Here is a 72,089-nt window from a genome sequence, read left to right as displayed (position 1 = left end):
TCCATCAACTTGTAGAATGAACAGTGTATGTAAAAATAACAATAAAAAAGCAGCCAGCTAATGTGTACACATTTTGCATGTGTACTGCTTGCTAAGCAACACTGTAAGGGGAGAGTATATATGACTGTCAACAAATATTTTTTTTTAATTGATTCCTTTTAAATAGGTATCTATACTTTAACATGTATAAGTAGAAAAAAATATTCCACCAGTCAGATCATAAGTGGTGGAAGTTGGTATGTTTTCCCTTACCTCCTTGGTACTAGGGTCATTTGCACCATTCAAGGATCTTGCCCGTCTGGTTTCCATGTTTGCACAGAATTTGTGAAACCTTAAGACTATGTGGTGTTTAACGATTAACAGATCAGACACTTACAAATCACATGCGCATCACTGAATCACTAGACTCTGTCCTCACACAACATAAACTGTGTAAACTTAATTTATCATGCAGTGAAAGTACAAGCCTGTGAGTGCTGCTGACAGAATGGTAATATCTTTGAATGCAGCCACTCTCTAATCAAACAGTGGAGAAACCCTGGGGAAAAAAATTTAGATTGAACATTTTCCATTTCAAACTGTTTTTATACACTTGTCTCACAGAATACTGCATGAGGATGGGAGCCCTTGGAATTTATTCTTATTGCAAACACTATTACAGATGTTTTTAAAAACCCACAAATGTGATGGCTGTACATAATATGAAAATGACCCATTCTTCATTTTATGCCTAAATTTCTAATTGACATTTTTCAGTCACAATAAATTAAAATTGCTGAATCCATTCCTGATTCATGGACTTCATCATTTATCTTTTACCATTTAGATTTATTGGTGGGAAAAGAAATAATCTGTTTTTTCTGTAGATATTAACCTAATTTAGCCAACTAGCCAGAAATTAATTTGTTAGGGTAATAAAACCTTGACAACAAACCAAGTACAGAATATTCCCATCTCACTTGCTTTTATGGCATAGACCTGTAACTTTTAGTACTTTTAAAATACTGTTTGAGAAAAAATAAACCATAATAAATACATTACATACCTTTTAAACAAGTAATTCTTTCAGGATGGATGCTAAAGCCCATTCATATTGTGCATCCTGGCATTAAAACTTTTGATTTAGTGATTTTGTTGGGAAGGCATTTAGCTGACTTTAATGTTTCTGTAGGTGATTACCTCCTTGCAATTTCTGATAGAGATTTCTTAGAGACATATACTGGTGACTTGGCACTGTGATGACAAAGGCAGGGGTTTTATAAAAGCTTTCAGGCAGAACTGCTAATACAGAGAATTACAAAGTGTGCCATTCATTGTTGGTGTACTTCCACTTAGCAAAAACTCCCAAAAGCATGGCATTAAACATTGGGCTTTTTTAAAATTCTTCTTTCCTTTCTTCTTTTCTGGTTAGTGTTCTCTAGCTTTCTTGCACATTGTATGAATATTCACCTTTTGCATAGCTATGCTTAAATACGGTCCTAATCTTTTTTGGTTATTCAACTTCAAAACAAATCTTCCAGACCTCCTTTGAGGGAAAAATCATATCTTGCAGCAGATATAAGCTGAATCCAGGCCTGCAAGAATTTTGAAAACTTTTTTACAATGAAGAACTAATAGCAATCTGAATGACACTCATTCATGAAACAATGAGTGGATTGTCACTACTTCTCTTTGGGGAAGTTAGAACCAGAGAGTACCTTTACTTTTCATATTTGATAGAGGAGAAATAATGTATCTATTGTCAACTTTATGGAAGAGTTGGAAACAAAAAATCTTGGCTCTCAAAAAACACCACTCTTCCATTTTCCTTACTTAATAGCAGGTTATAGTCAAGCTTTGAACAGCCTCCTTTTCAATGGAGCAGAAGTGAATTATATTTGGGAAGCCCACAATGTCTTCCTGTAGTTAGGCTATGGGTATGGAATGTAACAGAAATGTAAATTTCATAGTGGAAGACTCTGAAGCTCAGCTGTCACTGAAGTTCTCACATAGAGAAGGGAGATCATTGGTGAGACAGTAAAAGCATATGGGTATTTCATGTTTCACTACAGTGAGCACTGAAACATTAAAGAGCCTAGAAACAATACTGGTGTGATGCAGCAGGAATGGTAAGGGATGCTTTTGTATTAGCATGCTGTTATCCCACTTCTTGATCTTCGTTTTGACTATAAAGCATGTATTTGCCAGTAACGACATGGCTTAATCTTTAATGCGTCACTTAACAAAGAAGTTCCACCAAAAATAAACCTGCAAGGCCACATAATATTCTGAGGAGCTGTGGCAGGTTTTATCCTCAGTTTTTGTACAGTTTAGGAATTGAAAACCTAGGACTGATTTACAATGTAATGTATGTTCACTTAAAAGGTACAGCTGAGATTTAGAATTATTTCTTTTCGTTCCTATCTACTTCAGTGCAGTACTTGTTTCTATCTTTTTTTATCTGTGTCAAGTTTTTTTATCCTAGCCTGGAGGCTTCTCAGCATGGTTCATATAATAGTGATGGCTGGGGATTTTTTTGTTTTGTTTTTGCCTCTGGATGATTTAATTAATTGTAAAAGCTGTAAAGACCTTCTGGAAGCTAGTTACTCAGGCTGCTAGAAAGTATATTGTTCATATTTCTTTCTTCTTATTATGATAATCATTAATTATAATTAATTATTAATAATGATAATTCTAATGACAATAGCAACAACAACAATCATATTAACAATGATAATAATGATGATAATAATGTATTAATGCATACCACAACCTTGTGAACTGGTATAAGTGTCTATAAGCTGGCAATATTTCATGATAGTTTTGGGAACAGCCAGAATTTCTAAAAACAAGGTGTTGCAATATGAAAGAGAGTTTTAAAATGACAGATGTTTTTAAGACTCGGAACACATAGAATTATTCACATCTGGCCCTTCCTAACATTTCCAAGATGATTCAAAGCAAATAGAAAGGCAGGAGGATCTCATTTTATATTGCGCTGTTGTTCAATTTTCTGTAAAATATCCTTAGAAAATACAATTGGGAGTCATGTCAGGCAACTTTAAAATACAGTGTCTGTTTAACAGTAACATCTAATAATGTAGCAGCACAGATTATGTAAAAAAGTAATGAAAGATATGCAGAAATGCTGATATTAAGAGGAAGCTTGTAGATGATAGGAATAATCCAAAATTTCTGTGACACAAGAGATAAAACATTACTTGTTTTTTATATATTTTCTTTAAGGGTCTCTATCAGAACTAAAACTAGATGCAAATATTTATCAGAAAGCTTTCAATAGAGGTAACAATCATACAAAAATTTCTTTTTTTTTTTTTTCAAAAAGATTACTGTCATCTGTTAAAAATATTTTAGGTTTGATTTGGCTTCATTTAAACAGAAAAGTAATTAATTAGTAGAGCATAGTTGGAACGGTTCAGGTTTTTTGTCAATTACTTTTTATTACAAATGTTTTTCTTTAGAATATCTGACAAGTAAAAAAATTTTTTACAAAATTGTGAGATCCAACTCCCTGATTCAACCACAATGAAACAAATTAAATGAAGTCACCAGTCTAGGTCTCAATAAACTGTGATATGGGTTGAATCTTATCTTACCCCAGCTCCTGACTACAATGTTAATCAACACATAGAAAACCATTGTATTCACAATATCTTTTATAATTATTTACAGGGCACTTCCAGTATGTTAAAATGTCTTTAAAAGAGCAAGAAAAGCACTGTTCTGCTCTGAGAAATCTGCAAATACATTTGACAATGACTGAATGAGGAAAGTGTGGATGAAATGGAATTCAAGACAATGATTGAGATGGTGTTTTATTAGCTATTTTAACCTTGCTGTTCTCACAAGTATTGCCTTTCCTGCTTTTTTACCATTGCTAAATTCAACAGGAAGGAAGAGTCAACAGTGTTCAATGGGTTCCATAGAAGAAGTAAATGTGGAAAGAAAAATATAAGTAAGAAGAGCTGAGGTAAAGTCATAAATGTATAGTTATTATGCAGGAAGATACAAAAAAGGATGGAATTGGAGACAATAAAAATGGAATTAACTGAGTTAATTGCCTGAAGCAGAAGTATGAGAAAAACATATGAGAGCATATATGAGGTGAGAAAGAGATTGTGTAAAACATGGATTGCAAAAACCATACAAGAGCTTAAATTTCTCACAATGTTTAAGTCACAGCAGTGAAAATACTTAACTAGCATACCTGAAGCCTTTCAAGGGAGTGGAAAGAAAGAGGAAGACCACATTTCAAATAACTAACAAAACCAGAAGTTGTTTGGCGATAGACATTTTGTTATTTGGATAAACTTCTGTAAATTTAGGAATAAGAAAAATCAGCTTCATGAATCAAATTAAGTACTTTGTATCTGTTCAAAATGTGCAAGATGGATGTGCTTCAAACTCTGACACAGGTTATATATGAATATATACCATACATGGCAGGGGGTTGGAACTAGATGATCTTTAAGGTTCCTTTCAATCCAACCCATTCTACGATGATTCTATGACTCTATGACAACATATATTATGTAATATATACATTCAAATATAACCTGACTTTGCAGCAGCATTTTCTTTGAACATTCTGCCCCAAACATTCTTGATTACCACATTTAAATTGTGCATATATCTGTTCAATATGTTTACCTATGATAAGATTTATTTATGATAGAATTCTAGCATCTAAAGTCCCTAATGAGTGAAAGTGCCAGACTCTAAGAAAGCACAGTCTCTGAGGGAAAAGCTTGTGTTACAAAGTTTCAATTTCTTGAAATCTTTCTCAGGTTTTTGGTAATTTATCTGACATTTCAGTGTGTACTTCTAGTCCAGTGTGTGCTTAAATGCCTTCTTAAATGAGGATCTACAAATATATATAATCCACTACCCATGACTATGTAAAAGCTGTTTTTTTGTTTATTTTTTGTTTTATTTTTCTGCGTTTCCCAAATATAACCTCTTTCATACATTTTGTTGTGGCAGTTTCCTTGGCTGTAGCCACACTTCCTGCTTTTCACAAGAGAAGTCAGAAAATTACTAGCCTCTTATAATGTCTATTGTGCCATCCTATTGTACTTACAATAATATAATTTAAATTTAACATCACATCCATAATTCCCCAGCCTAACAGATGGTTCCCAAAGCTAACAGATGTCATCTTATTTATTCACTATTTGATATAATATTTGTGACATAACCATTAGCTTCAGTAGAAATAATTTTGATATCAAAACCAGACAATAAAAAATTAAATATAGGAAAAAAAACCACCCCACCCACAAATTCATTCAATCATCATGTAAGACCTGTGTTCATCTCTGCTTGTGTTAAAGATTAAGAACTGATTCAGGAACTTCTTGTAGTTTAGACACTTCATGAAAGCATATCATGAAAGTTAAACCCTGTTAAATACAAAGCTTCGGCTGTACTGGAAGGAGGGCTAAAAGTGACAGAAAGAAACAAGTATAAAATAGAAAGGAGAAATTAGTTGTCAAGGGTATTTTTCTGATGTTTCATTGTGTGTTCCACTTCTCTTTGGGATCCATTTTCAGGGGCAATTTTAGCAAGTCAGTTTAAGTTAGAATTATTTGCAATGCTCGGTAACAATATACTACTTTTAAACTGCAATCGGTTGGAAGTTATTTTCTTGGACATTATGGACAGGAACAGAAATAATATACTTTTGAAGGAAAAAAAGTGTTTCATGTCCAAATTTTCATCTTTCCTCTCGCAAAAGACTTCTGTCCTTGTCGAAACTCTCCTGTATATCTTTGGGATTGAACAGGTAATGATAAATGCTTATGCAATAAGCTGGCATTGACATTTTTATTTTTATCAGTGGAAGAGAATATTACTCAGTAAACACGGGGAAGTTACACAGCTGCTGTTTTGGATAAATTTGTTTTCTGAAAAAAGGTATTATGATTTCTTATCCTCACCCCCTGCCATACCCCCCAAGTATTTCTTCTAAGGTATGAATGAGATGATCTGAGGAAGTATATAGTAGCTGTATTTATGCTTACACATGCTAGGCTATACTATTAATGAAAGGGATGGATGGAATTTTATTCTCTTGTCCTGAAAAGTCTTCAGTGCTTTCTGTTTTCCTGTTGCTTTTTATTTGGTCTGGGGTCTGAGTTTGCAACTGAAAGAAACCTGTCATTTTGGAGAAACACTGGGTTATCCTAACAATGTGCCCAGGGACAAGGCAGTCATTCGGAGCAGATTTATTAATAAACTGGTGGGGTAAACATCCTTAAACAAGAATTTGTGTTTAAAGACTGCAGACAGCACCATAGGTACTGATATAGAGTAATGGAATAATCTAGAAAGGAAACTAATACAACAATTTAATACTAAATATAAATACTAAAACTCAAATAACAATTTAATGTGGATGGCATTTTTTTACTTGAAAAGATTCAGATCCCTTAATGAGTTAACACCTTCTTAGCTCTTTTCTTCCTCCTACTCCATTCATCTAATGATTTTTAGTATTCTCCTTCCTTTCTCTTTTATGTGTTTCATGTGTTTCATATATTGCATTCGTCTTTTATACAGTACGCTAATCTTGTCCTTCATTAGTCCCTGCTTTAAACTCCAAGTAAGATATAGCTAGCATTCTACCCTACCTAATACAGGGGCACTATTTTTGATTCAGACAACCTTGTTCACATACTAACTCCATTCATTCTTCCACCAAAGAATGACAATAATAATCATCATAATAATATCATTTTATATTGCTCCCTCTTTATCAGATAAGCTTTATTGCTTGGTGTTGTATGCTGAGTGCTGACAGACAACAGGAACTGGGCTTACAAAATGTATGAAATCACTTAACCACATATCTGGACAGTTACTTATTCAGAGCACTTTCTTTGCTATAAAACACTCTTTTTATGGAACATCAAGTATTTTAATATTATTCTATATAATACATAGTTTCCTGATATAATGCGATGTGATCTATGTACTTACTTTCTTACAGAAAAGAGGGAATGCATGGAGAAGTAATCTATTGATGCAGTAAAGATATGTGATACCTCAGTGAATATTACAGAGCTAAGGTTGGAAAATAGTGCAAGATTGCAGAATACAGCAGAAAGATCAAGTGGAGTTTAAATACTGAAATCACTGAGACCTTTTGTCATATTGCCACCAGCTTCAGTAATGACTGGACCAGGGCCTGTGCCTAGTTTCAGTCACTCTCCTAATGAAATTGTACAGGTTTTTTTAATGTCCCCTTAGAAAGTTCACTGATAAGTGTACAGATAGTCTTGTTGGTATTGCCAGTCTTTTTATTCTTTCTTTGTGATCTATTTCCTCTTAGCGAGAGATTTTAGAAATATGTAGCAATTAGGCTCTTTTTAGTTCTCCTTGACTTTAGTTGCCTCACTTGCTCATAAACCTAAATTACAAAAAAAAAAAAAAAAAAGTTTTACCAAGCTTTCTTCAGATATAAAATAAAATATATTTTATTATTTTTTTTTTATTTCATTATTATTTCCCTTTATCTGAAAATCTTCAAATCAGGACTGCAGGGTAGATTTTTTTTTTCTTCTGACTTTCCCAAATATTAAAATTGTTGCAGTGCTTCAGCTTTATATATCTTACTTTCTAGTGAATTAAGGCCTTCAGTTTTCTGTATCACATCTGCAAAGAATTGAGGAGCTCACAAAAGCCATTAGGAAATGCTAAGTAATTCTAATAAGCTAGGCAATAGGAAACTTTGAATAGAAGGTTATGACTGAAGTCCCCAGTTCATAATCCTTAGCCTTTACCTATATGTAGGTACATTGCCACCTTCTCACTAACTAAAAGCTGGCATAGATCTTAGTTGTCATACTACTAAGGTCAGTGTACCCTGACAAGGGGAAAACCCTTTGTGGTGGAAACTTTTTTCTTTATCTGGGGAAGCCTTTCCACATCTTTTTTACCCATCCTACTTTGCAAGTAGAGGCTCGGATCTCAATCTAAAAGGACATCCTGGAACAACCACTCAAATCTTCCTATTTAAGCAGTTGTATTTTTCACAGCGTAATTAATTATTTGGCTCCTAGCATATCCGTAGCACTTTATCAAGTAAATGGGAACATCTAATTCATGAATGCTGTTATGTCTCAGGTATGCTTAGAGTCAGGTAGGTTTTGGTTATGTCCAGAGGTAAATATTTGAGGCAGATAAGGACCTTTATTAACAAGGTAATTCATAGTAGGGGTTTTGATTATATAATTTATTTTTAAATTCTGTACATCTACATCTTCAGGTTTTTTATACCCTTTAGATAATCATCATGAAAGAGGGCTTTGTTTGGTTATGTTTTGAAAGTGTCACATTACTTCTAGTTTCCAACCACATCATTTAGCCCATCTTGGGGCAAAATTTCATAGCATTAAAAAATATGTCATAGCATATAACATTTTTTTGGATGTTACAAGGACCATCTAGGGAGGTATTATCTGTTTAGGACAGAAGTGCAGTCAAAGGGAATTTTCTTGTGTTCTGAAAGAATAGTGAGTCAGATGGGAGAAAAGGTGGAAAAGTAAAACATTAAAACATCCTAAAGATGAGGAATGGAAGCAGAAGATAACTGAAAAAAAAAGTTCAGGAGTCAACAGCAGGAGGATTGTCAGGAATCCATGAAATACTAGAGAAAGACAAAAATTAAGAGTAGGCAAACAGAAAATCTGGTATGAGTCATATATATTACAATACCAGTAAGATGAAATGATAGGAAGAATGATATGATAGAAAAATGGATAAGTGGAGAAGCATAGTAAATGAGATACAGAACAGGAACAGCAATGGGAAGCAGGTGGTAAAGAAATGTTGTGCCAACTTGATAGCCAGCAGAGTCTGGTGGTGCAAATGGAAACTGTGACCACCGAGAAGTGCTATCATACCAGTCAGGACAGGAAAAGAATAGATGCTTGTGAAACAGAATTTATAATATTATTGATCTAAACAGACACTTTACTGGGGACTGTCTTGTCTTTATACTTAACCATAAAATATAATAAATACAAAATGCAAATAGCTAGTGTGAAGAACCACAAGACTAAAGCTCCCATGAATAACTGATGTACTTTCCAGCTAGGCTCAAACACTTGCAAAATTTAATGAATATGAGGTATGCATCCTCACACAGTGTATTTGCATGTTGGCATGATGTCAGTGTAGCACCAGCCCCCTGGATGGTACCTCTAGGAACTGCAGTTAGTGAAAGCTGCATCCAAATGCAGTTTTGGAGATGGAGGGTGAGGACAGAGCCAGGAATGTCTTGGCCCAGTAATCTAGGATAGTTTCTTTTATAGGCCTTTGAGTGAAAGATAAAACTCTGTGAAGACACTGTAGATGTAGTTACAGCCACTGAGGGATAAGAATTTCAGATTATTTTCCACAGAAATCCTGGTACCACTGAACCACCTGTGTGGACAAGAAATATATGCTAAAGGCAGAGGAAGACTAAACAAAATTTTCAGGCATAGTAACTTGGTCAGAGGAAGAATTCTAATGGTTATCTCAATGAAACACCAAGGGGCAGAAAGTACCTTCATTTTAGGACTCTGAGTGGCACTAACCTCACCTAACCTTGGATCTTTATAATTGGTATGGCTTCATTTGGGCTAGCCACTCCAATTCCCTTGTCTGTGGCAAGAGTAAGCTTTTAAGGCATGATTTATCTCATCCTAAAGTACATTCCTAAAATAGATCCCCAAACGTGCCTGTTTCTTATGTAATTTGCTTTAATAATAATAATAATAATAATAATACCACCACCACTTAATTTTCTTCTCAACAAGGTTCATTCTGAAAATATGGGATAATACCTCTTCGGTATTCCTCGATGATAAATAAACATTTATAAGTTATACTAGGTCCTTTAAATTAAAAGTAAAAAAAATTACAGAAGAATTGTGTATCAGTATGCAGAGCTTGTGGATTACAAGAACGTCAAGAAAAAAGCTGTTAATTTTTTAAGAGAATGACCATGATAACTAAATCTGCCAATGTAATTAATCTAAAGGTTGTTTTATATAGATTATGTTTTCTCGTCACATAGATCTAAGAAGCAATACAAACCATTTTTAAACATACATTCTGGTCTACCATATCAATGCAACTAATTTACAGTAAATGTGCTTCCAAAAGATTAGGTACCTTTCCTTTTAGTTTGTGCAGTTCCTGTTTTGTGGATAGAGGTTTTTATTTCCCTGCTGATGTTTATTTACCTGTTCCACAACTGTATTACAGTTTCATTGCTGTAATCCATTGATGTTAATGGAGTTATTCCTTTAATGGCATTATTCCTGGAGTTATTCCTACACACATATAGTCTGTAAAGCCCGTATGACTTCTCTTCATCTATAATCTAAAGAAAACTCTGCAGTCATTATGCATGTTCAGAAAAAAAAGGGATTTCTGGGGAAATTGTACTGTATATACATAGCAAATTCGAAGGCATGAATGGGTAATCAACTTTAAATCAAAATGACATAGGTGTAGGAGGCATGAGTGTGCATTCATGGATACAGTGTCCTGGCGTTGCACTCTTTCAGCATGCCAAAGTAGCCACAAACCTGCCAGGTGAAGCTGGGTTTATAACTGCTTTGCACCACTGCACAGCAGTTGGAGCACTCTGGCACATCTGCCCTGTATCTGATGCAAATTGATGCAGGAAGCGAAACTTCATAGAAATGTCTCAGATTTACATTGGAAGACCAGACCCACAGTTGACATAAACACTTTACTAGTGTACATCATGAGTTCACTGGAGCTGGACTGACTTATACATGACTCATATCCATTTCAGATCTAGCTTCAGATCCTGGGTTGTGAAATTGTGAATAGAGACAATGTACTGGTGACAGTCAATAGGAGTGTCTAGTAGGAAGATAAATCAAAAATAGTTGTCCACTTCTCGTCATCGTTTTGCTAAATAATGACTCTCCTCATGAGCTGCCTAGGCAAGGTGAGCTATGCCATGAAAAGCAAACATAACACATGGCATCACTAAAGGTTCCATTAAAAAGAGTTGTCCTTTATCTCCTCTTTATGATTTTTGTCAGCAATTGCCAAAAAGCATCATTATAGCCGCATTTCATAGGCATTCAGCAAAGTAATGCCATTCAAACTGCTAGGCTATTTTTTGCTTGGCATAGTTTTCTGAAACACTATTTTGCAAATGTTAGTTGCTTTCATGTATTTTGTTACTCAACTTACACTATAGTACTTACAGTGTTTACATAATGCCTGACCTTTTTTTACTGTTCACATTTAACATCTTTGTGATGCACATTTTCATTGTTTTTTTCTTTTCATATCCCCTCCTGATAAACAATATTTTATTGATTCAGCTGCAGATTTTAGTGTCTCAAACTGTACAAATATAGCCTATGTGTTGCAGAACGTAGTCTGATGTTCCAATTAGCTATTTCATGGATCCAGCTGCACACTTTAGTGATCCAGTTGCATTCTTGGTTTTCAATAAAATAGGTAATCACACTACATTCTATGCTAATTAAACTAATTCCAGTATTTTGATAATCAGTGTGAGGAAACAAAGTAAAACCCCACAAACCTGAAACCTAGGATTTTTTTTTTCCCTTCATAATGTGGAATACTACATCCAGAGGTTTTAGGTAAGTTGGGAACATTTGCTTAGTTATAATGAAAATACGACAACAGAGCATCCCTTTATCATAAATATGCTGGGAGGCATATGGATTTAGGCAGGCTGTCTAGTGTATTGCACTTTGCCAAGCATTTTGTAGGTAATTCAGGCTATTAGAAGACTTTCTGATCTTTCTTAAGCACAGAATTTACCAGACTTGTAGATTTATTTAACATATCCAGCATATATTAGTAGTGCCTCTTAAATATTCCACTGATGGAGAAAGTTCCCACTTCTGTTTAGGAATTGTATTATATTGGAATGCTGTGCACTACAACAGTGATGTAAGGGTTTCTTTTTTAAGAATTAACACACCTTAAAATGGAATATATGTTTACAGTTTATTGTACGTTTTTACAATTCACATACAGACAGTATCAGTGTAAATGTTATATCAGAGATATATATATCTAAATATAGAAAAGGGAACCATAGACATGAACATTTCCCTGCTTTGGTCACACTTAAGAATGGATTGAGTATATCCATTTCAGCTCCAGAGAACTGCTTCTTAATAAAATGAAACAAATCTCTACAGTCCTTTTCTGCTTCTGAAATATGTATGCAGTAGTCCCTTGCTTCACTCTGTCTAATAGACTAGTAAAAATGTTTCTTAAACTTACAGTAAATTTGCTGTAGCCCAAGAGAACCTGTGGAAGGGTAGGTGTGCTTTAGCTCAGCTCAGTACTTAACACAATACAATTTGTGGATCTCCACCAGCAACCCAACTTTCCTCACGTGGATGTCCCTCTACAGACTCCTGTTTTCAAAGAACAGTTCATTTAAGATACTTCAGGCAAGAGTTATGAAGTGGATTAGTTAGAATGATTTTATGAATTGGAATGCATTAGGTGCAGTCTGCTATCACGTGATTTTTTTTTCCCATCTCACTAAATATATGAAACTCATCAACTTTTGTTTTCTTTCTAATTTCTTCCAAAATTACTTCCTCATTATTCTTATTGCTAAAGTTTTAACTGAATATTTCTGCTACTGTACCTTATGAAATGAAGGCAATTATCACTATAATTTGTAATACCACATAGTTTTCTTACTTTGAAGGACCATTTTGTACCTTTTTGCTATCTTGCTGTCACTACTGGCATTTCTATTTCTTTCACAGCAACAACTCTTACTATTTCACCTGGGATTATGTCTCTTTTGATAAGAAATATCTGGGTCTCTCCATCTTAAGCGTACATATAATTTGCTGTGATTTCTGTTGTGCATTTTGCTGGACAACCTGAGGTTCAGATTCAGTTTTTACCAACATAGGACATTATGGCTCCAGAAGCTTTGCTGAGTCACACAAATGCTGAGCCACGGGTACTATACAACTTTGGAGATGAAAGCCAAACTTGTGCCTGATTAGCTTTAATTTTCTTCTCTTTAGCATAGTGAAGTTACTATTTTTTCCTGTTTTCTGTTCCTGAAAATTATTTTCTAAATGCTTATAGGTTAGGCAGGCTTTGTATTTATTTGTTCAGTTTTTATGAGTTCTATAAACTTTTCTCTTTTATTATTTGTCACCGTGCAGAACTACCTAAGAGGTGAAAAAATCAGTAATGCAGTGTTGACCACCGGTACCTCCCTTTTATCACATCAAAGTATAAAATTAATAGATATTTTCTTAAATCTCATTTCCTTGTACTTCTGCAAGTTCCATAATTTTTGGAAGTACAACACTGGAGTGATACTGAACTTGCTAAATAAATCTTTCCATATGCAGAATGTAATATAAAAATTTCATGTGGAAATGAGGTGCTGAAAACAGATAGGCTTTGTCTCTCCTGCCTGGAAAGTTAAAAGGATACTCCAGAGTCTTTTGCTGCCTTATGCCAATTGTACAGACTTTCAGTAGGCATAAAAAACTACTTAGATCCGAAACTTCTAACGGTGGATACAATTTAGCAAGATGGCGATTGCAGCTGGCAGAGGTTCCTAGGATCTTGTTCACTGCCTTGCCTCCATAGCACCTCAAGCACATTTTCCATTTTCATCAGTTCTGGCTGCCTCTGGGTCTCCATTTCAGCAACTTCCAGATATGTTTTTGTGCCATCTCCTGATTCTGTTTCTTCACCTTTAATTCCATTTGCTTCTGTTACATTGCAATTTGTTCTAATAGCCCTTGGGTACCCATATTGCTACTGACTGGGCCAGCCTTGGGCTGCCCATCTGGGACTGAATTTGTATCAGCAACCTCTTTTCCCCCCTTGTCATGCTGCTTCAGCTAACATGAATTCTTTGAGGCTTTCTCCAATACAGTGTGCGTTCCTCTTTCAAAGCTCTTCATGTTCACTTTTACTAAATTCTCAAACAGCTCACTACAGGCTAGCTTGCCTTATTCAGATGGACTTGCAGTATGTTTCTAGGTTTGTAGTGTTCTGCATATAACCTTATACTCAGATGGAATACAGATGTGCAAAACCAAAGTGGATTCTCCAGCTGAAAAAATAGAAGCCTTTACCGCGGCTTTCTTCTGAAAATGTCCACCTCAATCTCTAAAAGAGGCATAAGCTATTTTATGCTAGCAATTTCTCTCCTTGAACAGAAACGCAAATTCTCACCAGTGTCAGTGACAGGCCATGATTCAAATTGACTGATGAAAGGGATAAATCTCATCAACAATGTCATTCTGCCCACCATAACTGACAAAAAGGTTCATTCTTATACTTAGTGGTAGATAGTCTGTGGCTTTCCAGCTGCAGGCAGCTCCCTAGCATTTATGACTCCTACACCAGGACTAATTATACTACTTGCAGCAGGATAGTACTGGCCAGGAGGCTGGCAGATGACATTCTGAAGATGACACAACAAGGTTGTCTTGGACGCAGCTCCATGACCCAGGCTTCAGGCAATCAATGAAATCCCTGAAGGTCTGTTGCAACTGCAGCTGGAGCTGCTCTGAGATATGTAGAACATGACTTGTCATCCTCAGATATACCAAGAATTTTATTCATGTTGCTCTTCTTAAATACCAGACAGTTCCCACATGCTCAGTTTTCTCTCTGAATTAATTTGGCCTTCAGCATCAAGAAGTGATTCCTTGCTTAGCAAAGTGACAAACAGCAAGAAAAAGAATGGCATTGGGTTTACTGGTGTTGAGAATGGAGATGTTTGAATACTTCAACCTTTGGTTATAGGGAGATAACAAAAGATTGTAACAGTGGGTTGAAGATGAAATAGTTATTTCATAAGAAAACACGACTCCCTGACTGATCCACAAAGAGTGGTTTGGATGTAGTTTTTGCCAAGAATTTTTAATTTGATCTTGTATTTTGGTCCCAGATGGAGACAAAATGGGACAGAGAGAGCGCATACATGCGCTAACTGTTGCAGGGCTTTCTGCCAGGACTCTCTTTTCAGGTGAATTCTGTTTAGTTCTATCTCAACAAATACATTGTAAGGGATGCTTCACCCTTCACATCATCAGTGTTAGGGGAAGCATTTCCGGAGCCAGTGCTTACAGAGTTTAGTCAGGCATCCATGGTGTGGTAAGAACAGTAGGTTTATTATCCTGCTCCAGACTGGTTTGATCAGATGCCAGTCTGCTCAATAGCTCCTCCCCAAAAGCCCTGTTCATATGATTGTTTTTACCTTTTATTCCCTTTTCTCCTTCCCAGGATAACAACCCATGTATGTTTATTCTTTCCTCATTAGACCCAATTTTGCTGATTTTACAAACTTGGCAATTTGGGGATCAGTGTTTTTGCATCCTTCACTCCAGGACTAGATATAGTCTGTGGTAAATATGGATATTGTTTATTTGTTATCTATGTGGATTATTTTGATTTTTTAATCAGTGTGCCTAAAGGAGAAAGAGAAGAAACACCAACAAACGTCAATGAGACAGTGTGCTGATAGCTTTAAATGGAATTTCCAAGGGGTAAGTAAACTTTGAGATGTCAGCTGCCTTCAGTAAAGTCTGCACATTGATTACATCTCTGTAAATGTGGGATAAGTACAGAGTAAAGGTCAACAGATTAAACATGTAGTTTAATCAGCAAATTATGCAAATGAACACAAATGAAATATACCATTCAACTGTTAAGATCAGTAAAGCATGCAACTCTATTAGAGAAGTGTTTGAGTGCTGGACATCTTAAATATGCACCCAATTTACTAAATTTTTAGTTACTGGAGGAAACAGTTAAAGGAGTTTATCAGCCAAATGTCTGGGCTGACCAACATTTATTGTAACATAGCTATCTAAAATACAGTGAAGAATACCAAAATTGGTAAAAAATGACACTATCAACAGCTACAAAACTGCTTCTAAAGCTTTTTTCTTCATCACTGGAGGGTGAATATCAATTAGTAAGTGGTGAGATAATACAACTACTTGAAATATGCTGATCAATGAGTTACAGTTTACAGGCGCTCAACAACTACTTTACATGGCTCAAGTAGCAAGTTCCCTCCCAGCTCCTCATCTAGGTCAAAATCAGCAAAGCACTTAAGTACATCCATAACTTTAAGTGTAGGAGTAGTACCACACAAGCCTTTTGCGTGCCTGCTCCTGCTGATGTTATGGAAGTAGAGACCTGAGATCAGGGCTCGGTTGTGCTAATTACAGTTCATAGATTTAAAAAGTCAGCCTCTGAAAGACTAGCAATCTAGAAAGACAAAGAGTGGGGAAAAAAAGAGTTATTATTCTCTCCATCTTCCTTCTCTCTCTCTCTCTCTTTTTTTTTTTTTTTTTTAAATATATCGTAATTACAATAATTGGGTTAGACATTTTGGATTATATCCCAGATACTACACATATGAATGGGCTTCAGAAGTTCATAGTATTAACACCAATGAACAGTATTAATACCAATGAAGAACTGTTTATACACTTAGAAAAAATAATATATTTTTTTAAAGAAATAGTTAAATTCTTATTTAGATTGTCATGAAACAGACCATTTTTGTCTCCCTGTTTGCCTTTTTTGTAATATTTAAGTCACTGTAACATGATTTTCATGTTGGTAAGTAAATTTCTTTTATTTAAAGCAGGCAAGCAGAAGTATTTTACAGGCTGTACTTACATCAGTGTTTTAGTTTGGATCAAAATATGCTTTTTAATTAGTTTCTCAATGATTCCACTAATTTGGATTTCATTCATATGAAGGAAACTGTTGGAGCACACATTTGGATTTTTTTCAGGTGAAACTTGGAGGATGTCCTTCAGGGACACACCTAACACCTTCCAGCTCAGATGAACATTCCCTCTCTGGGACCAGTCTAAAGCTAGTTTTTGCTTAAATGAAAAAAAGGGAGTGGTGGGGTGGTGGTGGTGAATCCATTCTGTATGGGCATTTTGTAAACTTTAGTTTTTCAGCCCCAGTTCTTTGGCTTCAGGTATTATATTCTATTAGCCCTTTCTTCTTGGTGACACACATATTATTACAGTATACTAAAGTTTGATCTCCCTGCTGGCGTGCACACTCTTAGAACGATAATAACTTGTATCTGTATGTTGGGATCTCTGAACCTGATGTCAACAAGTGCCTCCATAGTGATGGTGAAAGAAGGAAAAATCATTTGGTTTGGTTTGACTTGTTTTTTTCTAGGAATATGTTGGGATAATTTTATATCAGCCAGAGAGTTTTCTGCGTAAAGGAAGGCAGCACTGTCAGGCTAATACAGGATTATAGTTATCTGTACTTCTAGACAGATGTGGATTGCCTCAGTGCTTGCAGAGGATTGCAAATAGATTCCAAAAGCAGCTGAGATGCTTTTGCTTGCCTTCCCCATTTCCCTTTTCCTTCCTTTCCCCCTCCTACTTCCCCTTCTCCTTTTGCTGTGAAATTCTTGAGGTGAAAAATTATACAACTAGGATCTGTTGCATACAATGGGCAAATAAGACTACTTACATGTAGGTATATATGATTAGTATAAGGGTTTAAACCAACATTTACATTTCAATGCCTGACTTGCTAGTCAGGAATTTCTATTTGATGAAACAACTGAAAAAAGTAGGCACAACTGTAAAACGAATTGCAACTTGCTATTGCAGATATATTTTGGTAATTGAAATAAACAGTTACTTACAATCTTTACACTGTCCTTATCCTTCAGCAATGAGAATAGATCAATATTTCACAATTTTTCCTTTCCTTTTTTTAACATAAGGTGAAAAATATTCATTACTATTACACAATCCCAAATACTTCCTGAAAACCAAAGTCAAGTTTAATTCTTTTATGTAACTCCTTGTCAATATATGCCTTATAAGCAGAGAAAGTAGATGTGAGCAAATGAAAAAAACCCTCGACTTTAGATGTTTTGGTTTATTTTTCTGGTAAAAAAAAACATTCTTTAGGAGTTTATACTTAGAATCATGCTTTCAGAGCTTTCAGAGGACTGCACAGAACAAACGTCAACAGTTCATGTGTGTCAGACTTGCAAACATCTCTCTCTTTTTTTTTTTTTTTTGCACTGCCATAGATGCAATTCATTATCAATGTAGTTCATGGGTTTATGTGGTAAAGTTTTAGCAGTGGAGGGGGAGCTACAGATGTGGCATCTGTGAGGAGAGGCCAGGAGCTGTTCCATGCCACATGGTTTCAGCCAGCTCCAATGGACCCACCACAGGGCATAGCTGAGTCCTTCAGCCAAGGTGGTGAAATCTCACGGAAAACATAGTTAGAAGGAGTAAAAAATGCCACACAGGCAAAGAAGGGGGGAAAAAAAGGAGGGGTGTGTGGGGTGTGAGGGTGGAAATAGCAGAAGAAACACCATAGTCAGAAGAGGAGGAGAAGGAGGTGGTCTGTGGCACTGTATCAGAGGTTGCCCTGCAGCCCTTTTGGGCTGAACACAACCCTGCATTTCCCATCCCTCTGCACCCCTTGAGGTGGATGTAGAGAAGTCTGGCATGAAGGAGTGAAGCTGAACCCGGTAAAGGGAGAGGAAAGGGGTTGTTTTAGTGTTTTTTTGTGTCCAATTACTTCAATTAGTTATTACATATTTACTTAAATATATAAGTTATTTTTCCCCTAGTCAAGACTAGTCAAGTTTGCCCACAGCAGTAACTAGTAAGCAATTGCCCTGTCTTTATATTGATCCATGAACTTTCTCATACCTGTTCTTCCTGTTTTGTCCCCTTGTCCCACTGGGGTTGTGTGGACTGAGTGGGCAGCTGAGGAGAAGTTTGGCTACTAGCCAAGGCTCACCCATGAGAGACCAGATCAGAAATGAGCAACGAATACAGTAACACCACTTCGAGTAACTGTCTTGTAACTCACAGAGGCACACACACACACGTTTTATAACAACATATTAATGGGTAATTAGTTTAACACTGATTGTTTGTTATAACAGTACACATTCACAATACTCTGAGAATGAGTAATTTGAAATATCATTTTATTTAGTATAAAGAATAGAAGTTGATAATCACGTTTTCATAGCCATCAGACTGTGCTATATGTTCCAGGGTATATATTAAAAATGTTTCCTCTGGAAGATAACTGGATTTTCCATCAGAAAAATAAATATGTAAATAAATAATGAACATCAAGGACCACAGCAACCCAGAGTTGTGGATAAAGAAATATCTATCCATTAGTACATTAAACTATATGTATATATAAAATAATTATAAAAATATTTTCTTTACAGCTACAGATCATTTGGATTTGGTGAAAAGTCACCAGGAAGTTTAGATTGGATCCATGGTTTGTATATCCTTGTCTCCTTGGAGAGCTGTATCAGGGCAAGGTTTAGGCATGACCCTATTTCTGTCTTCTGCCTTCACTGCAGAATTATCTAATTGCCTACCCACTGAAACAGTTCTAGTCCTCCGTTTCTGCCTCTTGAATAATTTCTCACTTCTAGGAATGTTTGTCTCCACTCTGCACCCTTCCACACCTAGCTTATGGCACCTGTCATGGTGAAAGCAAAGCAGAGTAGACAGTATTCAGGAGAAAAAAAAAAACAACCAAAAAACAACCACCACTTTTAATTTTAAACAGCAGAAAACACTTTTGGCAAAATAAAAATAAAATTTACATTCATCAATCATTATTGAAGATCCATTTGAAATATGCTCAGTGTCTTTCTCAGATTGAAGATTCTGCTTCTTTTGCTGTAATACATGCTTTATTTCTTTTCTCAAAAATTTTCCCATGGATGAGTAGTTAGACAAATTGACCCATCCATCCCTGAGTCAGCTCACAAAAGAGCCTTCCTTTAAAAAAAATGCACTCAGAAAACATGGTGGTGATTCAAAATAAATTGAAGCGATCAATTGCTTGGTTACTGGATGAACCGTTAAAATGGACATTAGTAGCTCATCACCCATAGTATAGTCTTGTTTTGAATAGGAGACCTTAGGTATTTTTTCAACTGTCTATCTATGCCTATCTATATCTATGATATATCTATGTTTATATCAACTGTGTTGATATACTCTAGTAACCCCATTCCAGTGTGCAGGAAAATGGACAAATGGGCAAAGGGATAAGCATGAAAGAGTGACATCGTCATCATCATCTCATTTAATAAATGGAGTTTCAATATTGATGCAGATGCAGACAGATAAAACCCAATATGTTGCTGAGGTTAGAGATGATTTGTGTCTTAAATGTCAGGGAGGAAACATTTAGAAAGGGAAATCTTTTGAACATAGAAGGCTGAGAGAAGAATACACCAAGAAAGAGAAAAATAGAATTTTCCTTCATCTTGGTATAGGTTAAAATGGAAAGAAAAATTCTCTGAAGATCTAGACCCAGGTTAATCTAATCCTTTATGTGTGAAGTTAGAGGTAAAATTGAATGCAATAAAAAGATTATTTTAAACTCTGACAAAACTTAAACTGGCAACATAGACACAGATACATGAATACATACATACATATGTATATATATAGATGTGATAAAAATGGTTTTCAGTAGAGGAATGGCAATTTGTCAGATTTTGAGCTATTAGACATGATTTCAAGAAGTCTGAAAATGTAAGTCCAGTCCTCGATCAGGCATTTGGTGAACAATTTAACAGACTGTTTCCATCTGGCTTTCTCCCCTTGCTGCCCTTGTAACTATCCTGCCTTATACATGAAATTTACATCGTTCACTCCTTCCAACGTATTTCTGTCTGCTTTTTTCCCCCAATTTCATCCAGTCTACTGATCTCTAGGGGGTATAGTTTTTGTGAGTTTTAAGGTCTGTCCAAGGCAAAACATACCTGCTGAGATGCCATTCTTTGAGGCACCACAGAGAACAAGCTGACAGCATTTACCTTTGATTCAAGTAGAGATTGGTATTGTCCATCTGTTCCAGCCTACAGAGTATTGGGGAAATAGGTATACCTTATGGAGCCATATTTCCTCCTGAGCAACCTAATAAACAGGGGAACATTTGGATAGAATAACCTTTCAGTTTGTTTCCTTAACCTCTTTGTGACTGTGCGAGCTTCTGGAAGCACTGCAAAGCAGCTGTGCAGTGTCCAGACTACAAATGAGGTATGTCTCAATGCAACCTTAGTAAATGTCCTTACTGTTTCACACAGATGTGGCCACTCGTCACTGTGTGTGCTGTCCCTTTGAGCAGCATGGAACATTCCCTTGCACACATAAGCCAAATTGGCTTTGTAGAAATGTTGGCTATGGGAGCAAGACCCATGTGTGCATTTGTCTGTGCATGTGTCTCTTCCCTGCAACTGTAGCTTTTGAATCTGTTCATTTTAGCCAAATTTGACAGTGTAGTAGAAGTCTCAAAGATAATTAAGTGCCAGTTCCAGTTTCTTGCACTTTTCTCAGTTAGCAGCTGGTGTCCCTTTGCTCTCTATTCTAATTTCCCATCCAAACCATGCTAACTGCTTTAGTATTCAGAGAAGCTTATAAACAGTCACAGTCTGAACAGAAATTCCTGTTGGTTGATTTTACTGAAAGCCTCCACTACTGCCTCCAAAATACCCTGTGGGAGAGGACTGCAAGGAAAGAAAAAAGAAAAAATGCATTGTTTTGCTCATGTTTGAGGTGATCAGCTTAAAAATACGCTGTGGATTCTGAGCATAGTAAATCATTTGTATGATTGAAGGTGTCTATATTGTACATGACAGCCTGCCTTTTGCTACTCAAACTGCATGTTATAGATAGAAGGGGAACAGAATGTTTTTATTTTGTACTGATATGGACTATACTTGAACCTCAAGTGACTGTTTATGACTATTATTCTATGCAATGCAATATTTTAATTACAAAATGTCACAATATCTCATGGATATTTTGTTGTTCTGCAGAAAAAGAAGCAACCTTATGTTAGGGAGAGCGACATGAGAGATACAACCTAAGAAAGAAGTCTAGAGAGGAAGAGCCAAAGAGAGACAGCTATCTGGCTGAGGAAAGAGCAACACAGGCTCCTGCCTATGGTGGCAGGTGTACTGGGTGGCTGATACTATCATAAATGCTGCTAAAGTGTTTCAGAAGTATGTAGGGGAAACATAATGTAAACATAATCCACAGGTAATTTCATAATGTTAATGCTAACCTTTTATAAGAGGTTGATAAAGTGATAGATCAAGAATTATCAAGACCCAGAAAAGGAAACTACGGAAATAAAAATAATATAGCACAGCATGTTAGATGTCTTAAATCATATAAGAGAAATATGACAACTGTGGAGTGCTTGTGGAATTATATAAAAGGTGCTTCCTGTGAGAGTTTAAGTGTTTAAATGAGGTTATATAAATAAGGTAGGTTTGATGGAAATATTTCTAGATAAGAAGAGAAGCAGCATCAATAGGAAAAAAAAATGAATTGGAAAATAACTCCATGAAGAAGATGACTAGAAGGAGTAACTTACAAACAGGGCAAGCTTGGCATTGTGATGGGTATGGTTGGCATCCTAATTTATTGACAATACCTTTCTCAGCAGCATAGACAGGTTTTTCTGAAGTGTGGAGGGATTCTGCATCAGGGGCAAGGGAAAAAGGGTGTGAATTCTGGGTCATGCGAGGAAGAAAAGAGCATGAAGAAAAGGAGGAAGGATTGTCCGGACACAAGGATATGTACATGGTTTCTGACATGATGCCTGGTCCATGTGCCACAAGAACTGATGCTCTGTCTCAGGGTTCAGAGAGGAGGGTGAATGCCCACTTTTGAAGTCTCACTTCAAGTGAAGGTTTTTATTCATCATTCATTATTTTCATTATTTCATAATATATAAAATGATATAATATATATATATATTCATTTTTAATTAATTCATTATTATTTTATTCATCTCCCTGCCTTACTTGTTTTGTCTTGTGGTTTTAAAAACTGGCTTGCTGTTGAATGAAAGTGAGTGAAATGGTCAGTGAGTGAGTAACGGAATAACCTGCACAGATTTTTCAGGATAAATTAAACACAAAGAACAGATGAATGGCTGCAATGTTTACAACATTAAGTTTCTTTCTGAATCATGGGACCAGTCACCACTGAGCAAAATAGAAAAATATTTAAATCCAGTGAACCCCAAGTAGAATCATAGTGTCATAAGAGATCCCAAGACTCTGAGATCCTTTTTAGCTCAAGTTATTGCCAACACATATACTTTCTGCTCTTCTAAATAAAACTAATAATAATCTCAGCAATAACAATTAATTTATTAACAAAAAGCAGGAGACTCATTTGCTGTAATTCAACACAGTTCAATTAGCTCTGAAAACCTCTTACAGATACTGGCTCAAGCTTTTCAAGACTGAAGAAACAAGACTGAAATGGCTCTTATGCTATTTAATCTGAAGGTATAAGCTAAAGTTAATGAAAAGATCTATAAGAATTTGAATTACATTTAAAAAATAATTTGTCCTAATTATAACAAAATTCAATCTCTTCTCACCCCAGATAAAGGAATGTGGAGTGTAATCTTCCTCTTTAAACTGTTCAGTGTATTTTGGCTTTGAATAAACAACTTCTCAGTTCTGAGTTTTAATAGCATTTATCCTGATGTTGTTATTTTCCCTCAAAGCTGACCTCCACTTCTACAACTTCAGTTGTAATGTGTTTCTTTATGTTTGAGCTTACTAGTATGTTTTATCATATGACTTTTGGAAAACAAGAGAGAGGTTTGTGAAGGTGGAAAATGCAGATGTAGTTACTTCCACATGCAAAATTATGTCATTAGAAATTGAAGCATCTTCAAAAACCAGGCCACTAGGGTACTACGACTTTTAAAGAGAAATTCAGAGAAGAGTATCATATGAAGGAACAGCCATGTAATATCATCTTTGAACCTGAAAGATTCTATGACAGTTTTAAACATGCACAATATGCATGTCAGCCATAGAAAGTGAAACTCCAAGATGGATTCCAATATAAAAAGTGCCTTTAAATAAATGACTGCACTAAACATTAAGGAGAGTCTTACAGTACACCAAAGAAAACATGGTGCACTCTTTATGAGGAAAAGTGCTGAACAGCCCTGAGAATGAGCCATCTAAAAGGTTCAAACTTCTTTATCTTATTTTCTATCTCTTTTATTACTTACATTCTTGACAAGCTATAGCATAAAGTCAACATAGTTAATGAATTTATTAAAAAAAAATAAATACTAATATAAGGTTTGTGTCTAGTTAATGAATTTGTCACAGAAACCCATTTATGGAACACAGATAATAAATTTAAATTCCTGCTAGCTGACATTTTTTTAAAAGCTTCCAGCAAAGGATAGGAAAGACAGTAAAATACAGACAGGGTGTCACTATATATTTACAAAACAGAAATTAAAAATAATAGTTAAAGCAAATATAGATGGTAGTCTTTTGAACTGTATTGATGGCTTAAGATATTTATACCTCAAACAAATACTAACTCTATTCTGGAAACTAAGATCTGACCACTAACTTTTTGTAAGGGTTCTTGTACAGAACCAGCTCATCTTCAGGTATGGCATGAATACCACTCTGATCAGTCCCTATTAGCTTGGTCACTGCACTCTCCCGAGCAGCCAGGCTGTGTATCTGAACAGTAGTCAATAAGGGCTCCTACAAACTGCCTAGTTTTGTTTGTACAAATTTCTCTTTTAGAAACTTTCCAGATCATGTCTTGCCTGGGGGACTGCTGAAGTTGGGCACTATGGAAAGTCTGTCCATATAACATTTCAGGTGCTAATTTTTAATCATCTGATAACAGAAACAGAATAGAGTTTTAAAAGCTGATCCAATATCTTATGCTTTTGCATTTTTAATTCTCATGTAATTTCCCCACATAGAGTACAGTATCACAAATATCTGTACTTCGGGGCATGTTTACAGAGAAATCATGCACAACTTAACAACAATATAGTATACTTTTATAACAAATCTATTTAGAAGTTACAGATACTAATGAAGAGTTATAATTTTCTACAGACTTATTTAAGCTTTGTAAGCAGTTCATGACAAATTCTACAAGGATGGTTTACTAAAAACTATATGAAAGCTATACTTTTCTATTGTTAGTCCTATTCATTGGAAAAAGTGAGACTACTCACCCACTGTGTTTTTTCTTTTTCAAAGGAATTTATAATTATCTGTGCTCTGTATGTTCCATAAGGAAGTCATAATAATTTGGATTATGGTTTTTCTTCTTTTTGCTTAGGATATGCATTCTTAGGCCAGTGATGTATCTAGTGTTCGAATTTTTACTTCTCCAGCCTCAACAGTGTACTTTACAGGGCTGTCAGAAGGGCAGACTCTGAAGAAACATTGTGGTGACCATTTATAAATGGCTACCAGTTATTATACATGAGAATGCAATATATTTAGTCTGGAATGAACATTAAATAACAACATAGTGCGATTTAGAAATTGGTTGTTTATTCTTTACTATTCTCTTTTTAAACATGCCAAAGATACTCTTTATTTTCTGGGCTCTTATCTTTTCTGTATCCTTCTATAAAAGCATGCAGTGCATGCCACAGCAAAGCCTCTTGCTATCTGTAACAATGTCCTTCTTATCAGTGAGATCCTACTTATGAGCAGAGAAATACATACGTACAGACCCTTTTTAGGTATGTATATATTTAGTTGTGATGCAGAGGTACCACTTCAACCTTTAGTGCCAGGCCTTTTGTCTGTCAGTTCCTTCACAATGACACAAAGAAACACACAAACATCTCTGCTCCTTCTACAAGCAAATAAAACCACAGAAATCATATTTGAAGATCAAAATTGTAAAAGAAAGAAATTATTTAAACTCCTTAGAAAAAAAATTTTCTTCCTTCTTTGTTAGAACAACATGCATGTATTTGCACTTCATCTGAGAGACTTTTCTGCATAAGCTTATAAAACTTAATTTTTAAATTTTATTTTCATCATTGCACTCAGTACGATAAAGTATAATATTCTCTAGAGCACGTTAAGAGATCCAGCTTGTTCTTTCTTGTTTGGTCTCTTCTATAAATGAGGATTAAATCTCCATCACGGATTTGTTCTTCCATACTACAAGTTTAATTTCCATAAATCTACTAGCATGTTATCAACTGTTAAATCTGCAAATATTAATTCTGATTTCCATACTTCTTTTTAACTGCAAGCACAAGAGATTATTTATAATGCAAAAATTTGGTTTAAAATTTCTTGAGAAATTTCAAAGGGTGGCAAGACAACGAGCAAGTGGAAATGTGAAACAAATCTTGTATTTTCATTTTCATATAAACATTGGTTTTATCCAATAGTAGGGCTATTTTTAGAAAGCCCTTTTTCTTGGCTGGATTTACATAAGACAAAGGTATTGTTATGATGACATCATTATAAACCTCACCATGGGTCAGAAATATGCATGTGTTGTTAAGAATGAGAAAATGATAAACTCCTAAATACTTTTGAACCTTAAATCTTACTTAGAAGCCAGTATTACTCCTAACTGATGGAAATGGTCTATTTGAGAATTGATATTGAAGTCCAAGAACAAAGACAAAGGAATATGAAACTTATTTTAATATATAGGATTGGGTCTAGAAACAGAAAACCACTGACATTCAGTGACTTCATATATAAATATTTTGTTAAACCTGTTTTCATGGTTTCCTTATGATCTTGTGGTGTTACAAGTCTTTTTGCAGTTGGCAGGACTACAAAAGAGATGTGTATGTTCTTGAACATGTCATTAACCTGTGTCACTTTTTTTCCTCATTTCATCAAACAATATGCCAGGTTAATATACTTTATAAACTCAGGTTTATATACATTGCCAGAAAGAACTCATACACAATTATAAAGCTATACTACTTGGCTCTGACTGCAACTTCTTTCCTTTCCTTGAAACCCAGTGAAGTCAATATATATTCATGATCTAATCCAATAGAGCATGTGATTAACTTCATGCACTCTCATCAAAGGGAGCATTTACATGCTTCAAGTTAAATAGTGTTTGTCTTCACTTTTGAATAAATAAGAATAAAATTTGAATTATTCTTCTAAAAAAAAAAAAAGCATAAATATGTTTTTATTTTTTTTTCTCTCTCTCTTTTTTTTTTTTTTTTTTTTTTTTTTTTTGTTTGTTATTGACCGTGGCCATCAAGTTTACCTGTGGAATAATAACTTCTACACTCCTTTTTGTTTTACAGATATTGTCATCCTGAGGGGGAAAAAAATATCATCACTGGATAATGTGTGAAGGAATTGTTAGTTGATTATGAGACAATTTTAACGTATTGAAATATCTTAAATTGCTCTTTCCTTGTCAATGCAATCAGTCTTCCTTTGTGTATTTTGTTTTTAGTTTTTCACTATGCCTACATACAGGGCAGGAAAGAGTAAGCTTAAGGATAGCATTCCTTTCCGGGCATTCCTTGTACATCCCATTAGAAAATAACAGTAGGTAACCACATGCAATCACAACTCTTCATGAAAAGTAACCAAACTGGAAGCCATCACTGCTGACATATGCACCTAATTACAAATAAATGCTAATAACATTTTGGATTAGCTAACATCTAATGTTCAAACTATATCTTTCCAATGAAAAAATGTCACCAAAATTCTCATCTGTAATTCCAGGAACGGTATGTATCTTCATTGATCTGGATTATTGGGAATGGGATCAGCTTAAATTCAGAACAGAACATCTTGGTAAGTTTTTTTTCATCTCTGAGATTCAGCTTTACATTAAAGCCTAAGAAAATACCAGTTCTGAAAACTCTCACTTCACTTTCACTTGCAGTGTACATCAACATGCAGGAATGCCATGACCTTTTGTACTATGTACTCCATAAACACTTGCTCTCCTGTCACTGATTTTGTCATAGTTAAATTTGTTTATATTTTCTAAGCACTGACATACAGTAAAGGTTCTGTAAAACCTCAATACTTTGGGCTGAATTCTCACTAAAAAGTTTTTGGTTTATTTACATCAGTCTTTAACTTCATCAGCTTTAATAATACTGCTTTTGATTTACAACAGTTTGTGAAAAGAACCAGAAGCACCCTTCATAACATACACTGAATAACATTCAAAGCAATTTTCCTTTTTGATGGAACACTGAACACTAGACCGTCACAGACCAACTATTTCGGAAGTTCTCCAACTGTTGTGGTTTAGCCCCAGCCAGCAACTAAGCACCACACATCTGCTCACTCCCTCCCTCCTGGTGGGATGGGAGAGAGAATCAGAAGGGTAAAAGTGAGAAAAACTGTGGTTTGAGATGAAGACAGTTTAATAGGTAAAGCCGCACACACAAGGAAAGCAAAACACAGAATTCATTCAGCACTTCCCATCAGCAGGCAGGTGATCAGCCATCCCCAGGAAAGTCGGGCTCTATCATGCATAATGGTGACTTGGGAAGATAAATGCCATCACTCCAAACTTCTGCTCCCGCCCCCCCCCCACCCCCTCGCACTTCTTTCTTCTTCCCTCAGCTTTATATACTGAACATGTCGTTTTATGGTATGGAATACCTCTTTGGCTAGCTTGGGTTAGCTGTTATGGCTGCATCCCCTCCCAATTTCTTGCGCTCCTCCAACCCTCGCACTGGTGGGGCTCAAGGAACTGAAAAGTCCTTGACTGAGTATAAATGTTACTTAGCAACAACTAAACCATCAGTATGTTAGCGACATTATTCTCATACTAAATCCAAATCGCAACATTGTACCAGGTACCGAGAAGAAAATTAACTCTATCCCAACCAAAACCAGGACATCAACTAACACTAATTTTATATACATGTGTTTTTAATGTTCTTTATCTTGAAGCCTCCGTTTGGTGATCTTAGTGATGCTAAGACTACCTGCGTCTAGTGTTCTTAGAATGTAATGTCCTGTTATATCTCACTTTCACAAGCTCATCCCATTTATACCTTCACTGCCTTTCAAGAAATCTTTCTTTCAGAATTGTCAGCTTATATGTTTACAGAAACATTTTCAAGACTTATTGCAGCATCCAGCACTTAAGGTGGCATTGGGCTTCATTGTTGTATCTTTGCTGTGCTTATATAGCAATACTTTACATACTAACTGCTTGCAGAGAATTGCTGTATACTGTATTGACCTGTAAGACTCTTGCTTACATTTGGTATTTACCCATTTACCAGCTGGTGCTGTGACACTCACCCAAACTATTAGAATAAAAGTACCAGAACCGTTCCCTAAAGGAGAAAGATGATCAGCTAAATCTTTTGCTTAAATCTTAGAAATAAAAAGGCATTAACAACAGTACTCGTCTTATAAATGCCCTTTCCAATTAATGTTCTACTAGCCATTTGGACACCTTGTGTGAATTTTTCATAAACGGTTTTTGGAAAACCTATTAGCCAGAATGCATACACAATGCACTGGTGAGTCATGAGAACATGATTTTATTGAACAAACAGAAAAAATGTTAAATGCTTTTAAAGGACTTGTTAGAGGATGTATGGGATATGCATTGTGTTGCTGGGTGCTCTTGGAAGCTGCCTGCAGCTTGGCTGTAAAGCAGATGCATAGAAAAACCAGATCATGCCTGGCTCATGGCTGTTGTTAAAGCTTTCAAGGACTTCCAAAGTCACTAAAATACTCCTTGAGTCAAAGGGATTTCACATCTGTCACATCCTAAACATATTAATATGAAAGGTGTTAAAAATGCCTTTGTAAAATACTTTTGTAGATCTTTCTTGAGTGCCCTGTTTCACAATAGTACTGGCAGCTCTAAAACTATCTTCTGCGACTCTCATTTCTAGTTTGCTCTTCTACTCATGTATGATTTGATATGAATCAAAAAACAATCCAGACATATCAAGGCATAATTTCAGAGGACTTTTCTTATAGATGTTTCACCTATGTACCTAATTTATAGGTAATTAGGTAAGGGTAACTCAGCACTAAATATTTAATGGTGTCAAAAGTATCTACAATTGATTTGTCTTGCAATTGATTGTGAATGCCAAATCAAAGTCTGTCATTAAAGCTTTGACCCTATGGGTATATTTGTAGTATAAAGTGTTTGTAACAGTAATAGTAATAAGAATATTTACAATAACAAATGATAATAATAACAATAATAATATCAATACAGTTATTTGAAAGCTTTTTAAACTCCTTGTTTAAATAGCTTGTTTAAAGTCAGTTCTGGGTACCACATTTCCAAAAAGATATTGGCAAATTGGAATGCGTTTACATATAACTAGCAAAAAATAACCAGACTGATCTATGAGTGAAGATTAAAAGAACTATATCTGTACAGCTTGACTAAACATTGACTAAGGTGAACAGCCTAGGTTATGTTAAGCTCTTTCAGCACAGACATGCTCCTGAAAGCACAGCAGACATATGCTATACCAGAAAGAATTTTAGAAGACCTTTTAATTTTAAGGACATTAATTTCTTCCTGACTGTTCAGAACAGTGCAAACTATCTCATGCTGAAGGATATTGACCTGCACAGTTTCATGCCTTCCCTTCTCTCATCAGTTCTTTAAAGAGTGATGTCCCAAAATGTCTCTGTCACAAGGACTTGGGAACAAGCTGGTCTTCATGCATTTTCCACATTTTTTGTGAAACATATTTGAATGGGATATTTAGTCTGGAATGAAGGAAATGTGGGGGAAGGTTAAGCTGATCTGGACTTTACTAGTAGTGGAATTCATACATATCCCAATAGTTTTTTTCCTATTTTAATTTCTATAATTCTAAGAAGGTTAGTGTACAATGATTTTACCATGCAATTTTTATATTTCTATGAAAAGGGTATGCAAGCATTTAAAGATCTAGGGAGAAAAATAAAAAAACCCTCAAACATTAAAACATATAACCGATATGATTTTAACATAAATATTTACATTTAAAATAAGAACAGAGTAAAGCAGAGTGAAATGAGCAAGCAGAAAAAAACTAATCCAATGTTAAGTCAGTTTGAAGCTTAACTATGTTCCTGACAATACGGGTTGAAATATTTATTTTACAGAAATTCCTGAAACACAAACACAGTTAGAGGATGCAGAAACTTGCATTTTAAATCCTTTCTATTTAATTATTGACTTTTTCCTTTTATGTGCTTCTTAAATATTGATGTAGGGATGAGGAGAAGAAGGGAAAAAGGAAGAGAGTCAGAGAACGTCAAGGAATTACGTATTGCTCCTGATTTTCAGCTTCTATTAAAAGCTGATAAGAGTTTTAACTATAGGTCTTGTAGTGGACTAGGAAAAATGGCATAGAAGCTGCGCATTATTTTGAATTAACCATAGAAAATAATTTTTAGAAACTTTCTTTGCATAATATTTAATATTTGCAATTTCAGTTTCCTACAGCATAAAACACCCTAAAACACAAAAGAAAAACCTCTACTAGTTGTAATTAAAACTGTAAGTGGAAGTTAGCTCATCCAAATGTATTGCTGAAACTTAGGAAGACAGGAGGCAGAAAACAAAAGAACTGAAAAAAAAAGACTAATCAAAGTAATTCCTGAGTAACTTTAGCAGGGGCATGCATCAAGTATATTTCAAAGAATCAGAATTTAAAGCTTGCCTGGCATTTTTTAGTACTTATATTTTCTATTATGTTATAAATTGAGGAGAAGACAACTTCAGGGCTGAAGAAACTGACTATTTTTATAGAGTTCTATGGGAGAAATAGAAATGGTCATAGACCCCTATAGCATGCTTGTTTTTGTACCTTGCTGTCTTAGTTTAAGAGAAGCCGCATTCTCTGTATTTTCTTTGCCAAACTTCATCTTTTTTCTTCACTGTCAATAGGCAGGACTATTCTATCTTTTTGAATGAAATTTCTGCAAATGAAGATGGAAAATATTTGTGTTGATAACAGTTATTACTTTTCGGATGGTCACAATTCCCATAGAGTTCCTATTTTATTTATAAGCAGCCTGACGAATCTTATGAAAAAAACACTAAATCTTGCATCAAGGTTGCTGCTATTAGCTATGTTGTTTCTTCTGCACCACTGACAAACTGGAACCTGTAGGTCTCTTTATAGCAAACTTTACATGTCTGACTGAGTCTTGCACACTTTAGGAATATCTTTTATCTTCAAATGTATGAAATAAATGTATTTTTTTCCTTGCATAGGAGTTATTTTTCATGACATATGGACTATCATAATAGAGATAAATTATGTGTGCTGGGATACATACTGTCACAGTAAAAACTCCTTTGCTTCAGGAAATTTTGCTGGTTGTAGCTCTTTTATTTCCTCTTCCTCTTGCAGATTCCTGGCAGATTCCCTGTCTGTGGTTCAGATGATGTTATCTAGCCTTTCAGCCATTTCTTTATGACATACTGCACAATGCTAATTTTTTCTGTGTTCATTCCTTCAAAAACAATTTCAAAAGGTCCTTTCAAAACTTGTACTCTGCCATCCAGGACCCTGGTGACCCTCACACTAAGATTTTGTTCTTACAGAAACTCATGGAGAGACCATCTTACCCACCTGTTCTTGCTGTCTGTAAGCTTATACTTCTTATTGTCATCATAACCTTTGTATTGATCAGGAGAGCTTTGCACTACAGGCACTACAGATATCTCACTTTTTAATGTCATTGATAAACTTAAGGAAGTCTTGAGATTTAAGTAGAAATACACAATATATTATGGAAAAAATAATTAAACTTCTTTCACCATCCTTATAACTATCAAAACTATCTTAAATACCTAATGCTAGGAATATCTGGCAGCTAAAACAGCAAATAACTATCATTTATATCATTCTGTTATGCCAAGCAGAGTGTCTGATTTCATAAATAATAACTTGAGGTGGTTTGATCCAAACCAGGTAAAACATGCACACTTAGTTGATGCTGAATTTCCCACATTTTTCAAATCTCTAACCTCAATGGCATTGTTTGCAATCTCTTGGACTTCTGCATGAAGTTTAGTGCACAGCCTCCTGTATTCCCCCTCCTTTGTCTTTGCAGTAGCAATGGGAAATACTGGGAAAGCAAGTGCTTCAGTCTGCGTTCAACTAAATATATACTTCATTCAACCTGTCTCCTCAGGGGATTTTCAGCCTCGTTGTAAAAAGTGAAGCTCTTTGGAAGAAATGTTGTTAAGTATAAAAATGAGTAACGTAATTTTTTTTTTTATTTTTGTCCTCTGACTATACTTGAAAAATAGCAGTTGCTGAAGTTGTGTTGACTCTGCCTCCTCCACCTACTATTCTGCACCATTACTTTAACTGTAGTTTCCATGGACAATAGAAAATTAAGAGAGCATGGGTGGGTGTGGTTGGGAGGAAGACTCGATGATTGCTTTTTTCCGTCATAAAGAACTGTGGCTAAAAAATTGCAGGATCATCTAAGACTGCTACAAATAAGAAAAAGTGACCCCCAGAGAACCACATTGTGTATCAGGCAGTGTGTTCAGAGAACAGAAGATAACAGTAAGTAATTCTTTTTCCTCTCAGGATTTTTTCTTTTGCCTGAAAATTTCTGTAAAAAGTGAGCTCATCATAGTTTTTCAGCATTATTCAGCCAGCCTGCAATATTCTTTCAGGAATGTCTCTCAAGAGCTCAAACCATATTTATTTATTTATTATTGTTATACCTAGATTTTGAACTTCACCGAAACTTAACTAAGCTCAACTTTTACAGTGAGTTTGGCTTAGTCATTTGATTATTGTACTTAATTTTAGGATACAAGTCACTATATTCAGAAATTTATAAAAGTGAGTCTTAAATTCATTAACTAGTTTTCTTAGCATGATGTGCTGCAAAAATTCAGCTCAAATGCTTTACATAATGTGCAATAGTCCACTAATGAACTTTAAAATCAAACCCTACAATTTATACTTATATGTTTTTTCTTCTCAGGTCACTTAGGATTAGAGTTTTTTAATCCTATTCTGTCTTTTTGCTAATTATGGACTAAGTTATCTCACCAAACAAAAGTTTATGTAATTGTCACTAACTTCTTTCTTCACTATTCCTATTCCTGTACTGGAAAATATCATAATCATTATATTAATTTATCAAATTTCTTATTTAATAAAAACTAAAATAACTCCTGCTGAAGTTAACAGTGTTGTCATAATACAAATGACATAAAAACCAGTCTATATAGTGTGTTTCGAAGTTTAGCAAATGACAGATGTAAATGATTTATTAAAATACACAATGCTTTTGTAATGTCACAGGTCTTTATATCTTCTGTAATAACTTCTTATTACCATAGAAAAAATGCTCTAAAAGAGGCCTCTACATCAGTGCTTACTAAGACATAGATTTTATATTGCTGAAGAGTTGTGTAACAGTAGAACTTCTAAATAAGTTTTACTTATCACATGTACATGTCAGAAATTATTCCTTATTTTCAAACATACTGCAAGGATGTGGGCAGCTTTCTCATCTTATCTAGCCACTTCTCTAAGAGTTCTATGTAGAAAGAAAGAAGAAAAGAACATGAGGAAGTCTGAAACAAAGGCTCTGTGGAAAAGGGGTAAAGATAAGAACGTTTAGATCAACTTAGAAGGTACCAGCAAGTATTCAGAGAAAGGCAATAAAGTCCTAGAGCATTGTCATGTTTCCTTGAACAAGGAATGAGGGATGTCATCTCTCGCTTTGCATTTAAAGGAGGGCCTAGGATGAAAATAGCTGTTGACTGAAACTAAGATGTTGTTAAATAAAACATCTGTAATAGCTGACTGGGACATATAACAGAGAATTTAGTTTATTTGTGTAGAAGGAAGAACATCAGTTATGGATTATCATAGATTCTCCAGGGAAAATATTTTGAACTTAAGATACAGTTTCAGAGGTTTATGTTTCCCACTCATGAATACATTTGTACAAACTAACTTTGACAGTCCTATTAAAACCTAAGTTAATGGCAAATGATTAAAGCTTCTGTGTGGAGGAACTACTCTTTCACACTGCAAACAAAAGACCCCTCCAATGAACAATAGAGAAAGAGATGTAATTTACCTCTAGAAGTAGATACCAACATGAATGAAATTCCTTTTATTCGCTTTAAATATCAATTATTGCTTGATGTGTTTAAACAACATTTAAAATCTTAAATGTGAACTCTGAACATGTTCATAGCCATCTATATGGTATTTTTATTAAAAATTTGGTTCTTGAAATCATATTTGACATGAAAAAAACACAAGTGTAAAAAACCTGAGTCTATAAGCAAACATGAATGGAGGATGGACTCCATTTATAACGGACTCATGGGCAAGGCTTTCAAACATGTCTGAAAACTAAACACGTGATATCTATACACAGATTCACCAGTCTAAATATTCTGTATATAGAAAAGGTTATGATAAAAAAAAAAACCTAACGAAGCAACAAAAAACCCCACCCAAATGACCCAAAGCCAAAGAGAATTGCACTAATTAATTTTCTTTCTATATACGTATTTGAAAGCCTATCTTTAGCAACCCAGATTGACCCATTTGATAATAAAATTGATGGATGTGTTTATTTTTCTATCAGTCTAAGCTAATAGTATTGCATGAGACATTCCCAAACAGTGAAAAAATACTCTCCTGTTCCAATGTCTGTAGTAAATAGTCTCTTCTAAAAGGGACCATAACTTTGGCTCATGTCTCCTTAAGGAGCTGTTATTCAAGCAGGAGACTATAGGGTTCATAAAGGTTAGCATCAATGACTAAGCCTGTCAGTTTAGAATCTTCAGTTGGCTTACTCATTCACTTCTGTTTTTCTCTGAATAAAAGGGAACTTGGAGGAATATTCAGGAATAAAGTACTCACTTGGGAAGCTGAGGAGAAATTTATTGCAATAGTAAGACTTAAAGTTACTTACATTATAGTAGTGTCTCCTCATCTACCTTTTGACAATGTCTTCCTTCTATGGAAAGCCTTTTCCAACCTGAAACCTTTCTAGGTTAGGCAATAAAGGGGAAAAGCCCCTTATCCTATAGCAGTGACTGATGACAACAGTCAGTAAGCAGCCAAAGGTATGGACCTAGGAAAAAGGTGTTACATGGAGGTAAGTATTTTCTTACTGTAAAAGGGTTTGTAAAAGAAGAAAGTCAAGTCATTCATGAATTTATTACCGGATCTTTTAAAGAATAAAATTCTTTTGCTACATTCCAGTGTAGCAGATGGGTAGCCAGGATCATTACAAACACCTACCACCACATACCAATTCATACCATTTACTGCCTTTTAATTAAAACATGACAATACAGACTCCTGATGTATATTCATTGACTTTATAGTAGGGTTACTTACCATTTACTCCTAAGTAACAGATAAGAAGACGAAACAGTTTAAAGATAGTGTTAGTGCCTAAGGAGTTCTTGTGATAATTCTAGTTAGGACTTAGAGAATTCAGCTATATTTTACAAAATTGTAACTGACTGGTTGCTGAGATTTGAAGGCAATGATCTTCCTGCCCCTGAAAATTGTTTACAGGCCTTAAATCTATTATTTTCTTGTTTGCCAGATAAATCCAGCTAAACAACTAAATAATCTGAAAACTCTTATTTGACAACAAGAAGAAAAGTATACCCTAATAGTTGTCGATTTTGCTTTAAATACTTCTCAACAGGTTTTAGGCCACCCTTTTCTTCCTTTACCTAGTATACTCATTTTAATAAAAAATTGAGTATTTCAACAAGTCTCCCTGTTTAGTTTCCTGGTGCTGTTCCTGAAGAGAGATGTGGGTCAAGTTGCATCTGGAAATGAGGTTCCAGATACTATAGTAGAACAGGGAAGGGCAATATGTATGACATTGAAGTGGATGTCTGCTATAGGACACCTGACTAGGAACAAATGGATAAGACCCTATACAGACAGATAGGAATAGCTTCATGTTCACAGGCCCTGATCCTCATAGGGGAATTTAATCACCCCACTATATGATGGAAGGACAGCACAGCAAGGTATAAGCAGTGCAGGAGGTTCCTGAAGATCATTGATCATCACCTAAGTGACAGAAGAGCCAACAAGAAGGGGTGTCCTGCTGGACTCTCACAAACAAGGAATAGCCCTGGGTTGAAAGCAGGTTGCAGTGACTATGGGATGGTGAAGCCCAGGATTCTGAGGGCAGGGAGAAGTGTGGAGAGCAAGCTCAGAACCCTGGAATTCAGAAGGGCAGATTTTGGCCTGCTCAAAGGTCTGATTGGAAGAGTCCCATGGGATAAGGCCCTGGAATGAAGAGACATCCAAAAAGTCTGTTTAATATTCAGAGATAATGTCCTCCAAACTCAAAAGAGCTCCCTGCCAACAGATAAGAGGGGGTGATCCTTCCCCTCTGCCCAACACTGATGAGGCTACAATTGGAGTACTGTGTCCAATCCTCAGCTCCCCAGTACAAGAGAGCTGTGGAGATACTGGAGACAATCCAGTCTCCAGTAAAAAGAAGGGCTGCAAAGGTGATGAAGGGTCTGGAGCAGTTCACATATGAGGAGAGTCTGAGGTGACTGGGATCGTTTAGCCTAGAGAAGAGAATGCTCAGGGTGGATCTTACCAATGTATATAAGTACCTGAAGGGGTGGTGTAAAGAAGATGCAACCAGGCTCTTTTCAGTGGTGTCCAGTGACAGGACCAGAGGCAATGGGCGTAAACTGAAACATAGGAGGTTCCCTCTGAATGTCAGGAAACACTGTGAGGGTGACTGATCGCTGGCACAGGTTTTCCAGAGAGGATGTGGAATCTCCCGCCTTGGAGATAATTCAAAACCTGTTTAGGCATGGTTCTGGGCAACCAGTGGCCCTGCTCAAGCAGGGAGATTCGACAAGATGACTTCCAGAGGTGTCGTCCAACCATTCTGTGATTCTGTAACTCTTTTATCCCAAAAGGAGGTTTGAAGTTGCTATGAGATAAGAACACACTATTGTTTCATGAACACTTTGTAAGCAGAAGCTCTCTAAGGGCTAGAAAACTCATTTCTATTGGTCCCAAATTCCCAGTTATGATTCACCATGAAACACGTTCATGTCAGCTCTTGGCTTCACCCAGCTATCACCATGATTGTCCTAAGAAATGAGAAAAGACAGGTGGTTACATCACTTTAAAAAGAAGAAATAATTATTTAATTCCAGACAGTAAACTCATTAATGATGGGAGGTGAAGCCTTGATTGATTCAATAGTTGTCAGTTCAAGGATTCCTTCTGCATTGTATTATCTATCAAGATACTGGCTAAGCCCTTTGCTGTCACAGCAATGAAAAATAATAAGGGCAAGGTTCTGTTCCCTTTTCCTGTTTTGGGAGAAAGGCTATATCTAATTTTTCACCTTTTATTTGCTGGATTTCTTTTTTTATGGTTAAAAATACATGAAACTGTCTAAAATAGGCATTTTATGCTCCCTTATTTAATTAAAAAGAAAAGATGTATAGACGTAACTGCATATTGTTCTAAGAAAGTTCTGAAATTCTGAACATTAGAAAAAAAATCACAAAGTCTTAAAAATCTAAAGAGAGATCTTAAAGGAACTCTGAAATTGAAACTTTTGCAGTTACGTTAGATGAGAGCTACCTTACTGTGTGCTTTAATAACTGTTTAAACTAGATATTCAGAAGTAAAATGTTGTGAACCTCTCAATTTTCACTCCATGAACAGTTTTACTGTGAAAACAAGAAATTTCAGTCACAAACCTAAATATAACTTCTGAAACATAATATTTTATCTCAGATTCTCCCATACAGAATATGACTTATTTCAATGTTAATAAAACCTTTCACAGTACATATTTGTGTATATATATATTTAAGGTTATTTTGAAACTATGATCTAATTAAATATTGTTTATATGCTATCATCTATTGTTTTTATTTTTTATTAATCTGATATAGTCATCTTTTTTGCTAGACAAATAAAGTTATAGTAATGTTGCTAAATTCTACTTTGACAACTTTAAAGGAATTACTAATTCCACATATTGCTTTTCTGGCTTCTTATAAGGTATCATTACGCAGGAAATATATTGATAGAAGCAAAAAATGAAAAGAATCAGATGCTACATATCCAAATGCAAGGTTTCTATTCTAACAGACAAGACCGCTAAATTTATTAGTTCTTGGTTTGGGCTGATGTGGATCAACAGTTGAGCAAAGTTTTTAAGGCTGAACTGAGATTGAAACAGTGTAAAGCAGCAGAGATGAGGCTGTCTGGAGTTGGTAGATAGTAAAATCATCACATTCAGGGTCATATATATAAGTATATGTATTTATACACAGATGCATTGTCAGTGTTATTCAAAAGACATGGGGATCTTTCTCATCATTGCACTTCATAATCTTAATAACCCCATTTAGGACATTTTGTCTACCTAAGAGGAATCAGTTTCCTCAGCCTCTTATAAATCTTTAATACCTGCCACTTTCAAGCATAGCTACTGTATTTCTTGCTTTAGTATGATAACCAGCATTATATAAACTACTCAATGTGACATATAAATGGTGCAGTATACAGTCATAGTTATACCACCTTGCTGGATTTATATACTATTTCTTTAACAACAGTCTATCATCTTCACCTTGTTCACTGTAACCTTGATACTGGATACAGGTATTCATAGATATTTTTCCAGCAATAAAACTCAAGTCTCATCTATATCAGTATGCCAAGGGTTTACCCACTTAGCACTTACTGATTTATTGTTTTTTGTTTGGCTTCTGACATCATTAATTTCTTAAATTGTACTAACAGTACATACCTAATGGTCAACGTTTTTATCTTCAGTCTTATTAGTTCTAGATTTTCAAATTGACTAAAAAGAAATTACATCATTATGAAACACAGCTAATAAAATTAGATTGAAGAAAAACACATGAGCAAACTTACCTGTATTCCAAAAGGAAAACAGAGGAAAGAAAATAATAAAAAAAATAAAATGTTGCAATCAACACTTATTGGTATAGCCTGCACAACTGAAATCTGTTGTTAATAGACCACACTTTTGATTTGTCATCTTAGCACAAAGAGTCAAAATGTGTAATCTTGTTTATTGGAAAACTATTACGTTGTATGTGTAAATGGATTCAATAAACTTAGAGTCTACATTTGTAAGAACTTCCATTTATTTAGGTAAGGCGATATGTTATCTTAACATGACAAACTATTTCAATATTTTGACAAAACATATAAGCCATATCATCATCCTTTATTTTCAGTTTCGCTTTCTAGCAAAATGACGGCTGTATATTTATAGTGGTGTTTTAGACTATTTCAATCAATTAGCTAGTTAGTGCCAATATGATGTAAATAATTTCTGTGCAAAAGTTAAGCACAAGTTTTGCATATTTCCCAATGTCTAAATGTGTCAGACATTTTTGTCTCTGAATTCAGATACACTTTTGTTAATATCCCCATTTTTTCTTAGTATGCATTCCTGAAATAAATTGAGAACTTGGAGTTCATTATTGTAGTGAGCAAGTTTATTTGTGTCAGCAGGAATTCATACACTGATATTTTCAAACTCATTCTGTTGCTGAATAAGGACAGTCACCACTTTCCTCATACTTTCCACTGATATACTGGGGGAAACTGGACTTTCTAACTAATTTATCTTTCCTTTCAAATAAAACTGAACTTTTCCTAAGGTTCAAATCGTATCAGCTAGGAAAGCCAAACTGGAAAGCCATTTGGAAACTTTGCCATTACATAGCCCCACTTTAACGAAGAGTATTGAATAACAGACTGCTTGAGGAGCACAACTGAATCAGGGAGCCAGCCAGCTAATTATCTAAACATAGAATTTACCCTAAATATGTAGTGTTGTCTCAAAAATTACACTATAAGATCAGGAAAGTGTGATTTCAGACAACACGGTGGTTATTATCAGGAGAACTAATACAACCTGTTTTTTCCAGAGATATTTTTTCATACACAAAGTATTAGTGATGATTTTTTTATCAGGTCTATAGTTTGTTTTCATACTGTTTGTGTTAATATTTAAATGTTGAGCCATTTCTTCCCCAATGCAAGTCAAATATTAATATTATTCTTATCCTAATGCATAATAATGGAAATTATGCAGTGATATGCATTTGTTTTCATTCTATTCTTACAAAAAAAAGGAACACTGCACTTCTGATTTTGTTAGACTAAATGAAAACTGATTGCATTATGATGCTTTCCTTCTTTTGACATACAGCTGTCATCTACTTTTAACAGAATCATCTTTTTTCCTTCCCAATTTGTATGTACTATTATTCTTATTGAAAATACTTTGTGATACTTGAACCTTGTTATTCATTTATGAACACTTAATGTTTAAACTTCTCAAGTATCACTGTAATCTACCAATCCTTTACCTCCTTTTTTTCCCCCATTGTTTTCTTTTGCTTGATTGTTCATGAGAATGTTCTTTACCAGTGGTCTAGAAATGAAGATCTATTCTTTCTGACACTTTAGGACAAGGTCAGTCAATTGCAATAAAATAATTTCCTTTTTTTTTCCATAGAACTAAGTCATGAATATAATTTATGCACCTTTACTTGATTAGGGACAGTTTGCTCTATGAAAGATTTTTAGTATGTTGATTGCATACTCCATTAATCACTCTAAATATATTATATTATATTCTTCCTCACGGCACTTACAAATAGTGAGACAGTTTTACACATTTCCAGAACTGAGACCGTTCCCACTTTATTCCTGCCTCCTAGGCTTAGTGAAGTTGTCTTTGGAGAACAAGATGGGAAAAGTGAATTGTGGGGAGGGATGGAGTCACTGGGAGAATTTTCTTCTATCTATCTTCTATCCATCTAGTTCACCTTCAAGATGTGGGTTTTTGGTTTTGGGTTTTTTTCTTTTTATTTTTATTTTTTGCCTAGTGATCTTCTTTCCACTCTGTCCTGACTGGATGATTTTGGAAATCCTAAGTCTACATTTTTATTCAAATATCCCCTCAAGAGTTCAGTTTGTAAGATCTGCTTCCCCCCTGCCTCTCTGCAGCTGAGGCCTACAAGCAAATATCTGATTGAAATACTAAAGGAAGAAGCTGTGTGGGAAACATGAGGATGGAGAGTGTGTGAAGGACTGAGGCAGAAGGTAATGTTCTTCTCCAGAAAAGAAAGGGATGCATTTTTCAACAAGTTAAACTCAGAAGAGAGTTCTATCCACTCTGAATTATTTCTGTATGTCAACCATTTTAAAATGTAAAAATATCTCTAATTAATTTCTACTTACTGAATGTGTAGGCAAGTTCTAGCAATTAAGTTTCTTGAAGGTCTGTTAATGTAATCTTAATTCCTTTCACTGGGTTAAAATAGTATGAGAAAAGATTTTCTTGTGCTATTTTACCCCCTAGAGTGAAAATTTCAACTACAGAATTATCATGTGATACAATAAGTAATATGAAGTTTTCTGTTCAAGAGTAATGTACTCAGGCAAGCAAAGGCACATATGAGAGATCTGTAAAATCATGATTGGTATGGAAACACTGAATTCAGAATTAGTAATCATTCCTTCTTGTTAAAGAAAGAAAAGAGGACATCAATAAATTTTGCAAGCAACAACATCTAAAATAAAAAAAAAGATGTTGAAATAGAGTCTGATTTACTGCCAAAGATATCACACAAGCTATAATTTTTTTTTTTTTTTTCAGAGAGAAGCTGAATAAAATTAAAGAAGTATGTTCGTTGGTGGCTAAATGTGATGATTTGGAAGAACGCATCAACATAGAAGTCTCTATGCTGCTTACTACAGATGGATCGTAGGGTTTGCTCGACCTATTTCTTATTTTCATTCCCTGCATACGTGTGGCTATCTACTTCGGGGGAGCAAGATGCTGGGAGAGATAAGACAACTGATCGACTATGGCCATACTTCCAATAACTATGTGTGATCATTTATGTAAGGAAAAGGCTGCACGCTTAGAGGAAAGGGACCTGATCTTGTCAGTAATCAGTGAATATTACATATATATTTATTTATTTACTTACTTACTTGTCCTCACTAGAACTAAATTGCCTCTTGCTGTTAGTACCTTGGAAATAGATCAAAAGTGTTGAAGATAACTGTTAATTTCCTGTAATGAAGAGATGAACAGAAAAACTGTTGGTCTGTGTAGGGCAAAGCTTCACAGGCTAATGGAAAATTGTAGACCCTCTTATCTTCCAAGACTAGCTGAAGTAATGAGCAAAGATCTTTGTAAGACTAGCATTTTCCAACATGTACTTTTTCACAGGAAGAAATTGTTTTGCAATGGATTCTACCTTAGCAACAAAATGGAAGTGTAATAGTGAACATTCTAATTGAGTTAATAACAACATGGAAAATCTACACCCTATAATGTGCCTGAATTATGAAAAAAACCCAAACCAAACTAAGACAGAGTAGAAAACATTAGCTTTCTTAATTAGTAAGGAAAACTAAGGACTACATCCTACCTTAAAATTCACCCTGTACAACTAGGTGTATATATCCAAAATGGTTCCTTGTTGTATTTTGTGTAAAGAAATGGAAACATTTAAGGCATGTTTCATGTGTCTTATTCTAAATGTCTTCATTAATAAAAAGAACAATGTCCTAGATCGTTTCTGTGCCTATTGACTGCAGAAATAAAGTTACCTAGCTCAGAGGTACACAAATGTAAGTACATCATGCAATTCCAGCTTCTGCATCTTCATATCCTTCTGCAATTGACACCTTCTGGCAAAAAAAAAAAAAAAATATTACAAAACCCAAAACAGGGTGCAGACAGTGCAATAAGTCTTTGCAAGTATTTGTGGAACATGTCACCAAGTTATATTATCTAATGTATTTAACTGATCAATAACATCAATATGTGATATGTATAGCAATTAGACAAAGTAATAATCAGAAAAAGAAGTGACAGAAGAAAAATCCGTGCAATATAGAAGGTTAATATAAAATCCCAAGAAAAGCCACATCTCTCACAAGCCAAAATGATTATTCTACCTCTTTAAGCACTAATATAATAGTACTTCTTGTAGATCTAGTAAAAGAAAGCAACATTTTCAATTGAAAACCAATTTTTTTTTGTTTATAGAAAACTATTCAGAATTTTATTTTTTTCTAATTAAAATTAATAATTAACATGATTGCAGAACAGAAATAAATATAGTAATTTTTAAAGATGTGTGCAACACATTGATGCCTAAATATAAACCACAAAAATCACAATAGAACCTATTTTTTTCATGCTGTTTTGCACTGATCACACAATCCAGTATTGGTCTAAGAATATTTATTGCTTTCATGGCACTTTCCATGCTTTTCAGTATTAGAATCCTTGGGAAAGGTGACCATGTTTCCCATTCCATAGATCAAAGGAAAAAAGAAAAAAAAAAAAAGAGCACATAACAATGAAGTGAATTCCCAAGATCACAAAATTACCTTGAGACTGTATAGGTTTTACTTTTGGATCAGCTACAAAAAATTAATTTCAAATATTTTTTGATTGAAATCTACATTTTGCTTAAGGTGAAAATATTGAAAACCAAAAGAGATTTCTTTGCACCACTGCTCAGTCACAACGAGAAGGGGAGAAGTAGGAGAGATTGTTAGAACTTCCTAACTGTACATTTGTTACATGAAAATCTTTCATTCAGTTATTTGTTTGACTTAACAGCTCTATTGAGGACCAAATTTTGTTCTCACAGTCTCTCTGGGCTACTATAAGTCCATTGTCAGCTACAGTCTCATGCTGGGTTTGCTACGATAGGAGGTGTTGACCTTGAATCTGTCATTCCTGAACTGGAATATTTTGGTATTTAAGGTCTTTGGTTTGACACTGAATCTGCTGCTGCCATGTGCAGCATCTGCTGTTTGGTTATTTCGTCAGTCGCCTCCCAGTCAGAAAAAGTCAGGCCTTTAAATTGTTGCCATGTAATGGCCCAGAAACTGATGTTAGGAGTTATACCAAACATTTCTCAACTAAGTGACTATAGCATAAAGCTGCTACTGCTTGGCACAGAACACACAACAACAACAACACAAACCCAAAAATGAGGAGAGGAGAGGAGAGGAGAGGAGAGGAGAGGAGAGGAGAGGAGAGGAGAGGAGAGGAGAGGAGAGGAGAGGAGAGGAGAGGAGAGGAGAGGAGAGGAGAGGAGAGGAGAGGAGAGGAGAGGAGAGGAGAGGAGAGGAGAGGAAAGATTTAAGCAGATGAAATATCAGGAATGGTAGTGGGAACTATTAAGCAAACAATTGAAAGACCAGGTATTATACAATAGTAAACGGGAAAAAGTAATCACTGAGGGGAACAGTCTCTCAAAAAACCTTTGCATCTTTTTCAGAAGCCTTTTTTTAAACTATAAACTTTGGTCAACATGGGGGAAAATAGAGTCCAAAAATCTTACTTTAAAACTGTTTGAGCCAGAATACGGATAAGATGCAGATGTTATGCTACAACTGAATCTTCTGAAAAATGCATAAAATTAAGCTTGGAAAAAAAAAATAAATTAGAGGTGATTGCCTTGAGTTACTGCTTATACTAAGATTCCCATCCTGTGGTTTGTTTTTTTTCCCTGCACTTTATTCTTTCCCCACGCCTCGTCCCCCGACCCCCACCCCCCCTCCCCAGGTCAACTTAGCAAATATCTATGGAAACTTGTCTACAGATCAATACTCTGTTGAGCTGTTGAGCACAAGTAGCTACTAATCTGACTTTTTGGAATTCAGACAGGATTTTCTGTCTAAATTCAAAGTTTCCTATGCTTTCATGTTGAGATGAGCTAAATATTTTCTACAGTAATTCTATTGATGTTAATTTTAATTCCTTTTTATTTTTTTCCAGCTTAGAGGGAATGAATGTATCGTTTGCATCAAAATCCTGTTCTTTATCTTCCAGTCCTCTCAGCTGAAAATTGTGTGCTTTTACATTACAGAGTAATATAATATATTTTTAATACTTTCAAAATACTTAATTTTTTTAGATAACAAGATGCCATCCAAAATAGATTTTTTTTTTTTTAAGGCAAAAAAAGATCTTGGAAATGTTTTTAGGAACTAGAATGCTGTTTTTGATGATGTTAAATGTTTTTACCTCATGCCAACCATCATTCTTCCAAACAAATCCTGGGGATGGTATGAGAATTAGAAAATTCAAAGGAGCTATGCTCAAGGAGCAGTCTGCATGTAACCTCCTGTGTTTGGAGAATTCAGGTTTCATGGTGTAGATATGGCCAGCCTTTGCCAGCTGGTCTCAGGGCCAGGAATGCTATGAGGAAAGTTATTTTACTGGTATACTTTGTGTCCTGGTTTCAGTGGGATAGAATTAATTTTTTTTTTTAGTAGCTGGTGCAGTGCTGTGTTTTGGCTCTGACGTGAGAACAGTGTTGACAGCACACTGATGGGTTTGGTTGTTGCTGGGTCATGTTTATACTAGGTCAAGGACTTTTTGTTTTCTTGGGCCCTGCCAGCGAGAGGGCTGGAGGGCCATGGGAAATTGGGAGGGGACACAGCCAGGACAGCTGACCTGAACTGGCCAAAGAGCTATTCCATACTGTATGATGTTGTGCTGAGTATATAAACTGGGGGAAGAAGAAGGAAGCGGGGTGGGTGGGGGGGTGGGGGGTGGGTGGGAATGCATTCAGCATTATGGCATCTGTCTTCTTGAGTAACTGCTACACATGATAGAGCCCGGCTTTCCCGGGGATGGCCAAACACCTGCGGGCCCATGGGAAGCAGTGAATTGCATCCCAGCTTTTGTTTACCTATTAATTTTTTCTTATCTCAACCCTTGAGTTTTACATTCCTTTCCAATTCTCCTCCCCATCCTTCTGGGTGAGTGGCCAGTGAGTGAGAGGCTGCGTGGTGCTGGGTTGCTGGCCAGGGTTAAACCACTGCACTTTGTCATTAAGAACAAGGGTAAATTGCACAACCTGACTGCCGTTTAGGTGTCTAAATCTGTGTTGCTGCTCAGCTCTGTTAAGTTAATAGTGATTTAGAAGACGTAGGTGCTTACAATGTGGAGCCAAATCTCTGCTTCACCATCAAAAGTCAAATTAATTTGCCCAAGCCTTGACGCCTACTGCCCTTGTAGATGCCATAGATTACTACTTCCATCTCTTACTGCCAGTTCAGGTTTCCTGCAAGTCTACAATGTACCTCTACCCTGCAGCCCTCTTGAGTTCCCTGTGGAATCCTCAAATGGCAGTGGAAATTGTTTTATTAGCCTGGTACAAGTCTTGAACTAGGAGAAGGTTGCCCAGAATGTGACATCTAAGTCCAGAATGGGGACAGAAAAGAAAGGCAGGATTGCAAGAATATCTCCCATTCTTTTTCCTCCAGGTGCTCCTACTCTACTTTAGATGATGTCTTTGCTTATCAACTTAGTTTTTCTGGCTACTGTCTTTGATCACTACAAATTATGATTTGATCCAGGGATCTTAAGTACTGAACTCTGGATGACAGATTCCATTAAATGATAAAAGACTTAAAAGATAAAACCTTGGTACTATCTCAACAGAGATATGGATGAGCGATCTGTCCCTTGAATGGACTAACTGTAAGGCTTTCAAGAAATATGATGATCTGCACTTCAGTATGCCAATGCTTGCTGACAAGTTTTAAATCACATGCAAATATGCATCTTATTTCTAGAGTAATTAAACTGTTTTATGTTTAGAACTAAGATCTTATATTAAACAAAGTGAGGAAAATAGGAGACCTATGCCATCTGTGAAGATTTTTGCTGTCATTCAAAATCTAAACATAAATGTACATGAAAATACTTGAAACAACAGTGGGATAACAGCTGGAATATTGTTTATGAGCAGAGGAATTATATTTTTTCACCTTTATCTTAAAATATTAAACCATGAACTACACATAGCCATATTAAAATAATTTGAGCATGATTTATTGTGATACTAACACACAAGTAAGTGAAGATACCAACTGCTATCTGCAGCCACAATAACGGCTCCTAATAGCAAAGTACTGGCATTTCTGAATGATTTAGAAAGATTTGACTATAGCTGTGTGGTATGGCTTCTACCTTTAAAAAAAGACATCGGTTTATTGTGGGGGTTTTGTTTTTGTTACCTACTTTTTCGAGAAATCGAGCACTTTGAAAGTTTTTGGTGTTTTTTTTTTTTTTTTTTGGCAAGGCTATCTTAGCAAGTTGACTAGATCAAAACATGATAATCACAACATATGTAATCTCAACATTAGTAAATTCAAAGCTGAAAGTAAAGTCATGTAAGATTTTACCTTTAAAACTAAAATTTACATGAGGCTGATTGAAGAGCATGAAGACATACATTGTTAGACAAACATATTAAGATCAATATTAGTACTGTGGGCTTAGTTTCAATACAAACATTTCTGCATTTTTTTGTCTTAAATCTTAAATGCATGTTTCCTACCCTGATCCCTCTTTCTGCTCACTGAAGAATGGGACATTTGAAGAGCCTTTCACAGTAGATCTCTGTATTGGAAAGAATTAGTGCAATGTAATCAGAACTGAAATTCTAAATGAAATTGAATCAATTACACTATGCACCACCTTTAATTTCTTTTGAGCAAGATACATTTAAGATAAAATCAAACTCTCTGAGAGGAAGTTCTACATTCTGTAGATCTAATTTCTTTTTAACTGGAGAACAAAATTGAAAACAAAAAAGGAGATTTTGGTCAAGAAGCATCATCTTTATCTTTGGAAGAAATTAAACCCGTTTATAACTATGGGTGTTTTCTTGTTAAATTCAGGTTTCTAAGCTATCTTCTAGATTTTTGAACAGATATAATTTTTCATTGACTTTTTCTGTCTAAAATTTTATTGAGAATCATTTTAGTCATAATTTTTATTAGCTATGGAGAAAGAGCAGAAAATTCCTGCTGACATTTATTCTTCTGTAGACATATTTTGCAGTATAAACATTTTTTTGAAACACCTTAAAACTTTCATAAAGAGGAATTTCCCACGTGGAAAAATGAGACATAAAAATGAAGGTAAAATTCTGATGAATAATGATGGACTCATCTGTCTGTGCTTACCATTTCAGACCAAACTATTGTTAGCACAATGAAAATTTAATCTCTCTACAGCCTGATTGTTTAGTTGACCATAGCTATCACCATCAAATGTATTGATCCAGAATATTGACCTGTGAAAGCGATAATGGTACATAAGTACCTTTTCCTCTCTTCAATTGTTCTTCAGTGAGAAAAGGAAATGAGGAGCAGGAAGAGTTTCTTAGGTTTGTGAGCAAAATACAGCCAAGCTGTACCCACTATCTGTGAGGAAAATTAAAGTTAGAAAGGCTGTAGACTCGAGTGAAAATGTAGAGAAAGGACAGAAAAAGAGGTGCCTTTATAAAAGGACATGAAATGATTTTGTTAGAGACACTGACTGAAATAAAGGAAAGAAAAAAAATGTAGCTGAATGCAGTGGGAAGAGATCACTTTTTTTCCTTTTTAATAACATCTGTCTATATCTCACAATCCTAATGCAGAGATCCTAAGGGCAATGCCACAAATACTTCTAGAGTTAGAAGCAGAAGAGGTTGAGCTTTTAAATCTTGAAATAAAGAAAATAGTATTAATACTGCACTGATGTAGGGAATTGTGTTACCACATTTCCATCATGCTGCACTGTGTAAACATAGTCACACCACACTCCCAAAAGTCTCAGCACTATACATTATTACATACTACAGACAAAGTCATGGTCTTGCTAGGTTCTTATTCATATTGTGATGAAAAAACCATGGAAATGAATTAAATCTCCATGCAACATTAATTCTAAGCAAAACTCAAGCAGGTTCTTCAATGAACCTTTAGCTTGATTCCTAGTTCCTGCTGTGATCTGGAGTTTTTTTGTCTGGTAACAGTCACATCGTCTCTTACCTGGGATTATGAAACTCTTATCGTCATCATCTGCCTTTTCTTATTCCTTTTTGATTTTAGTTCAAAGGGATTTATTTCCACACGATGTACGGGATCTTCTTTCATTTGTTTATTTAAAATTACTATTTCTTGACAGGTTGTGCTTATCTTTGATATTCTGGTTGGACCTAATGCTATACCTTATTTAATTTACTATTAAAGTATTTTTTTAAAAAAAAGAATAGGATATGGAGATATGGTGAAAATGATCAAATACTGCCTGTAACCTGGAAAAGCTGAGGGACTGAAAAGCTGAAGGTAGCAGAAGATAGTGTTAAGCAAAAATATTGCTGGGATACATATTTCACTTAGGCTTGCTCACTGTATGCTGGAAAACCTTGATTAAGTGTCAAGAATATTGAGTAATCTGGATCCTGGGGAGAATGTTATAACAGGGTAAAACAGCCATCTGAAAACTGATTTGCCCTTGATGTAAAATTTATTGCATCTATATGCTAACGACCTTATTTCTGCATCTTCAGCCATAACACAAGTTTATATTCTCATTGCATTCCACCAACTAAACCCATGTTGTTCTAAATTAGAAGTACCCCAAAAATGTCTTTAGGAAGAATTTGGATATGAAAATAATGGCACTGATAATTTAGAAGATGACAGTTTTCTTTTTTGCATTGTACTCCACTCCAGTGACAAGAATAATGATGCAGCTTGGAAATACCGTATCTAAGGTGAAGATACATACCGTACTTATCCTTTTGTGTGTACTGGTAACTTAATAGTATAGAAAAGTAATGTAAAAGTAAGGGAGGAATTTTGGTTTGTAATTTGGAGAACAACTTCAAAAAAATATGGCAAACACAATGGAAAGCTGTTTTATTTTTGGCATAGAAACTGGATTTTTTTATTAATGAAGTAGTGGGACAAAAACGTTATGCCTGTGCTAGGACTGGAATGTGTTTTGACTGAGTAGAGGAAAAAGTTGTTTTAATGCTTGGAATGTGTAAGATACTTTATAAAGATAGTTGCTTAGGCTTTACAATTTTTTAAATGTGTGCTTGTCAAATACCATTATGATTTAATGCCACCTTAGTGTAAATACCAATAAAACTACCTTAAGCTAATGGAATATGGTATCATAAGGTTATTGTGGGGGATACACACCATCTATACTTAATTAATTAAAATGCAAATTAGACAATTTGAAGATAAAAAGCATATTAAAGAATTACTTGTTTGACTTCTTTCTCAAGGCGATGTCAGAAGCACTGCCATTCATCTTGTTTCTGTCTTGCAGAATGGCAAATGAGAGAATGTTTGCCTAATTTTGTAAATAATTCTTGTTCTAGCAGTAAAGAAAGCTCACATTTTGTTTGTTGTTGCATTTTTCATATGTAGATATGCTACCTACTTTAACTGTAAATTTCATGTACACTTTAAAAACCAGATTTTTTGATAAATCTGTAGTCAAAGGATAAGTCTAGATGAGCGAAAAATACCACTAGCCTCTCAGATGAGATGTATTTTTTGCCAAAGTAGTATATTGTCCTTCTGTAATCTCTAGTTTTCTTCATTACCTGTAATAACATTTCTAGGTAGTCCCTAGCTCCATTTAATAGATTACAAATAATTAACTCTTAAGGTATGTAGCTAAAGTTTTGAGAATAAGTTATCTGAATTTTGGCACAATTCATTTCCACTTCAATCATTAAAAAAATATTTCAACTCTATACATATAGTAGAACAGAACAGAACAGAATAGAATATCTCAAGTTGGGAGGGAACCTTAAGATTCATTGAGTCCAACTCCCACTATATTTTGATCAACCTTAGTTTTAAACTCCATGGTTCCTAAAGCACTCTTGGTCAAATTCAAAACTTTCTTAAGCCCAAACCCTGACCTTTATGGTTTCAGATAACTTTTTCACTATTACAGTTCACCATAATATTTTAAAGGCATTTTTGGCACTTTTTTCTTTCTGCATGCAATTTGATGTTGCTGAATTTAACAGTAGCCAAAAAGGAAAATGAGATTTCAGTGGCTTTAAAAGGAACAAGTTCTGAAAATGAAAGCTATATGTCACTATATTTATTTCTTTGGAAACTGATCCATAGCTTTCAAAATAATTTCTAAATGCACTGAATTACCTGCTGTAACTAAACTCTGACTAGTCATGCACTCTGCATACATGTGTGCCTGTACATTTGTGTGAGTGAGTGTGTGCATGCAAAGGAGGGGCTGAGAGGGGAGAAAAAAAACTGATAGGAAAAAGAACAAAGAGGTTTTCTTCTTGAGTTAGATTTTTAAGTGCTTTAAACCAAATTGTAAGTCAACTCTAGATTTCAGCTCTTATATGCCTTGAAGCACAAAATACTGTTGTTTTTAAGAAAAATTCTAAATGACATAATGAGTACCTAGGATAAACTGAACAAATTTAAATTTTATTACAGCTATTCTTTTCTAAACTACAAATACTTTGAATTAAGAAATCCAGATCCATTTCTGTATTTACATGTTAGCAGTTAATGTCTCTAAAAATGTTAGTAATTTGAGCTCCTCTTTTCAGTTTGCTTTCTCTAATTGTTGAAACAGTGCTCCCCCCCCCCCCCCCCCCCCCCCCTTTATTTCTGGTTTTTTCAGCAGTAATAAACATTCACATTGGTAAATCAATATCTAAAAATTATATGGGTATTTTTAAGCTCCATTTACTTTCAATACTGTTCAAATGTAGAAATATATTGAAAACCATGTCATTGATACCTGTATGTTCAACAGGAATTTATTCTAATTAATGCCTTTTTTAAACCTACCGCCCCCCCCCCCCAAAAAAAAAATTAATATGTTTTCCTACTTCCAGGTGCACTCATAAAAAAGAGTAAGAAGGCTTAGTAGAATCAGTTTTCAGTCAGGCAAACCTAGATAGTTTTGCAGCTGAATCCACTAGTTACATTAGTCTTCCTCTAAATGCATTCAGAAATCTTGCAGAAGCAAACAATAATTACATTAAAAAAATCTGTTTGCTTGTTTGGCTTCCCAGTATCTTCAGAAAAAAAAAATAGTATATTGATTGACAGTAAAAACAAACCAAAACAAACGAAACAAAACAACACCCTCTTCCAAAGGTTTTTAAAGTTAAGAATGGGTTATCTGTAAAAAAGAAAAAATCCCACATAATCTCATTTAAAATAAAAAACTTGAGGGTGCTTCTAAATGTTTGTCAATACCCCAAACATTTTTGGACAGAGAGGAATAATCAATTCTGATCTTTTTCTATGCCATGGATAACAATGGTTATGAGATGTTAACGTTTTTCATTTCTTTGGATTTCTTGTATTATAGATTTTTCAGTGTTAGGTTTCTTGCATTACAAATGAAAAAGAAAAAATAAATCAATCCATACAGATTATTTTTAGAAATAAGACACAAACTATTAATGTCACATGGAGAAAAAGCCATGAATAGGCTTCATAAATGCCTTGTTGTAAGAGGGATAGAAAGAGAAAAATAAGAAGAAGCACAATTTGAGAGCTACCTTCTGTCAAATGTTTTATGACTCAGTAAGCTGATGTGGAAGATTTAATAGTCAGTAAAACTGTGCAGCATACCATTGTAAGCTATGAAAGATATAACTGATTCTTTCTTAAATGGGAATAAGAGGTTTTCAGTGTCAAATGCAAGAAAAGGTATGTCTCTTTCAATTGTAAAGTTCGAAGACAGCCATTAAGTGCTTGACACATTTCATCATTGCTAATGAAAAGGTATTCTTAAATCTGAGGCTGACTAAGAACATTCTCATACAAAAACAACATATAAAAAATAAAAGCGACATATAAAAATAAGGAAATAAATATATAAAGAAGTAAAGAGCTTTTCCCTCCATCTTCCTTCTTACCCTTCTCCACTTCAAAACTAATTGCAATATTGTTGACCAAAGATTCACAGAGAGGCAACTGATCATAAAAGTTACGCTGGTCACATTTATTCTTCGCACTACTTCTGGTACCTCAAAACTTCGGTCAATTTAGGAATGTCTCATTTCATAACTTATGAAAATCCTGGAAGTCTGGGTTAGTTCTGCAAACTTTATAACAGAGATCACTCAATGCCATGCCTTGTTAAAAGAGTCTTCATCAAGGATTACCTAATGTATTGTATAGTTCATATTTGTACTACCCTTAGACTACAGGCAACACTAGCAGAAGTGCATCACATTTGATTAGCCTGATAGCATTATAGTACTCTGCTGTCTCACACTGCTAAGATTTGACTCTCCTAAGCAACATGATATGCAAATTATTTGTAATTCATATTAATATTAGTGGCTGCAAGTCATAAAATAAAATATGCATCTTGGAATTGTAGAGTCCAAGAAAAAGTATTTATGCATAAATCTAGGTCACTTCAACATGGTGTCAATATACTTGGAGTGCCACTGTCTATCAATGATCTTCTGCTCTGCCATGTGAATTACAGAGACTTGACACCGAGTCTCTAAAATAAAATTATTTTCTAAAAGCGGGTGAAATTATAAGGCTATAACCATTTGAAATGTAGGTTCATAGAAAATAATTCATTCTTTAATATGGTGAAAAAACAATATATATATGATATGTTCTATGTTTATGGCTGAGATTCACAAAATCACAGAATGGTTGAGTCTGGGCAGAGTGAATTACATTTGGGCTTTAGCTTTCCTAATTTCATCCTTGGATTCTTGACCAATGTTTTTGTATTCCTCCCAAGTTACTCATCCTTGCTTCCACCCTCTATATGCTCCCCTTATTGTGTTTGAGTTTGGCCAGGAGCAACTTGTTCATGAACACAGGCCTTCTGGCATTTTTTTCTGACTTCTTATTTGTTGGAATGGACCACTCTTAAGCAAGGAGTGAGTGATCCTTGAATATTAACCAGCTTTCTTGGGCCACTCTCCAGAGCTGTATCTCATGGGACTTTTCCAAGCAGGCCTCTGAAGGGGAAGATGGTACTATCAATACACTCTGGCAACCTCCTGGATTGCTTCTGTCCTGCTGTGCTTTCATTCCAGCAGATATTGGAGTGGTTGAAATTCCCTATGAGGACCAGGGCCTGCGAATGTGAGGCTGCTCCTGTCTGTCTGCAGAAGGCCTGATCCACTTGTTTTTCCTGGTCCAATGGTGTACAGCAGGCACCCACTATAATGTCAACTTCACCTGCCCTTACCCAAGAGAAGATACAGGCTGATTTATTTTAATTTCTCATGATGTGTAAATTTACAAAGGAGTTTATAGATGTCTCTTAAATATTTCACCCGAAGGGTTTGAAAAGTGGACCACAGAACCCCAACAAACTGAATGGCAGAATATAGACAATAAGTCACATCATTGCAGAAAAATGAGGAATGAAAGAAAAATTCCTCATTGTACACTACCGTAGCAGGCCTTTGATATGGTAGTGCAAAAAACCACTACATTTTTTGGACTACACTCTTCAGCTCATAATTCATTCATTCTTGAAATCGATTATTAATTTAGACCCACAACAGTCCAATATCCCACAGATTAGCTGACAAAGCATTTAGAGGGCCAGTGTAAAATTTCAAATCCGGTGAAAGGGGGAGGTAGGACCTTCATTCTGAATTTGAGAGAAGAGGCAAAAACTGATTCTATAGATATTAAACACTGAATGGGAAGGTGGCAAAAGTTTTACTGTTCTTTTATCTTGACAAACATTTGTTATAGAAAGAAGTAATTAAAAAGAGAGAAAGTGTCCTTCTTTCCCATATAAAGTAAGTATATAGCAAGATAATTACATGTGATAGTTTTTTCTAGGCTTTTGTTAAGCAGCAGCATTTTTTCTTTAAGTACAATTGTCCATTATAAACTTGGTAACTGAGTAATGTAATGCAGGATTATTCACATTTGATAAAATCTAAGATTTTAATTTATGTTAATTATCAAAGTAAGGGAGTAAAAATCTCCTTTATACCTTTATTAATGTCTCTGTTATCAGCAATTTTGGTTTAGGTGTCTTTGGCTAGTATATGTTGTTAAATAAAAGACCAGGGTTCAATATGTGGCACATTCATTAAACCTTTCCTAAAGTGTCTGTATACCGACAGGCTGAGTACTTATATCTCAAGGTTTCACAAAATCTTATAAACCAAAAATGATCACACACCTGGATCTCAATAAAATCTTACAATTACTATTGATGACTTATTTAATGCACTTAAAGAGATATGGACATGTATGAGCAATGATGGATAGAGATTTGGGAGATATTAGTGCATCTAGTACAGAATAGCTCCAGACTATTTATTATCTAACACAATTCAACACCATAGAATCTTTTGGTTTGGTTGGTTGGCTTGTTTTGATTGTTGGATTGGGTTTGTGTGTGTGTGTGTGTGTGCAGGGACGGTAATTCCCTGTGGTGTTAAAGCATTAATGTCATATTTGATTGGTTTTAGTGGTGCTTCAATATTATAAAACATTCATCAAATTCATTAGGGACTGCTTCAAATTCAGTTTTTCTGAAAATTAGTGCTACTCATTCCATTTTCTGGATATAAAATCTAAGATTAGACTACACAGATTGAGATTCAGACCATCTAATAATCACCTACAAGCCCACAGCTAGTGTTTCCTTCTAGTTAGACACCTTTAGAGGTCTAGAATCATAGAAAGAATTAGTGGTCAAGGGTTATATGAAAATCTTTTCAGAATTATTTTTTACTGTATTAGTAGGGAATGTAGTGTTAAAATGTAGTAGGGAATAAAATATTCTTATAAATTTTAAATATTTTTTCATATATTTCTATTTTTTTCCATGTAGAACTAAGCACAGAGCAAAGAACCAGGTAATTAAAGAATCTATATGTACTTCAGGAAAGGATCAGATTTTATGTCATGGCAATGGTTATTTATTCTGCTAAACATTGAGGAGAAAATGAAAAGAAGTCCCTAATGTTAAGCTCTATCTCTTCAGCCTCAGTTGGAAAAAGGTAGTGTCATTATATCCCCAGTCCATTTCTCCTAATTTTATGCACCTGACAGAGGCATCTGAATTAGAAGAATATTTTCTTATGTCTACATTCCCCACGTAGAGACTTGGATAACTCCAAAATTCATCTCATATGAAATGGATTTCATTTTGTAAGGCATTATTCTAGCCACTAGTAGATAGTTGGAAAAAAGTTTGTTGCAAATCTTATTGTCCATGAGAAAAAATTTCTGTGACAAAGTTTATTCAAATATGTATTTAAAGAAAAAATAATAATAAAAGTAGCTGTGGTTGCATTTTCAACTTCCTAGGCAGCTACCTTGAGACCTGAAAAAGCTGAATACTGTATTATTTTCTTCTGGTAGGTTTCTTTTACTATGATCAATCTACTTTATATCCCTGTTGAATTCTGGCTTCTTGTATGGGTCATTGTTTCTTATTCCCTAATAGTTCTACTAGGGGTGTGCAAACTTAAAGTATTTCTACCATTTACTGGGTTTGCCAAATCACGAGGAACATGCACATGTTTTATGAACTCTCAGGTGGGTTACAGTGTACAGAAATGAAAACAATATATGTGATATCTGTAGAGTCAAGCTGGCAGCAAAAAGACAAGTGGGAAAACATTAAAAAAGCCTTTCTTTGTTTTTATGGTGACTCTTCTAGGAATAAATTGACTATGATTTGGAGTTGTTTTTTAACAGCTTGTAAAGTTATGGTCCTGACTGATGATAAAGGTATGGTTTCCTAAAGGTACAGATTATGTACTGGTACTACAATCAAACAGAAAAATATAGTACCATACATATTACACTTCTATTTACATACTGTACACTAAGACATACTTATCTTATTGAACAACGAATGTAGACAAAGTTAGCACTACTAGTTTCCCAATACTAGCTTATTTAAAACACATATTTATAACTGCTTCAGAACAGAGCAATTTTGCTTAAACTGCCACCTAAACCCTTCTACTAAGGAAAAGCTTCAGAGGAATGTCAGAAGCTAATTTGACTGACAATTATTCAGAAACAAGAGTATGAAGCTAAGTTATTACCATTTAAAGTTTTCCTTTAATCATTACGATTTCTGCTAATTATAACCTTCCAGAAATACCACAACCCCAATTTTTGTTCATTTGATTTTGTATTTGTCGATACCAACTAATGAACTTAACTATTTTGGTAAGTTTTAATGATTAAGTTTAAAGCTATTTCTTTATACCCTATTAAATACTAAAAACTTTGGATACATCCAGTAGATTCTTCCAAGAAATCACTCAGTTCTGAGCTCTGAGACTTGCTTTTATTTCAAACCACAAAATAAGAGGCAAGAACCTGGGCATGACTGAAGGCCACAGCTGCTCCAGATGATTTCTGGAGAGGTCCTAGAGGTACAGTAGGGCACCACTGTGGGTGGTGGGTAGTTTACTACTAGGCACTCATGAACACTGACTGCCTAAGGTTTCTGTGTGGAAAAGATGTGAGTGGATGGAAAATGCTATGTTTATGGATACTTCTTCCCTCTTTGGTTCCCTAAGTCCCAGGAAAACACATATGGGAAAGCTAAGAAACCATAAGGATGTAAGTGTTCAGTAAAACTTCTGACCACCACAGTATTTCTGGTAGCATTAGAAATAAGAGCTAGTCTGCTCCTAGATTTATGTCCAGGATGGCAAGGCACTAGAGACAGAGTTACTGTAAGCATCCAGAGTCTGGCTGGATACATTTTTATTATTAAATAAAATAGGCTCTTTCTCCATCATTAAGGATTACTGGCACATCACAGCTCTCTTTCACCAGAATGCAGTGGCTTTTTCCATCCTGCCTGTTGGGAACCATAAATGGCCTAAACATTACCTGGAAGAGTATTAGTCCACACAAGCCAAAACAATGCCAGAGGCAAGAGCTCACTATTAAAGAATGAAGAAAATGCCCAAGGTTTAGATCTGTGTCCTGGTTCTGTTTATTTTACTCACAGGAACATAGTCATTAGGTTCAAACCTGGAGTTTGTGAGTTTTGGTAAATCAGAGTTGACATTAACTGATAGTTTTGATTTATTAAAACAATAACAAAAACTGTATTGTACCTGAACACAGCTTATGAGAAATAAATCACAAAAGAATGGAAGGAGGGATATCTTTTATAAACTCAAAATGCTTTCAGTCTGTTGTTTTTTTTTTTTTGTCTCAGTTCCTTGATAACAGGATTGAGGGTGGTAGTGCATGTGTGTGTGTGTGGGTTTTTTTTCTCTTTTTTTCCTTCTCTTTTTAATGAAGCAGAGATTTATTGCCCTAAATCAGGGCTACTGTGCTTTTAAATTAATCATTCTAAATGAAACAGTCATTCTTTGATGGAAAAGATTCACGTTTTCCTTGCAACATTTTGTTAGTGTATGAAGAAACCTGAGATTAAGCATAAACATGAGATACAGATTTATAGGGACATTTATGTTCTCTTTTAAATGGACACTTCTGCATATGAACATGGCTGCGATGAGATGAAAACTTTGTCATAATATGCTGCCTTCTTTCTTTTATCTGTGATAATGTAATAATTACAAACTTTTCTATTTCCTAGTTCTTCTTCACCTTGCCTCTTGCACTAAAGAGGAATTCTAATACTATAAAGTAAATAAATAAATAAATGGTCCTGCTAAAATTGAAATTTCAAGGAGAAAGAGGAGACAGATGACAGAACTGTCCACACCCAGACCGTTTCAGATTGTCTAAGTCTTTATTTTTAGGAATTTTCATAACATTTGGCCAAACAAATATTTAAGACTTTTTTCCTGACATGTTTTTTACATGTCTGTCTTAGACTATTTTCAGTTGTTTGGGTTTGTGTTTTGACAGACAGAAAAGGATACATTACAGTATGAGTCTAGAGAAAAAAATACATTGCTTGCTTTGTGTTAATCATACAGTCATTTGGCAGAAAGCTGTAGCTTGTCCATGCCTTGGAGAAACAATTTTAAATTTGGCAGTGTGCTTGCCCTACTGTCTGGAATACCCCCTTTTGCCATCTCTGAGAAAGCTCTTTGGAATTCAGCTAAGCTGCAAAGCTCAGAAAACTGCAGGTTACACATGCTGAGAGGGGGCTCAGTCTGTATTACTAAATTAATATTCATTGTAACAAGAGAAATAAAGTTTGCGCCTTTTGAGGGAATAGAAGAAAATTGCTTAAGATGATAAAAGCTATAGACGTAAACAACAAAAGCTGTTGGCAAGAGAAACCATTCAGCCTCTCAGATTGCGGGCTGAAGTCAATGAGCAATTCAGTCTGCGTATTATGGCTGTTAGCTGGTTCCTATAGCCAGAGAGATGCCTGTAAAGTCTGAGTTTGGTGCTTATAGTGTAAGTCTGACTAATTTTTTTTATTTCCTTGATCTAATGCATGGATGATTCCTGTTGCTTTTCTTCAGGAAGCAACTGGGAAGATAGACAGTAGTCTCTTTATGTTTCAAATCCCACCCTGGTCAGCTTCCACAATGAAATAGACTTTGGGTTTTTCTTGTGTTTACTCAAATTCAGTGGTGTTTTTACAGCCTCACAAGAATAACATCTCAACATCATCTTAAAATCATAGAAATCATGTTACTTCTGTTGTTAGAGGGGAAAACATGATAATTTTATTTCTAAAGGTTCACATAAAAGAAGGCAAATTATATCCCTCTATTCAATATAGATATATGAAGCTAGAACTAATCTAAAGATTTCAGGGTCATGAATCATTGCTTCAGAACCTAAAGGTTTGGCAAAATTGCAGTTCATGGGGAAAAAAAAAAAGTATCAAATTTTCTAATTAATAATTCAAATGATAAAGGATGTATGTTCTCTATACATGTACTATAGCACATTGCTTCTCATGAACTGCAAAATTCCAACTTTCTAATATAGAATATGACAGCAAGAGTTTATGATTCAGGGACAATCACTTGCACAGTCACTATTTATCATAGAAGATGGTAACGTTTGGCATTTTGTCAACTTTTGAATATATATTACGAACTTATACGAGGCACTTGAACTGTGCAATGCGTGTTGGTTGATGTGCTCTTGTATGATAAAGCATTTCTGTAATGAAATGAGGAGAAAATTTATAAAGAAGGGAAAAAACAGAAGCACTTATTACACTGTATGCCTTAATTATATATATTTATACATGTATCTATTTTTTTTGTTTTTATATACAAATGTGGTTAGATAATCATAACAGATATGTGCTGCATACGTAATCACAAAATCAACATTTCATCTATTATTTTGATCTATGGCTGAAAAAAAATAATAAGTAAATGTGGAAACAGGTTCCACTGCTTGATATGCTGATAAATGACCTTGGAATCAAGTAGTTGGCTGATTTTCCTTTCACTGTCTATATCCTATTACAATATATAAGCAATAAGAGTTTTGCTTCAACATGAAATATACATCTGAACCTCAGTCCTGACAGCAAAGAAGACATTAGGGCAATCTAAACCAATAAGAATTAGACTAATACTTGAGACAATGTAATAACTGGTGGAAATGTGACAGTCCAGGATATTTATACAAGATATTGTGCAAACCTAGACTTCCGTATCTCAAAACCATTATTTTTGAGGTTCTAAAAATACTAACATTTAAATAGTGATATAAAAATTTTCTGAAGTATTTGAATTCCTGAATCTCTGACCACTGAAATGGGAGAGGAAATTACATGAAAACAGATTTTCAGATATTTTCTACTTTGCCAATAATACTTTTAAGCCAAAATCCCTGAACAACTTGTATCATAATATTTTGGCACTTCCAATTTGAGCTGCCTGAAAGTGGAAAAGAAATCATATTTATCTAAGTGTTTAAGCACCTCAGAAAGATTTAAATATAATGTGACACTAAAAGTAGACAAAGGTTAGAGAAGTCTCATTTCTGACAACTGGTTCATTGATACCAAAAAAATGATACTTCAGAGAATGGTATCGTGGCATTCAGAAACAGTTTGAGACATGAATTGCATCAATATTTCACAACAAAACCAACGCCAACTTCCTTTACTCTCATTCTGAAAATATATCCCCTTCAGCAGTTACATGAACTCTAATCAGGTTCTTAACAGAATGAAAGTGGGTTGACCAGGAATGATCTATTAATTTACTTATAATTAAATGCAACTTTTCATAGGCATTTATTGCTTTAAAGGAGCATATGTTAATATAAGTTCCTACTTCCTTGAAATATCCTGACAGCAAAATCTCAGTTTTTCCTGGAATGTTTAACAAAGATGTATGATAGTAAATACAAAAGTTCCACTCTTTTAAAAAGCTTAAAAAAAAAGAAGTAAAAAGCTTGTTTTCATTAATTCTTGTTAAAAGGAATTAAAAATTTGCAATGGAAAGTGAGAGATATCTGAACTCTAGATCCTGAAAATAATGAAGAATGTATTGCTTGCCTGGTCAGATCAGCTCAACCATTTTAAATACAAGGTTTGACTTCACCTGATTTTTACTAAGCTTTGGGAACATTTTAGCAGTACTAAATCATGTCTGGTTGAGAAATGCCAATAAATAGCAAGGTATGCTGGGTGTTGACACCTCTCAACAGTGAAGGTGTGCCCAGGATATCTTTCTACAGGCCTGAATGACTTGAATAACAGCCCTTTTCTAGCCTACTTCATTTAGATAGAAGTAGACCAGAGCAATACTAATCCACAAGGGGTTTCAATAGGAAGGTATGATGCGGAATCTGGGAGGGAGGGAGCGAGTTAGCAAAAAACCTGCGTCCAGCTGTGCAGTTGTTTCTAGAATGAGCATCTATTTCCTTATCCAAAGTTAAGCTATATCAACATTACTTTTGTTATCATTGCAAGTTATATTTCTGTAATTACACTATTAGAAAGTCACGCCCATAGTCATAGCAATGTTGATATAAAGGGTATGAATTCATGAAGCTTTAGTCATACCAGCACTCGGCAGGTTTCACAAAAAAATCATGCAACACTAGTGCTGAAAAAGCAGTTCAGCTGGTACACTTTCCAGCATATCCTGACAGCATAGCAAAGAAGACAGTGTTTGAAACTCGTGCAGGAATTGGATGATGCAGGGATTACGTGAAGCAAACCCAAGCTCATTTGAATATTTCACATACCTAGGGAATAATAACGTAACTATAATATTTAGGTATTTCTTCAAAAAGACTTGTAATATTTGATTTAAAACAGATTTTATGTTGCCCCAGTACCATTACACAGATTGTCTATAGAGATTTAGTAGCTATTTAAAGAAAAATGGTAGATACTCCCAGAACTGATGGGGTTAAGCTGACTTCTATTTTTACAATATTCTACCAATATCTGATATTGATAGACTGCTAAATCCACTCACTGTATCTGTTCTTAAAGGTATTTTTCAAGGGTTTTGTTTTGGTTTTGTTTTGGTTGGTTGGTTTTGGTTTTTTTTTTTTGTTTTTTGTTTGGTGGGGGTTTTTTTGTGTGGTGTTTTCTTTTTCCCCTCCCTTAGGCTGTTACATTATGCAGCTGATACAAATGTGAATTTAGCAAACAAAATTTGCTAACTGTGCTACTCTGGAAACTGACAGATTCTCAGCATAGCTGTGTGAATTGTATTGGAGCTAGTTTTACAATGGTCACGGTCCATCAGTCTGCTGAAGGAAGGCTGCAAAAACTTTTTCATGTCTCTTTGCAAATAACAAAATACTTGATCTAGCTATCGCTTCCCTAAACCTTTCTTATTTTTTTTCTTGCCTTCCTGTTTTTCTTCCCAGAAACATGAGTGCTAACATCCTTTCTAGTGCAGCAGAGATTCTGGTGCTTGTGGCTGCTTTTACTGATGGATAGGATAGGTGCTTACAGCAGCGAAATGGCATGCTGTTTGGAGATTTGCAGAGATCTGAAGGTCCCACTTCACTTTCTTCCAGGAGGTAGTTTAGCCTGTGTTATCTGTTCAAAACTTGCTGCACGTCTGTGACACATCAGCACACATAAAGGCAGCAGGGGCAATGAGCTTGGGCACTTTACAGGTGAAAACGTTTAAGGAAGCACAAGTTTGGTCCAAAGTGCTGGGTTTGCCTGATGACTACACTTCTGTGTACTAATTAGCTTGCTGTAAACTGAGTTTATTTTCAGGATAAGCCACTTTGCAGACTGGTAACACTGGCATCAAACTTACCTGGAAGACCATTCTTCAAGAGGTGAATGTAGCTGAAGCTTACAAAGGAAAAGAACTAATTTCTTCTGGAGGACTGCTGGGGGTGATGTGATGGGTTTGGGCAGAGATGCCCAAGGCCACAGAGGGGTGCTGTACCTTCTGGGAGCCCCACAGCATAGACCTAGGTGGCTAGTGCTGATGCTTTTAGGCTGTGCAAAAAGCCAGTCCCTGTACCACCCCCTCTCTCCCTCAAGATCAGGGCCACAAGAAGCAGCTAATACCACAGCAGTCTAAAGCTGCCTCACCCCGTTTTCAAAACTATATCTGCTTAGAAGAGTATGCAAACATGTATTGTAGGACTATTCTTTCTTGTCTTACCTGCTCAAATGCTCTTTGTCTTGATCTTCCCTCTATGCGAGTGTGCAACAGACAGGTTAATATGCTGAAGAGGGGAAAGAGCATAACCTAGAGGTACCTTGGCAAGAATGGAGACAGATGGCTGATCTGAAAGCATCAGAGGTTTTCTCCCAGAATACCTCCCAAAATAGAGTTGGTTGTAAATTAGAATTGCCCTTTATAAACAAGGTGTGTTGCTCTAAAGTCTGGCCATCTGATTACGGGTGCAGATGGTCTGTTACTGTGGGGATTTAGAGGTGTAAAGGGATACATGACAGGTAAGTGCCCCAGGCTCATGTCTCAGTGGCCTAAGGTTACACAGTCTGGATTCGGTTTGTAATTCTTTTTGAACAAGTATTTTTATTATGAGACTGCTAACAAGGGTGCCAATACAGTTGGGTTTTGAGTGTCTAAGTTATGGACACTGCTTCAGTACCTAATAGACTAAGACCAACAACAAATTTTATATGAACGACAGAACAATCTCAGATCATCTAAACAATTATGTTCACTGTATATCTAGAATATTTAAATGTTGTTAATGTCTTACGTGTGTGTATATATATATAAATCTAGGTATTCATAAACTTCTGCTTACATGTATATACATATGTATACAGAAGTTTACAAGTACGTAGATACACACACAGAGGTTTATAGATACATATGTGGTTCCATATATAATCTTCATATACATACATATGTACACTGGCAAACGAGGACTTACTTCTTCAGGCAGAACTGCTGTGTGCTGCTGTTAGAGCTCTACAAAGGAAACCGACCAAACAGCTACCCATCAAAATAAAATGGGTAATGATCTTGACAATAAAATAATGCTCATTATAGTATGTGCTTAGTTATTACACTGAAAACCCCACAGATTGTACTCCATCAATATAAGATTTGTATTTATATATTTTTTATATTTATGAATAATACAATTGTCCTTGTATTAAATACTTGGCTTTTTAATGCACATAGTCACTGTTTTAGCCCATTATCAGAAACTTTACAGCTCCTCCTGAACTGTGGACATCTGGGTTCACAAAGACTGTGGCACCTGGCTTAACAGGTGGGGAAAAAAATGAAAATCTGCTCTACTAAAATATTTAAGATGTCCAAAATAGTCTTTAAATAGCTCTGTTAGTTTATGAGACACATACAAAATACATAGTGTATTTCAAAACATTCCTCATTCTATCCTAATCCCGATTTCAGACTGAATAAATTTAAATACATCCACATATGACTTTGCCCATCTACATGTGGTTTTTGGATGCACATTTGTACCTGCATAGTATATACAGAACTGCTGGTGGATAGTAAGATAGCAACTATTTAAAGGTCCAGGCCAGAAGTCAATATAGGTAAGTTGCAATGCAATATGTAATACATTGTCACAGTTGTTGTGACCTTATCAACTCAGGTGAGTCACTTCATCCTGTTACTTCATTCCCCTCTAATCTCTCATTTCTCATGCCTATTTAAAATAAAATATAAAAAACCCTGAAGGTCAAGCAATATTTCCTATAACTTTTTGTATTTTGTACTGAAAATACAGTATAGTAAAAAGAATACTTTACTACCATAGAGAAGATTATATTTATTAAAAATGTTGAAATGAAATATACTTTTATCTCTGAAAAATATCTCTTCACATATGCAAGACAGCCTGTTTTTCATCTTGTGTTAAACATTTACAGATATACTGATATTGCTCAGATTTAGAGAGAGGACACATTAAAAGCACAAGGGATATTATTGTTTATTTTTTCCATACTTTCTTTCAACTGTTCATGTAATATTCTTTTTTCACTTGGATTTATTTGAGATAGTAAGAATTATTTTCAAAAAAGGAAGCTTACAATCTCTGGACATTATTTATGTGTAATATTCCTAAAATATGATTTTAGTAAGCCTTCTAATATCAGCATTTAAAAAAGAATTCTTTCTTTTTGTACAAGTATGAAGTTTGATTCCCTTATTTAAATGGAACAGACTTAGGCAGGCAGCAGTGGCAATGGAAAGTCCGGTGGCTCAGCACTAAATCAAGGTTTATGTCCAGTTCCTGGAGCCAGCGAAACCCAAGGAAGAGCAAAGAGCCCCGCCAGGAGCCAGCAGCTCTTGAGAGCAAGGCTGACACGGCTTGGGCTCTTCCAGGAGCAGCTGTGGGTGATTTAAACAGCCCTGGGGAGCACTGTGACCAGGAGCACTGCCAGCAGGGTGGGCAGACCAGGATCAAGAGGGCACACATGTTTGCGCAGCAGCTGGCACAAAAGGGCATGTGAGAAGGGCCGTGCAACCTGCTAGTAGGCTTACAGCCCAGGGAAGTACCCTAGGTCTCTGCCGTAATGGAGGGCACTCGCCACAGAAGTAAAACCAGTGTTTCTACAGAGAAAGCCCCTGAGATATGTGATGCTTCCACCCAGACAGAACTGGTGAGGAAGGAGACTTCAGTACAGAGTTGGAAGGACTGCCCAGACCCTTCTCCTGGACAAAAGATGTGTACAGGTTGATGTTCTGTTGCATTAGGTGGCTGAGTTGCAGGAAAAAGTTAAAAGGTTGTGCGATATTAGAGGGGCTAAGGCAGAGGCAGCTAAGTGGTTTCAGAACCATACTCCTGTGGGAGACACCACAGAGAACGAGTCATTTTGGACCATGGTCACACACAAAAGCAGGACTCTGCTTCAGTCACTACCCACCAGCATTATAACCAGAACCAGATATGAAGCTTTAACAGCTGTAGACACCCATGAGCAAGATCTGCAAGAAGAAACTGTACCAGCACCACAGAGCTGATACCATAAAAAGAAATTATGAGTGCTCATAGTTGATGACTCTCTGTTAAGGAGCACTGAGATGCCCATCTGCCAGCCTGACAGGGAGTCACATGAGGTGTGCTGCCTTCTTGGAGCTGAGGTGCAAGATGTTGCTGAATGGTTGCCACAACTTGTCAAGAGCACAAACTACTAACCATTGCTCCTCTCACATGAGCACGAAAGACACTGCAAGCCAGAACCTGGGCAGAATCAAGGAAGACTGCAAAACCTTGGGGGTGCAAGCAAGAAACGTTGGTGCCCAAGTTATCTTTTCTTCCATTTTACCAGTAAGATGAAAGGGTGCAGCCAGAAATAGACGTATAATGCAAATCAACTTATGGCTTCATGGCTAGTGCCATTGTGAGGGGTTTGGCTTTTATGATAATGGGATATTCCTCAATGACTATAGCCTGTTAGGAAGGGATGGAATCCACCTATATAGAACAGTCAAGGAAATCTTCAGCAGCAGGCTGGCCAGCTTGGTGAGGTGGACTTTAAACTGAAGGACTCAGGAGGCGGGGCCCAAAGTGGCAACACTCATGCCATTGCATTCAGCTGAGGAATAAACCAGGCCAACCAGAGCACCAACAGGTGTTCCTTAGCTGCCTCCCATGGTAAGAACCAGAAGATCAACCACCTCAAGCGTATGTGTACCAACACACACAGCCTGGGGAACAAACAGAAGGAACTGGAGCTCCACACCATCAGAAAGTTATGACATCATAGGAATAACTGAAACATTGTGGGCCACATGACTGGAGGATTGCAATGGATGGCTATAGGTGGTTTCATAAAGACAAGTATGGAAGAAGAGGACAAGGAGTCACAGTCCTTGTTAAGGAAAACCTTGAATGTATAAAGTCAACTACAGTGATTGTGGAAGTCCTACGAAAGATCTCTGGGTCAAGATCAGAGGGGTCATCTGCAAAGAGAATCTTGCAGTAGGCATCTGCTATCAACCTCCAAACCAAGACGATAAGGCCAACAAAGCAATATTTGAGTCACTTAAGCAAGCTTCAGGTCAACAGAACCTAGTTCTTATGGGTGACTTCAACTACCCAGGCATTTGTTGGAAGAACAACACAGCAGCTCACATGTCATCCCTCAAGTTCCTGGAATGCATAGGGGACCTGCTTCCTGATAGAAACGTTAGCTATGCCAACCAGGAATGAGGCACTGCTGGACTTGCCACTCACAAACCAAGAAAACTTGTATCTTGGTTAGTCACAGCCTTGACCACAATGATCAATATATCATGGAAATTGAGATCCTGCTGAGCACCCAGAAGACTAATACTAGGACAAAGGTTTTAGATTTTGAAAAAGCAAACTTCAGCTAGCTCAGAGCTCAGTTGGGAGGGATTCCATAGGAATCTCCCATGCAGGATAAAGGAGCTAGCTAGTTCTGAGAGTTTTTCCAAGAGCACTGTCCTGGAAGCACAAAACCAGTTCATCCCTTTAAATGGAAGTAGGCAGAGCAAGAGACCCCTTGGATTAACTGCAGTCTTCTGAGTCTGCTCAAAGCCAGCAGAGAACTCTACCAGAGATGAAAAAGCAGGTGAATACCCATTGAGAACTGTGGCATATGAAGGCACAGACCCCATGTGAGATCCACCATTGCACACAAGTGCTGGTTGTATACAATCACTTATCCACCCAAGTTCTGCCCTGGAACATGCCTATGTACAGCAAAAAACCTTTGCAGCCAGTTCACACTCTATCAAGCTGTTTTCTCCCTCCATGCTCATCTGACCAGGTCTCTTCTTCCCAGATCAGGATTTAAACTGTGGGAGGCTTTTGGGCACATCCCTCACTGCAGACAGGTGTGGCATAATCACTCTGCAACCTGGCACCCAGACAATGAACAAAGCCTTTTCTCAGAAAGGGCCCTCACAATTCCCCCTTTTTGTTTATTAAATAGGATAAGGTTAAGGCTGTATATAGCCCTTTGTATCATGGCTCACATCAGATTCATCAAACACGGTAGACATAACAATGGCCAACAACCCTAGCAATATAACAAACCCACACATCAGTATTTTTCATATCACATCCTAACTTATTCAATGTGGTTAAAGCTTATGTGGTGGTGACACCAGGTGCAAGGAAAATCCACATTATTCTAGCTTTTTCTCTGGTTCATTGTTAGTAGGAGGTCTGTGATCAGCTGATCGAATGAGCCAAGCAGGGATCCACTGAGGCCCTCATCTGTATTTTTCATGTTCATGAAATTATCCATTGTCTGCACAGTAGCTCGGTCCCCATACTCTGTTATCCAAACCGTATACTGCATAGAGATAAGCATCATACGACACAGCACTTTGCAGTCATATGGGGTCATAACACATCCTTCTGCAATGGCAGTGTACAAATTCATAGTAAATGCCAATCTGAGTCCAGGAATCTTTAACTGGGTATCTGTATTCTTTTACAGCTTGGTACAGGAGTTACTCCCACAGAGCTGGTCACCCTGTCTGGTACCAGATGGGGAATGCACTGAGTAATTCCATGTCTCCTTTTCACATAGCCTCCTTTCTACACTGATCTAAGGCACCATAGTATACTTAAGATGACTCACCAGAATGTGATGACTCAGATGACTTTACCCAAAACACAGATTCTGTGAGTGGGGGCAATTTCAGCTGTTTTGGTCCAAAACATCCTTATGATTTTTCTGTTGCCAATTTTCCTATTCCCATATAAATGATTGTCCCATGGTTCCCAGCTGCTCACCTACCATCCTGCAGCGGTGATGAGAACACATGTATCCATCTTCCCTGGCTCAGCTGGGCTATGCCACCAGTGCTTTTTTTCTTTTTCCTCAAGTCTCTGTTCAGGCACCATTTGTGGCATATGAAGGCACAGACACCACGTGAGATCCACCATTGCACACATAAGTGCTGGTTATATACAATCACTTATCCACCCAAGTTCTGCCCTGGAATATGCCTACATGCAGCAAAGCACCCTTGCAGCTAGTTCACACTCTACCAAACTGCTCCTCCCTACTCATCTGACCAGGTCTTTTCTTCCCAGATCAGGATTTAACCTGTGGGAGGCTTTGGGCACCCCCCTCATTGCAGACAGGTGTGGCATGATCACTCTGCAACCTGGTACCCAGACAACGAACAAAGCCTTTTCTCAGTCAGGGCCCTTACAGAGAACTACAAAGGCATTACCAGGGCATGCAGAGATGCAGTTGAAAAGTAAAAGCTCAGGTCGATTTGAAATTGGCCAGAGATGACAAAAACTACAAGAAAGGGTTCTTTAGGTACATAAACAACAAACAGAAAAAGAAGGAAAATATTGGAAAAAAAACAGGAGAGGTGAATTAGTCACCAACGTTACTCAAAAGACTGAGGTTCTCAGTGCTTTCCCCATCTCTGTCTTTACCAGCACTGTTGGGTCCCAGGCCTTGGGAACCAAACACCAGGCTGATGAAAACACACATCCATGTCAGTAAAGGAAGAGTTGGTTAGTGAACTATTAAAGGACCTTTACTCCTACAAATCAATGCTCACTGACAGCATCCGCCTGAGGGTGGGTGTTAAAAAAGCTGGATGACATTGTTGCAAGGCTACTCTCCATAATCTTTGAGAAATGGAGATCGAGGGACATCCCGGAAAACAGGAAGAAGTCACCCTCATCTACAAGAAGGGCTTAAAGGAGGATCCAGAAAATTACAGGCTCATCAGTCTTAACTTCAGGCCCTGGGAAAGTTATGAAACAAATCTTCCTGGGAGCTATCAGAAGCCAAATGAAGCACATGACTGGGAAAAGCCAGCATGGATTCACCAAGGGCAAATTGTGCCTGACAGACCTGATCATCTTCTGTGACGAAGCAACCTGATTGGTTGATGTGGGGTGAGCAGTGGACACTGTCTACCTGGATTTCTCCAAGGTTTTTGATACGTTTTCTCACAGCCTCCTCCTAGAGAAACTGATGTTTTATGATCTAGGCAAGTGGTCCAAATGGTGGGTGGGGAACTGTCTGACCAGCTACACCGAGAGGGACAGCTCTTTTTCAAACTGGCAACTTGTCACATGTGGGCTCCCCCAGCAAGCAATATGGAGCCAAATGCTATTTGATATCTTCATAAGTGATGTGGATGATGGGGTCAGGTGTACCCTGATGAAGTCTGCTGATGGTACTAAACTAAATGGGGAAGTGGACACTTCAGAAGGGAAGCCACCCTGCAGGAAGAGCTGGATAGGCTGGAAGAATGGGATAACAAGAACCTTATGAAGTTCAACAGGGACAAGTGTAATGTCTTGCACCTGGGAAAACATAAGCCAGGAGGGAAGCACAGGCTGGGATGTACCCAGCTGGGGAGCAGCTCTGTGGAAAGGGACCTGAGGGTCACAGTGCACAACAAGCTCAGTACGAGTGAACAGTGTGCTGCTGCAGCAAAGAAAGTCAACAGGATGCTGGGTTGCATCAACAAGGGCATCACCAGCAGAGGTAAAGACGTCATTATTCCACTCTACTCAGTGCTTGTCAGGCCACACCTGGAATACTGTATTGAGTTTTGGTCCCTGCTATACAAAAAAGATGTGGACAGGCTGGAGAGGGTTTAGAGAAGGGCGACAAAGATCATCAAAGGACTGGCAAGCCTGCCATATGAGGAAAGGCTGAGAGAACTTTTCTTGGAAAAAGAAGGTTTAGGGGAGACCTTATTACCATATTTTAGTATTTAAAGGGTGGCTAAAAAGAAGATGGAGACTCCTTTTTTCCAAGGAGTCACATGGAAAAGAGGAGGGGTAATGGGTATGTCATGGTTTAATCCTGGCTGATGACTAAGCAGCACACAGGCATTCACTCACTCCCCTCACAGTGGGATGGGGGAGAGGATCAGAAGAGTAAAAGTGAGAAAACTCCTGGGTCAAGATAAAGACAGTTTAATAGGTAAAGCAAAAGCCGCACACACAAGCAAAGCAAAACAAAGAATTCATTCATC

This window comes from Falco cherrug, chromosome 2, assembly GCF_023634085.1.
Source record: "Falco cherrug isolate bFalChe1 chromosome 2, bFalChe1.pri, whole genome shotgun sequence".
NCBI lineage: Eukaryota > Metazoa > Chordata > Aves > Falconiformes > Falconidae > Falco > Falco cherrug.
This window is presented reverse-complemented; position numbering follows the sequence as displayed.